The 72,089-nt window shown below is 37.2% G+C and overlaps 1 protein-coding gene and 1 long non-coding RNA gene across 3 annotated transcripts; both read left to right on the forward strand.

Moving 5' to 3' along the window:
- The first annotated feature begins 4,759 nt into the window (after positions 1 to 4,759).
- Positions 4,760 to 5,704, forward strand: LOC110462126. Its single transcript, XR_002464234.1, has 2 exons — positions 4,760 to 4,892; positions 5,553 to 5,704. It is a non-coding gene; the product is annotated as an uncharacterized LOC110462126 (long non-coding RNA).
- Positions 5,705 to 21,873: 16,169 nt separating this feature from the next.
- Positions 21,874 to 53,792, forward strand: LOC110462134. 2 transcript variants are annotated; one of them, XM_021515979.1, is made up of 8 exons: positions 21,874 to 21,962; positions 27,574 to 27,665; positions 33,089 to 33,126; positions 36,138 to 36,213; positions 42,798 to 43,022; positions 44,677 to 44,747; positions 46,237 to 46,496; positions 52,587 to 53,792. In XM_021515979.1, exons 2-8 carry the CDS (start codon positions 27,578 to 27,580, stop codon positions 53,425 to 53,427), a joined length of 1,599 nt encoding a protein of 532 aa, XP_021371654.1. In that variant the 5' UTR covers positions 21,874 to 21,962; positions 27,574 to 27,577; the 3' UTR covers positions 53,428 to 53,792. The 2 variants fall into 2 exon arrangements, with proteins under 2 accessions (XP_021371654.1, XP_021371655.1); XM_021515980.1 differs by lacking the exon at positions 42,798 to 43,022.
- Positions 53,793 to 72,089: the final 18,297 nt, after the last annotated feature.

Genomic DNA, 72,089 nt, shown 5'->3' on the forward strand with positions numbered 1-72,089 from the left:
TAACACCTTTTTGTTTCTTAAGGAGTCACCCCACATGTATACTGCTACCATTATTAGGGAAACGTCCAGCACTAATATCCTTGGTGTATCCCTTTTCAAACCAAACTTCAGGCCAGGTGTCAAATACCCACCTCTCGTCAAAATATGCTCCAAATCCATTACCCTTCTTGGCCGAGCTATCAGTAAAAAGCTGAAAATCTGCATTTTTAATCCAGACTTGATAAAAAAATACAGATACTCCATTGAATGAATGAAAAATGTTTAACCATAGTTTTAGATCTTCACGCATTGTATGTGTTATTCTGATATTATGGTGAGGTTTAGCTGTACCCATAGCAGCATTGATTAGGCGTCTACAAATTGTTCTACCCGGGGGGTTTGGCTCTACAAGCAAAATTAAATGACCCCAAAAGTGACTGCAATTGTTTCAACGTTGTACTGCTTTTCGTAAGCATGACCAATATTTTTTGGACTATTTTTTGAACTTTGCCAATGGGAACTCGAATACACATATTTATTGTAACTATTTCAAGACCAGGAAAACATAAAACCCTCGGTTTTCTCTAGTGCAATGGGCACACCAACCTCACCCCATAATTTCTCAAATTCCGACAAGGCTCTGTTACATTGATAAGAGTTTTTTTTACACCACCAAACAATAGTTTTTTACACCACCAAACAAAAACTCATCTAAGTAGTGAAGTACTTAACCTGACTTTAAACGCTTACGTACAGCTTGTTCAATTACTGTTGAAAACTTTTCAAAAACAGGAAATTAAACAGGCCAACGGTAAACATTTGTCGAAAAAATAGAAATTGTCTAGCTTAAAACCTAGTAGGTCAAAATCTCCTGGCCATACAGGAATTATTCTGAATGCAGACTTGACATCAGCTTTTGCGAGTAATGCCCCTTTGCCCAACCTCTGCACCATTTGAAGATACAGAACATAACTTTGGGTCAATGAAATCATTAACTGATGTATCCTTAGAGTATGACAAATGGTGGATTAATCTAAAATCACCGGCATTTTTCTTGGGAACTAGACCTAACGGAGATACCTTCAAAGTAGATATTGGCCTTGTCTCAAATGGGCCTTCAACCCTACCCAACTGTATTTTCTTTTGAACTTTTTTTTCCTGGCAACATATTCATTACAATTTACAGATTTTAAATTTCTCGCTTCGGTTTGCTCGCTTGGGCCAGCATAATGTAATGGAAAACCATTCTTAAACCCATTCACTAATTCAGATGCCAAAGCAGCATTCGGATGATCTTTACGTAACGCAGCCAGACTATTGCTGTTTTTTTCCCGAAAAGAATTACAATTTAGCTGTGAGTGCCCCCCATTACATTTGTTACATAAATGCTTGAAACTGCATGGATCATATTGGCATTTGTTATTATTGTATGCTTTACAAATACCTGGCTTTACGTAACCACCACTTGTTTGCTGCACTGGAGTGTGACTGACCCCACTGTTATTGCGAGGCACCGTCATCAACCTCAGCCACAAGTCGGCATTCAGCTTTGACCAAGATTGAATACAAATTGCTTGACGATGGCGAAATTGCTCATCATATATACGCCAACCGACACCTTGACACCTACTGGCTGCGTTGCGTATGATGGTCATGTATTGAATCAACTCCAAAGGCGTCCGACCATTTTTCTATATTGGGGATACGGTTCTTTAAAACCTTTGGTTTTGACTCCAGCGCCCCAAGCTCATTAATAAATAAACTATTTACAGCGTAAAAATTCCTGCAATTCCGCACAACCTTTCAGTAACAGTGCCAGGTTACCATACTGGTTGGACCAGATTTTTTGTTTCAACTTCACTGGTACGTGTGCGGCCACATTGTCATTCACACACGATATCATGTCTGGTAACGACGAGTCGAACCTCGCGGGTAAACCTGTCGTAGCCCCACCGAATATAACTAGGGGGATTGCAATTGTGGACACATTGCTGTAGGGAGGGGAGGGGATTGCACCGGTGGTGAAATATTAATATTATCATTTAATACTGCCCCCCAAACATTGGATATATCCCTCAAACCATTACCATTATCATGGGATGGGGCCACCACGTGGTCCGCTTCTTTCACGACCACGTGCGATGGTGGGCCAGCTTCAGTGTGTTCATACACGGAATTAGATTCATTTGGCTCATCGGCGAACCTTGCAGGCTTTCTCCCCTTCCTTTGACCCTGCGCTCTCGCTGCAGATCCCCGAGGCTCCTTTCTTTTCGCCGCTACTCTCGTGTAAACCAGCATATTATAAGTCGGCGAATGATGATAGACAACGTTGTAATCGCTTCGCCAGTTTACAGACAGCAAGTGGTCCCGATAGCCGGTGTGCATGTCCCAATCGTAACCGCCCTCTACGATATAAACTCCTGTACATTTTTTGTATATTTACTCGAACTCTGAAAATAACTGTGTTTAATTCGTAAACTATTAAACATTTGTATTATCATTTATATGTATATTCTGTAAGGTATTATCAGATTATTGGTAAAATGTAATGTTTAAATTATTATTTCACTACCAATGTATTTAATCATAATATTCTGATTAAATGTAAAGAAATGGATAAGAGTAATTTTTCAGTTTTTCAGATGTATATAATGTTTGTATTCCAAATTATAAAGTGTAGTAATTAGTATTATTTTATAAGTTTTTTATTTATTTCATTTACAGTATTACATGTTAAACACTTTGTAACGACTGCCAGTCATACGTCGCCTGTTAGACAAAGGAATTGCTGTAAACCCCCACAGGATCTATGGGGTAAGTTTGAAATGCATTATTTTATATTTAGAGATATTTTGTATAGTACTATAAGGTAATTCCATATCAGTATATTTAGTATTATTGATATGTACATTGTAAAAATAATATTTTATTTTTATATGGAGCTCAAACCAAAAACGTATCTATTATAATGTACTATTATGCATTATTGTGATAATTGAAGTATATGTACGAGTTATGTCCCTTGATCTAAATAGACTATGTGAGTGTTGCATTTGTACTTGCAGGTGGGGTTTTTAAATACAGAATAAGCTTCATAAAGAACCCAACAGTGTTTAGTGGATTTTTATACACGATGAAAGCACTGTAAGACCTGTACCTGGTTTATATGTGATGAATGGATATATAAGGTTGAACGCACAGGTAAATATGCATGTGCTAGTGCCCGTGATTTACCTGTACCTGGTTTATATGTAATGAATGGTTTTCCACACGTGTCATGGCTCACAGTAGTGGACTTAGATTTGTCTGGCTGTCCAAAATCTCCAGTTTATATTAACACAAAAGAGACTGTGTTTATGTTAGAGATACGCCTCAAACTGATATGTGCGAGACGGAACAGGGCTCGGCCCTAACGGGCCTTGACACTGTTCCCGCTCAAACATATAGCCTCAACGTAAAGCATTTGCTATTGACTTTTTTTGGTCATTGAGTGAAAACTTAGGATCTGTAGCATCAGTAAAAAACAGCATACTTGTTTTGGAAATGAAGCTCATCTAATTTGTCCTTACAAAATTTAAACAAAATATTTTGGTATTTAATATATTTCAAATTTTGGGACAGTACCTTTTTTCATGTTTTAGTAACGTAAAAACTCATTGTTCTCACCCCATTATTCTCCAAGAGAAAAAAAAGGAATATTTCTCATTTCTTAACAAAATATATACAAATGTTCATACCTGAGTTAATGTAGCAGTATATTTTCGCATTGACACACTTGTTACTCGCTGAGGGGCCTGCAAACTACACTCGGAACACACAGACTTGATAGAACTATACATTCTTGCATAGGATTGGACTGAAAAGTAATTGACAAAAGATTCAAAACATTCTTGAACCATAGTGATGTAGGAATATTACATTATTTTCGCAAATACCTCAGAATATATGTTAAGTTGGGAGTAAAGCTGACTTAAGCAATCAATGGCAGTAATTTTGTAACCTCATAGGCAATCAATTGAGCTTAACATGGTTGAACGTACATGTTTCAGAACAATAGACAAAAGATCCCAGACGGATTATTATTATATATCAGTCCATCATTGTATGATCTATTCATTTTGATATTTATTCATTCCTGTAATAACATTCTAATCCTTTACCATCTTATTTTTTTATCAGTCCAGTAATCTAACAAACACAGCTAGGGACCATTGGGAACATACAGATGAAATTTGAGAAAAATCCTTCCAATACTGCTGAATTGGATAACTAAGATGAGAAAGATCATTTCAGTACTTTCATATTTCAAACACTTAACCCTGCTTGGATTTGGAATACATATGTTCAATTACTTGGAAAGAGATACATATTTTCACTGGGTATTCCTGCCGCAAGACGATTCTTCTTGTTGGTCAAGAATTCTAATGGTTTCTGCGCATCTGCAGGAATTAGTACAGGTACTGGTCTGCCTCTCTACAATGTGTTGGGAAAAATAAGCGTAAAGTATAACAGGTATACTTAGTTTGAAATAAAGGTGTTTAAATCTTTAAAACAAATGTCTTTGGGGTACATATTGATCTGACATCCCTGTCACAAGTAGTGTCGGTTTATCTCCGAGATGGTAACTGTTAGTATGAAAGAGGTTCTATGTATTTTTTTGCTATGGTATATTTTTCCATAGGGGGGGTTTTTATGTGGTTAAATACAGTACGGTACACTAGTAACAGTGATAGACATATCACAGTAGGGGAAATACGGTAAATTATGTGGGGTTTTCACCTGGGAGAGTAGGAGCCAATCAGAATTTAGCTTGGCCGTCACTGCGCTCCGAGTCACACACAGAGCAGCAAGGCTGTCTGCGTCCGTAAAACCTCAAGCTATGGAGTAGAACAGGTTTATAGAACTTCCCAGGGGTGAGTGTTATGCATAAAACCACTATTGTTTGTAACATGACCAGCTAAGTAGCTGTCATGGTCATTTTGTCTATTTTTGAACGAAAGAATGTTCTTTGCGAAATCCGCTCGCTCAACCATGTGCTAACAATGGTAGTTTCTACTCCTGCTTAACGCTCAGCAAATTAGGAGTGGGACGACTGGTTCGCCCGTTGTCAGTATAATGTGACCGGGTGAGGCGTCCTGCTGGGTGTCTTCGGCAGTATGTTTCAGTGAGGTAGCACTATAAAGTCGGCATCAGTTCCGCGCTATCACAAGGAGATAAACACGAACATATCGCAGCCTCCCAAAATACACACGCATACACTACACGCATGCATCTTGCACACAGGGGAGGCCGTCCTTAAATGACCTTAGCTGTTAATAGGACGTTAAACAAAATCAAACAAACAAACAAAAATATTTGGATGGGACGTGAGTGAGTTGATTACGAGTCGGATAATTAATGAAAGCTAACTGGTTTCAGTGACATTTATGAACTGTTCTAGGCTGTTAGGCATATATTAAATGGTTGTAATATATTGTCAATATGTAAAAGTTGTTTTAGGGGTAATTTTACGAACGGGAAGTTCGAATATGTTTGATACCGGAAGTGACCCTTAGGTTGTTGACCTTTTGTAGTTCGAGTGATGGGGACCATGCAGTTGGGGTCCTGTGGCCAGTGTGGGGACGGGATAACACGAGAGTGACGGCACCCAGGCCATTTCAACTTCCACCTACATCCTTCGTCACAGACTCTTCTCAGACGGCTCAGACGCTTCGTGGAGACGTCACAGACAGTCACGCCACGACAGGGATGAGGAAGGGCCTGGACACTTAACGACTCCTGAGGAACCCCTATGACTTCAGAGATAGTGTGAATCTACATCACAGCCCTCTGCTACGTCTATATGAACACTCGTGCACTTAAGTATTGTGTTAACATTTAAATAGGACATACATGTAGTTGTGACACTACAGAACTGTGCTTATACCCCCAGTGGGGTAGCTAGTGGAACTAACTATTAAGCTTAGTTGTGTGAATACTTCATGACCAAAGACTTATATTTCAGGAACTTTACATAATTAGAACATTGTTTACTTTCTATTCTTGGATACAAAACTTATTACTATGTAGGGTGTGACAGGGATACTCGAGTCTAGTCATGAGAGTGTATGTTGATGCTGTGTGGTAATCAGTATGCAATAGAGCGTTTGATCCTAGTGCGATTACCACCAGGTAATAGTTCCTTTTACAGGAAGAAACTCAATCGTTATCACTTGTGTAGATTCTGTACATATATATAGTGAATTGTTAATACATTTGTTGAATTTATATCATTGTTGTTGATTCTACCTCCATCATCCGTTATTCACTCCTCGACTTCGTTAATAGGACGTTAAACAAAATCAAACAAACAAACAAACAAACAATCCCAAAGGAGCTTGTTGTTAATTTTGACCAAACCGGACTGAAAATGGTACTCGTCAGTCAATGGACATCAGAGGAAAAGGGCTCGAAAGACTGCAGCATAGTGGCACTCGATGGCAAACGGGAGATAACTGCGGTTATCGGCGTTTCGATGTCCGGAGATGTGTTGCCACCGCATATTATCTACAAGGGTCTGACCGATCGCTGTCACTCACTCTTCACATTTCCCTCTGACTGGAATGTGACCCATTCGGAAAGTCATTGGTCGAACTCTGACACTATGATGCAATATGCAAATGAGGTGCTGATCCCGTATTGTAACAAAGTGCGGAAAGAAATTGGGCGTGGCGGACGTAGTAAGGCTCATACCATGCTTTGGCATTTTTTGATAATTACGAAGCACGCCAACATTTCTTGAATTTATTGCACAAAAACCACTCAGGAGTTACAGCCGTGCGATCGTACAGTTAATGGTAAGCTCAAATCGATGATCAAACAAAAAAATTGTACGCGGCACAGGTGTCTACGCAGATACAAAACTGAGTAGAGATCGAGAAAGGGTCGGTTGATTTAAAAAAATTCAGTGTGATCAAACAAGCCGATGCTTACGTATTTGATGAACTGGCGCGTGGCATACAGTGTATTGTTGATGACTTTCGACTGGCCGGGATTACCGAGGCCTGTAGGCTGTAAGTATTGACATGTGCTGACGTTACCTGTGTTTAACTCTGTTATGTGACGATAATTACACCGTAGGTAATGACTTGTGTTTAAATGTAATTATATATAAATACACCATGGAGTTGCTATAAATAAATAGTTTCAATTTAATATTTTCGTTGAGTTTATATTTCGTGTGTTTAAAATTTCGTTGGGATTTTATTTCGTGGATTTTATAAAACCACGAAATAAAGGAAATTTAATCCCCAACAAAAAAGTTTGCTTTTACAGTATTAAACATGGTTGACGAAGATGGACATCTGCGTTAATCGAACATAACACATGGTTCTTTTTTAATTGTTTAATATTATGAAAATGTAGCTAAATATCTGCAATAAAGAAGGAAAGAATAGAAAGGAAACAATATAGCAACACACTGAACCAGTCGCCCAATGGGCCTGAATCGTTCACCTGGTATTAATCCCACACTTGTAACCTTAAAAGTGATATAAACAAAAACTACAGGCAAAATATAATTATTTATGACTATGTCATTCAAAAGAACCTGTTACAAGATTTTAAAAGATTTGGCCCCCGTGACTTTGAAAGTCGAACAAACTTTATAGCCCTTCATATCAGCATACAACTTGCCAAATAACACCACCCTAGACTTTCTGTTGATACATATTTGACCAAATGTGACCGTGAAAGAAGGTCAAGGTCGTTCAAATGACTTGATAGCCCTTCATCCAAGCATGCTTCTGGCAAAATTGCAACATTCTAGGCCTCACGGTTATTCAGGAGAAGTCGTTTAAAGATTCTAAACAAATTTGAACCATGTGACCTTGATATAAGTGAAGGTCATTCATTTTAACAAACTTAGTAGCCCTTTAGCATAGCAAGATACTGGTCAGATAAAATCATCCTGGGCCTATAAGTTATTCAGAAGAAGTCTTTAAATGATTTTGAACATATTTGACCCCTGTTACTTTTAATATATAATTCGAAGTCATTTATTTAAACAAACGTAGTAGCCTTCATCCTAGTATACTACTGACCTGATATCATCACCCTGAACCTTTTGGTTATTCAGCAAGGTTGTTTAGATTTTAAACATGTTTGACCCCTGTGACCTTAAATACAGGTCAAAGTAATTCATTTTAACAAACTTGGTAGCCCTTTATCTCCTAGCATGTTACTGGCTAGATACAATTTCCCTGGGCCTTATGGTTATTTAAAATAAGTTGTTTAAAAGTTTTTTTTAGACAATTGACCCCAAAAGTAAAATACTGATGACGGACGCCGCACCACAGCATACGCTCAGGTGGCCCTTGGGGCCAGGTGAACTAAGCAAGAGGCCCATGGGCCTTAACGGTCACCTAATATATTTATACAGATAGTTGATTTTGTTTTTAACAAGAACAGAAATTTTATTCAAAGTAACGAAAAACAATAAAACCACCTTATTCAATATCTAGCATACAGATTTAAGACTGAAAAGTATTTGAAACTAGCACCTCTGATTCTCAACAAGGAAACTGAAGAAATGACTCCTTTGGCCCCACCCTACAGCCCTTGGGGGTAGGGCTGGCTCAAAATTGTCAAAGGTATCAAACTGGGTTATAATCCCCCCTCCTTCCCCAGGGGGTAAACGTGAGACCCTAGGGAAATAAATATAAGACCCTTTCATCTATGAGAGTATTTGATTCTACCATATCTGTGTCTTGAGAAGATTTGTGAAATTTTAGTCAATTTGACCCTTTAGCCCCGCCCCTCAGGCCCCTGGCCATGGAATGTTTCTGCAAAATTTCATTGAAATTGGTTCAGGGGTTTCGGAGAAGAAGTCGAAAATGTAAATTGTTTACGGACGCACGACGGACGCCGCCGGACAAAAGGCGATCGCTATAGGTCACTTGAGACTCTGTCTCAGGTGACCTTAACAGCCCCAGATTTTGCAAGCGGCCGCACTTTTGTCGCGCCATTAACGATATGTAGTTGGATAAAGCAGGCATATTCTTTCCCCGAAATATTTACCCTTAGTTTATTCAAAATTGAACTTTCTATGCCCATGGATACTCCAAGCAATATTCAATCAAAATCATCCTAGCAATTTAGAATTATAAGCGTTTTAAACGAAAATTTACAGCTGACCGGTGGATAAGTTACGGTCACGGAGTAAGCTCACCGGTCTTTAAGATCAAATGGACTAAACAAAAAAATGTAAAAATCCAATTGCTTCTATGTTTACTTACCTATCTACAAAAAACTTGAAGCATGTTCGTAGAATCAAATAACTAGCTATTAGTCCTTGCCTCGGGACAAGGTATTGAGCGAGATAGGTATGTCATAAAAACTGAAGTGACGAGCAGTAACTACTCCTATCGTGACAAATTAATATAAACAAATCTCCCGTGTGAGTCATTCAAAAACTATTCTTAAGCATATTACATAAGCAGAAATTGATACATGTTTTGACAAGGTTTTGTTAACTTGTTTATGGATTAACTTCCTGGCAACAGCCAGAGTCATACATGTATGAGGACAGGGGCAAAAGGAGAATCGCCTGAAACAGACAGAAGATAGATAGATAGGACAGATAGGACAGAAGACAGAAAAGATTTGATTTTTTTATACCGATTGATGCAATGGGGGCATCAGATTGATTTTGGTCTCTTCAATGTACTCCTTGTAGGACACCACTAACACCACTCCACCTACAACATTCCTATCACTGTAAGTAGTGATAGCCACGTGCACGCCTCCGCTGACGGTGTCTATCAGTGTTAACCTACCTCTCCATATTAAATCGGGCCGCTCCAATAGACCTGTTATACCTTTAAATGAGCGGACATGTACATATTGTCACTGTAATTCAGTAGAATCTGAGATAAATGTTTTATGTGAGTGTGACTTTTACTCTGATATTCGTAGTATACTGTATAAAAATGCTACTGATATCCAACCAGCTTATATTAACTATAGTGATATATTAATCTTATAATGAACGAAGAATCCCTTTCAGTGTATTCTAGTTAAAAGCGTTTTCTTATATGTCAGAAAACAAGGGGCGTTCACAATATTGTAAATGGTCTTAATGAATATGATTTGTCGTTTTAACTGTAATATTGATGTATGTATACTGTGATAATACTTTAATGCATTGTAGTTAATTTAGCAATATATTAATGTGCTCAATAGTTTAAATGATAATTATATATATATGGCAGTTATATGTCACTCTCGAAATAACTTAATATGTAAAAAGTTTAAATGTTCTGTTGTTTATAATTGTGATATATTTAATAGTAGTGTGACACGCTAATCAAATATTCATTATTTACACCAACATGTCATGTGTCCGGCACACATGAACACATGCACGCTAACACAACACATACGGAGGCAAGACTTTAAATGACTCTAGATGTTACTAGGACGTCAAAATATAACCAAACTTAAACGAAACCATGTCCGTAATGTATGTTTCGGTGTCTAGATTTCATTTTCTACTGAATAACCAAAAGTGAGATGATAACTGACCGGCCGCTTGTTGGGATTTGTTAAAGAGAATGAATTACACCAATATTCATTGTCGCAGGAGTCGATTGTCTTTTAAACCACTTCTTATGAACAAGAGGCCCAATGGATATGTCTCGCTGACTTGGTATTAATCTTACTTGTTACCTTTAAAATCAATTAAAATAAAGCTACAAACAAAGGTTATTTATGACTAAATACCTAGTCCATATGTTTATTGAGTCATGTCATTGAAAGGGATTTTACACATAGAAGTCAATGTCATTCACATATTCATCTGAGCATGCTACTGGCAAATATATCCACCCCATACTTTTTGGTAATTCAGAAGAAGATTTTTAAAAGTATTCACACATTTGACCCCCGTTTGCTTGAAAATGAGTCAAGGTCATAATAAAAAAAAGACACCTGGTAATTTGTATTTGACTCCTGTGACCTTGAATATAGGTCATGATCATTAATTTGAACAAACTTCAGGTACCCCTCCATCACTACATGCTACTGCCTAATATTCAAAAGAATTTGTTTGAAAGGATTATTTAGCTCACCTTGCCAAAAGGTCCTACGTCAGCCTTTTACTTAAAACAGCTTCTTCTGAATAACCAAGAGACCTAGGCTGGTAGTATTTGACCAATAGGATGCTGGGATAAAGGACTACCTAGTTTGAAAAAATGAATAACCTTGGCCTATTTTAAGCTCACAGAAGTCAAATATGTTGAAATATTTTAACAACTTCTTCTGAATAGCCGGAAGTCTCAGAATGATATTTTGGCTATGCAAGGTCACAGGGGTCAGATATGTATAAAACCTTTAAACAACTTCCTCTGAGTAATCATAAGGGCCATGTTGTTGATATTTGGCCAGTAGCATGTTTTGATGAAGGGTTAGCAATTTTGTTCAAATGAATGACCTTGCCATATATCCAAGGTCACAGGGATCAAATACGTGTGAAACCTTTAAACGACTTCTACTGAATATTCTAAAGGCCCCGCATGATGCTATTTTGCCTGTGACGTGCCAGGATGAAGAGCTGCTAAATGTATTCAACGGAATGACCATGACTTTATTTCGAGTTCACAGGGACCAAATATGTTGAAAATATTTAAACGACTTTTTCTGAATAATTGTAAGTCCCATACTATTGATATTTGGCCAGAAGCACAATAAAGGAAAACAAAGTTTGTACAAATGAATAAGCTTAAAAAAAACAATGTGACCTTGAAACGGGGGAAGGTCATACATTTAAACAAAGTTGGTAGTCCTTCATTACACCATGCTAGTTGTCAAATATCCCCCAGGCCTCATTGCTATTCAAAAGAAGTTAATTAAAGAAAACAGTTAACGCAGGACGAACGGACGACGCACCACGGCATAAATACCAGATGAACGTAATACCAGACGACCCAGGCTGATACGTATTGGTGCTGGCTGTACCTGATCATGTGCTGATTTGCTCAAGTTGAGGTGTTTTTTGTACATCTTAAATGCTGTCAAATTTTCAAATTATCCGACATGTATGAACAGAGTTATCATCAAGAAACAACAAAATAGAACAAATCACGAACAGACAACCCCGAAAATATAATGCAACCTGTCCGCATGTCTAAATGTGAGCATTCAAACCAGAATCTAAATCCAAAATTTATATAGAAAACCTACCGATTCTCATAATTATTTGAATTTTTTTCTCAATCCATTCTAAACATGTTAAAGTAAATATTCCTTTCAATTTAGCATCGTGTATCGTTACTACAGTGAGTAATAACATTACAATGACGAAAAGGCTTGATGAACTTACTACATTTTTAAATTCTCAAGGATATCTTTGAAAGTATTGTTGAAAAAGATAAACGTATGGCAATTGAAAAGGGTCTATAGAAGAGTTACGTTTGTAAAGTAGTGACATCGGTAGTGTGTCGGATCAGTAATTTGATGGTCCCGCGTTCGCCCCACACAGGGAGAGTTTTTTGTATGTTGTAAATATTAGTATTACTAGTAATTCTAAATCCTAAACAAATAGTACTCTTTGCCTTAAGACTATAATTAATGTATTTCTATTGCTGTGATATTGCTATGGCGGGTACGTATACGTCGCTATAGCGAAATATTATGTGACGTCATAGTGTATGACGTCACAACATACACTTCAAATAAACAGTCTGAAGATTATCCTTGAAGAGATGAAAGTACTTAGAACTCGTTGTTGAACATTTTTCTTTTTATAATATATATATATATATAGATATAAAATAAACCATACATGTAAGTAGATCATTATATAATGATATCATCTTAATCTATATTTAACAGTATATAACTACGAATCACTAGATATGGACAATGATGTACAGATGTCCAAAACGACAAAACACCTCACGCAAATTAAATAATCCGTGTCCTGTCAATTTACTACAGTACATGAGAAAATGCAAATCTACCAGTGTGACAATTATGTAATAATATCTCTGGTGTAAACTGTTTATTCATACACATATTCATATATAAATGTAGATAAGCTAAAGCAGCCCATAACCTACAACCGAAAGATATTAAACGGCCTTTTTCTGATTTTAAACCTTCGATAACAAATTCTATTAGAACGAATTGGCAAATTAAATGGTCTGAAGAATTAAACAATTCAGCCGAATGTGGGTTCATGTGCAACAAGTAGAGCAGACCGCAGAGAGGAAACTGTCCTCTCGCGACTGCGCAAAGGCCATACCTACATATCACATGGTTTTATTTTACATAAGAAATGTCATGCATGCGATCATCCATTTACAGTCAAACACTTTATGATCGAATGCGCTGATTTCAAACAAATAAGAGAAAGATTTTATGATGTACCATCTATGAAAAGGTTATTCGATAGTTTCCGTGAAATTGATATTTGTCTATTTACACTCAATTGATCTTGACAATAAGATGATATATTGTGCAGCCAATTTTGTTCGATTTTGATGTATTTCTTTAATCCTATACATATTTTAACCTATTTAGTTTTGGTTTGATGTGTTTATTTTCGTGAATGTCTTTTTTGTTGGCCCTAAATGACTTACAATGTCGATGGTCCGTTAAACAATACAAAAGCAAAGCAAAACAAAACCTATATATAACGTTGATTGCTCCATCTCGATTTCAGCAAATTAGGAGTGGGACGACTGGTTCGCCCGTTGTCAGTATAACGTGACCGGCTGGGGCGTCCTGCTGGGTGTCTTCGGCAGTATGTTTCAGTGAGGTAGCACTATAAAGTCGGCATCAGTTTCGTTCTATCACAAGGAGACAAACACGAACATATCGCAGCCTCCCAAAATACACACACATACACTACACGCATGCATCTTGCACACAGAGGAGACCGTCCTTAAATGACCTTAGCTGTAAATAGGACGTTAAACAAAATCAAACAAACAAACAAACAAACCTTTGCAACCAGTCAATACATTTCTCAACTCCATAGGGAGCATACAGCCGGAGCATCCATTTCGGCGCTAACAGCTAGCATTCAACAATTCTAGCACTGCCCAACCACGTACTTATTTACAGCTGAGTAGACTGGAACAAACGGAGTAAAGTATCTTGCTCAAAGATACAAAACATTACCGTGCCGTGACGCGAACATTTACGTTAGGAATGACAGGAATCTGTCCAATTGCATATAAATATAACCCCTGCCTAACCATGTAGTACATGTACACTTCCAGTAACATCTGGCTATTATCACTTCAATTTTGCTAACATTTCAAGGTGAGCGATACAGGCCCTCGGGGGCCTCTTGTTCAAAACGTTCTGGAGCGGTCTTTCTCAAATTTTTCCTAGTCGCATTCAAATTTTGGATATGATTGGAAAACCAAGATGACTGGCAGGTGGTCGATTTGAAATCAGGAGTAAAAGTTTTTTATCTCTATCGCTCAAAAAGTGTTGAGGGATCATTCCGAAATTTAACAAAAGGGTACCTCTTGTTCCCAGTTATGCATATCAAGGTATGTCGGGCGGCCATCTTGTTACAGTTTAAGTTTGGTATCGCTATTTCTCATAATTTACTGGAGGAACTTTCCAAAATTTGCATGTTCTCGCTTGGTTGATGTGTTATGTGTTGCCCTAGCTACATTATATGTTTAACTTTGGTTTGGTTTAGTATTGTTTAACGTCCTGTCAACAGCTTTGTGTGCAAGATTCAAGCGTGAAGTGTATGCGTTTGTGTTTACGGAGGCAGCGATATGTTCGTGTTTTTCTCCTTGTGATAGCGCGGAACTGATGCTGACTTTTATAGTGCTACCTCACTGAAACATACTGCCGAAGAGACCCACTAGGACACCCCACCCGGTCACAATATACTGACAACGGGCGAACCAGTCGTCCCATTCCTAAATACTCTCATTCACCAAAGATGATTCTGACTAAGTTTGAGTAATTTTCTGCTGAAAATGGATAAAATATACCCAAAAGTGTTATTTCCCTCTATAAACTATAGTAAACTTTACCCCCTCCCCAAAGGAGAACGGATAGCTCGGGGGTCCTGAAATTTACGATTTAAATAAAACCCCTGGTGATTGTCTTTCCATGCAGAGAAAATGAATGTAGTACCTCTGAGTCTGGAGGAGAACATTTTGAAAATATTGGTTGATTTCCCTTTGGGGCCCCGCCCTGGCCCCTAGGGTTGGGGTAGGAATTTCAATTTGAAACCATCTTCCTCCAAGGATAATTCTCGCGATGTAAAAATAATTTCCTACAGAAAGTTGTCAAAATATACCCAAAAATGTTAAATCCCTATATAAACTATAGTAAACTTTACCCCTCCTCAAGGGAGAACGAATAGCTCGGGGGTCCTGAAATATAACATTTAAGATAAGCCCCTGATGATCTTTCTTTCCATGCAGAGAATATGACTGTAGTACCTCTGGGTCTGGAGAAGAGGATTTTTGAAATATTGGTTAATTTTCCCTTTGGGGCCCCACCCTGACCCCAGGGGTTGGGGTAGGAATCTCAATTTTACAATTTAAACCATCTTTCTCCAAGGATAATTCTCGCCAAGTAAAAACAATTTCCTACAGAAAGTTGTCAAAATATACCCTAAAGTGCTATTTCCCTATATAAACTATAGTAAACTTTATCCCTCCCCAAGGGGGGAACGGATAGCTCAGGGGTCCTGAAATTTACAATTTAAATAAAGCCCCTGATGATCTTTCTTTGTATGCACTACAATTCAATGTAGTACCTCTGAGTCTGGATAAGAAGATTTTTGAAATATTGGTTAATTTTCCCTTTGGGGCCCCGCCCTGGCCCCATGGGTTGGGGTAGGAATCCCTATTTTAAATTTTGTAGTTTCATCTACCGAGCATGATTCTGACCATGTTTGAAAAAAATCCATCAACTGGTTCTTGAGAAGAAGTTCAAAATGTACAGACAACCCCGAAAATATTATGCACCCTATCCGCATGTCTAAATATAAGCATTCAAACCAGAATCTAATTTCAAAATTTATATACAAAACCTACAGATTCTCATAATTATTTGAATTTTTGTAATTCTAAATACTAAACAAATAGTACTCTTTGCCTTAAGACTATAATTAATGTATTTCTATTGCTGTGATATCGCTATGGCGGGTGTGTATACGTCGCTATAGCGAACTATTATGTGACGTCATAGTTTATAACGTCACAATATATACTTCAAATAAACAGTCTGAATCATCTCCCAGAAGAGATGAAAGTACTAAAGACTCGTTGTTGAGCATTTTTCTTTTTATAATATATATGTATATAGATAGATATAAAATAAACCATTCATGCAAGTAGATCATTATTTAAGCAATAAACTGCGCAGTTTATTGCTTATATTTATATTTCCGTATTGCGAATTCGCAAAAAATAATTTATGTCTTTTTCCGAATTTCAAATTTCCCGCTTATTACCGTCAGGTCAGGTCAATATCTAGAACGGCACAAAGATAACAGCTGACGTCACGCGCTATTTCCCATACAACATTGAAAAGGCTCCGCAACTTTCGTTAATGATTTATTTGTTTTTAATTTATATATATATCATATTCTCAATTCATAAAATAGTAACAAATAACATTTTGTAACAAACTATTCAAGTGTCGAAAAACAGTTTCCGATTTAATTGCGACCTATATCCGGCGCACGCACTCAACGGAAGCCCGCAGTAATCAGGTCAGAGTTATATTTGCAGTCCGGCATGTTGTTGATGTTGATTGTGCAACCGGAGAAGGTTGAATTGGTGAAAAATCCAGGCGTTACATTGTTTGTTGATCACATAGACACGCGCGTACGTGAGACAGGCAGCTGGTGTTCGGGATCAAAGCAGAAGATACCGATAGGTTCGGTAGTGACACTGTTATTCGCTCGGAGGTGCAAAGACCAACTTCAGTTGTACTCTCATAAGATGAAGCTGCTATTGGCAGTAGTAATATAGAAGGGCTTTGCCACATCAAATGTAAATATATAATGATACAATCTTAATCTATATTTAACAGTATATAACTACGAATCACTAGATATGGACAATGATGAACAGATGTCAACAACGACAAAACACCCCACGCGAATTAAATATTTCGTGAATGTCTTTTTTGTTGGCCCTCAATGTTGATGGTCCGTTAAACAATACAAGAGCAAAACAAAACAAAACCTGTATATAACTTTGATTGCTTCATCTCGATTTCTAACTATAAATACTCAGAAAAAGAGCGATAAGACAACGCTCTGTAATATCTTCCATTATCTGGAAACTTTCCTACATATCAGTCAGTGTGATACATACGTTCCGTTCCATTGTATCAGTTTACATAATCTAGAGTCAACATACTAAATCGACATTTCACCAGACTACAGGCGGTGTTTAGGTATGTTTATAGAAGCACTTAAGGTTACTTGATGACGCTTCTAGTAAATCTTGAAAAGTGCATTGTCAAGAAAGAGGTATACATGCCGATTGTGTAATGGTTTTTGTTTGTATAGTTTTTTATGACATGATTGGTTATAAATTATACCTTATCTCTTATTTATTTGAAGTGTACCTGAATGATTTGCTATATCATGCTACGAAAATACTTCATTATTCACTCAATATTTTTTTATTTTTTTATCGTAAGCCCATGTATAACATGAAATAATGTAATTTTGAAGAAACATGAAAATATTAATCCAGCTTAATTATTGCATATTACCTCGCAATAGATTTACCCAAGTGTCATGAGATGAGTTGAAATATAATGTATGTATGTTAATATTGTATTCAATGTCTTCAACTATCAAAAGTATGCTGAAAGCCATGGAGAGAGTTTATATAGGAAAAGGCTGTTGCTCAATCCTTTTGTTTAATCAATAAAATATCTTTTCCGGGGCCCAATAGGGAAAATAGAGGTAAAACCTTTAAAATTCTTCTCGTAACGTAGGGATAAAGAGATTTTATTCTAATTGGGTCAGGAGCATCCTTAGGCCAAGGGGACTCAATTTTTCTATAGGAATGACAGGATTTTGTCCAAATTTGGTATAAAGCACTCTTGGGTGAAGGGGGAACCGATTTTGTATGAATGCTGGGTCTGACCCGCCTGCGGGCAGAGAGACAGGGCCCAATAAAGGATATAGAGGAATAGCTTTAATATCCTTCTTCTTCCGTTGGGATCAAGGTATTTGGACCAAATTTGAACAGTAGCATCATATTTGGAAGGGAAATCAATTTTGTATAAATGGTTGAATTGAACCCCTGTGGCCCTAGAGGCGGATCCAATAGGGGAAACATAGCAAATTCTTCAAAATCCTTCTTCTGTAGGAATGACAGGTCATTGATTAAATTTTGGATGAAGTACCCTTGGGTGAATGGGAAGTAATTTTGTAAAAACGATGGGTCTCACCCTCTTAGGGCAGAGAGGCGGGGCCCAATAAGGGATATAAAGGAATAGCTTTACTATCCTTCTTCTGTAGGAATGACAGGATTATGTCCGTATTTGGTCTAAAGCATCCTTTGGTGAAGGGGACATACTTTTGTACCAACAATAGGTCTGATCCCACTGGGGACAGGGGGCGGGGCGCTATAGGAGAAAGATAGCCAATTCTTCGAAATCCTCCATTTCGTAATAATAATGATAATAATTGGAGGTTCTTATATACCGCTTTATCGCAACCTAGTTCACAGGTCGTCTCAAAGCGGTTCACAAATTAGTATCCGTGGTTATAGGGTTTGTTTGTTTGATTTTGTTTAACGTCCTTTTAACAGCTAAGGTCATTTAAGGACGGCCTTCCATGTGTGCAAGATGCATGCGTGTAGTGTATGTGTGTGTATTTTGGGAGACTGCGATATGTTCGTGTTTGTCTCCTTGAGATAGCGCGTAACTGATGCCGGCTTCATAGTGCTACCTCACTGAAACATACTGCCGAAGACACCCAGCAGGACGCCCCACACGGTCACATTATACTGACAACGGGCGAACCAGTCGTCCCACTCCTAATTTGCTGAGCGTTTAGCAGGAGTAGAAACTACCATTTTTAAAGACTTTGGTATATGTCTCGACCAGGTGACAGCACCCAAAGCCTTCCTCACAGGGGCGAACGCTGAACAAATGGCCAAAAGTGAGGCATTGTCAAGGGAGGCATTAGGAAGAAGAAAGTTATTTAGAAAGGAGAGAAGAGATAAGGTCCCAAATTTAGTCGCCTCTTACGATCATGCAATTGGGGGCAGCAGGTAAAATCCTTACGCCCTACCTGCAGGGTCATAGGGCCTTTGCAACCAATCAATACATTTATCAACTCCATAGGGAGCATACAGCCGGCGCTAACAGCTAGCATTCAACAATTCTAGCACTGCCCAACCACGTACTAATTTACAGCTGAGTAGACTGGAACAAACGGAGTAAAGTATCTTGCTCAAAGATACAAAACATTGCCGTGCCGTGACGCGAACATTTACTTTAGGAATGACAGGATTCTGTCCAATTGCATATAAATATAACCCCTGACTAACCATGTAATACATGTACACTTCCAGTAACATCTGGCTATTATCACTTCAATTTTGCTAACATTTCAAGGTGAGCGATACAGGCCCTCGGGGGCCTCTTGTTCAAAACTTTCTGGAGGGGTCTTTCTCAAATGGTTCCTAATTCCGCATTAGTATTTTGGATATGATTGGAAAACCAAGATGACTGGCAGGTGGTCGATTTGAAATCAGGAGTAAAAGTTTTTTATCTCTATCGCTCAAAAAGTGTTGAGGGATCATTCCCAAATTTAACAAATGGGTACCTCTTGTTCCCAGTTATGCATATCAAGGTATGTCGGGCGGCCATCTTGTTACAGTTTAATTTTGGTATCGCTATTTCTCATAATTTACTGGAGGAACTTTCCAAAATGTGCATGTTCCCGCTTGGTTGATGTGTTATGTGTTGCCCTAGCTACATAATATGTTTAATTTTGGTTTGGTTTAGTATTGTTTAACGTCCTATCAACAGCTTTGTGTGCAAGATTCAAGCGTGAAGTGTATGCGTTTGTGTTTACGGAGGCTGCGATATGTTCGTGTTTTTCTCCTTGTGATAGCGCGGAACTGATGCTGACTTTTATAGTGCTACCTCACTGAAACATACTGCCGAAGAGACCCACTAGGACACCCCACCCGGTCACATTATACTGACAACGGGCGAACCAGTCGTCCCATTCCTAAATACTCTCATTCACCAAAGATGATTCTGACTAAGTTTGAGTAATTTTCTGCTGAAAATGGATAAAATATACCCAAAAGTGTTATTTCCCTCTATAAACTGTAGTAAACTTTACCCCCTCCCCAAGGGAGAACGGTTAGCTCGGGGGTCCTGAAATTTACGATTTAAATAAAGCCCCTGATGATTTTCTTTCCATGCAGAGAAAATGAATGTAGTTCCTCTGAGTCTGGAGGAGAACATTTTGAAAATATTGGTTGATTTCCCTTTGGGGCCCCGCCCTGGCCCCTAGGGTTGGGGTAGGAATTTCAATTTGAAACCATCTTCCTCCAAGGATAATTCTCACCAAGTAGAAATAATTTCCTACAGAAAGTTGTCAAAATATACCCAAAAGTGTTATTTCCCTATAAAAACTATAGTAAACTTTACCCCCTCCCCAAGGGAGAACGAATAGCTCGGGGGTCCTGAAATTTAAAATTTAAATAAAGCCCCTGATGATCTTTCTTTCCATGCAGAGAATATGACTGTAGTACCTCTGGGTCTGGAGAAGAGGATTTTTGAAATATTGGTTAATTTTCCCTTTGGGGCCCCACCCTGACCCCAGGGGTTGGGGTAGGAATCTCAATTTTACAATTTAAACCATCTTTCTCCAAGGATAATTCTCGCCAAGTAAAAATAATTTCCTACAGAAAGTTGTCAAAATATACCCAAAAGTGCTATTTCCCTATATAAACTATAGTAAACTTTATCCCTCCCCAAGGGGGGAACGGATAGCTCGGGGGTCCTGAAATTTACAATTTAAATAACGCCCCTGATGATCTTTCTTTGTATGCACTGCAATTCAATGTAGTTCCTCTGAGTCTGGATAAGAAGATTTTTGAAATATTGGTTAATTTTCCCTTTGGGGCCCCGCCCTGGCCCCATGGGTTGGGGTAGGAATCCCTATTTTAAATTTTGTAGTTTCATCTACCGAGCATGATTCTGACCATGTTTGAAAAAAATCTATCAACTGGTTCTTGAGAAGAAGTTCAAAATGTAAAAAGTTAAAGCACGACGACGACGGACGGAAAGCGATTAGAACTGGTCACTTGGAAATGTCTTGCAGACAATGGATCAGTAGCTATCATGCGTTCATGTATTGTCAATGCAAACTTCTGGTGTCAATGGTCTTTGTCATCCTTGACAGGGGTCTACTAAAATATTCAACAGGTTTACCCTATTCATAAACAATATACTTAGGGCCCATTTTAGTTGTTCCGTGTAGCTTGACATAATTAAGAATTAAACTTTATTTTGCAACAATTATGAAACAAGTTATATACTTTTTTTATTAATCACTCTTGTTGGCCCGGATGATAGCGATCATGAGGTGTTAATATGGCCTTATCAATGGTAGGTTTAAATATCAGTTTTTCATTAAGCAATCATGTTAAAAACGACACTGTTTGAAGTACTCCGCCTGTTTCGCGGAAACATTTAAAACCAGCTCAGACATGTTCCATACAGCGGTTCTGAGAACACTTTTGTCTGTGTGTGACCTTCAGTATTTTGAATCGTCCTATGGTTACAGGTGGCATTAATTGCATTGGCTTAAATTCTAAGCAATCTCTGTCGTCACGTCTGTATATAAACCTCTGTCCTGTGTAGCATGCGTTTGTAGCCTAATACTGACCGTCGAGGCTATACTAGAGGACTTACAACCTGTCAGTTATCTCTGTCAACAACGTTATACTGCGGATAGTGTAATTGTAAGTAGCAGATTTTTAATTAATTAATTTGTTTACCAAATTTTGACAATTAATGTAAACGAATTATTAGGTAGTATGAACGTTATGTTTTATACACGGATAGTGTACGTATTCAATGTGTTGCAATGTCTTAAGACCGACTGGTTCCTTCGTTAAGCTATGACTGGATGACTATTTGAATTGATTTCCTGTACAACGATGTGTCACTCAACTGCGGGACGTTCCGCATAGCGATAAAGTGTGTATACACACTATCAAATAAGTTACTGGTTGGGTGTAGACCTTGCCTTCCTTCCATCTATATCGTGGTTCGTACAGATGACTTAATTTGAGTTTCCGTTGAGAAGCTCTGTTCATGTTTTGAGCTTTCCTAGATATATACAATAACTATTGACCCACGTATATGAATATGGTTTCGTATTTATACTTAGATCTTTCTTGATTTAGGTAAGTTGTTATAATTAATCCAGATGTACATGTAGCAATAATGGACATACATGTACAAAAAAAAAAGTTTTGAAACTACCTTTATCGACATGTGTGTAGATATACGGTCATATTCATGTACTTACTGAGCACGAAGGTAAATACTAGATAAAGGAACCTAACCTGCTACCAGTTACCTGTCAATTACCAGGTAACGGGTACATTTTTGTGTCACGTCTTACCTATGAAGGAGTTGTGGAATTTCCACACCAGCCTTACAGGCAAAAATTAATACAGAAAAGGTCCAATTTGTGTTTGATTATTGTCAAATTACCGATGAACCCTAATAAGCGATAAATTCAATATTTTTCACTATAAGTTTGTGCAATGTTACTGTACCTGAAAGTACAACCTCATTTTTGACAGTTTTGCAGTCATTTAAATTTTGTGTAACATGCATTGAAGAGTTAGAAAAAGTGCAAAAATACTGATTTGTTATTATATATGTATATGACGTACCTTAATTCAAATTGAGACTTCCGCATTATTTTGATTTCGTAACATGGGTCGACCGATCTTACTTTGTTGCACATATGTTCGCGTGGAATTCCATAACGGTGCGATCGAGTATTAAATCGCCCAGTCCTACACACTATGTGCGGACGATATGTCGATGGTATACGAAAATACGGATGAACAAACGATATACAAATTTTAATCTGCATAACAATATACTGTGAAATCACTGTTATTCGTTGGATTTTTTATATCGTTAATTTTGTGGGTAATTTGCATTCACGAATTCATGTCAACAAAGTAATTTCAAGTTTGGTATACAGCAGTTTTCCGTTTGAGCTGGTTATCGTAATCCACGAATGCAGGTGTCTACGAAATGGTGTTTTGTCGGACACCACGAAATTTGGTCCGCGCAAAAATATGTCATTTACAGTAATATAAATGTTTAACTCATTCAATGGTATAGGCGTTATTATATAAATATGATCAAAAACGTAATGTTATTTCAATTTCATTGTTATTTAAGGTAAAATGAAATAATGCTATATTACAAATTACACAACTTTTTTTCCAACCACAGCTATACAAAATGGAAAAAAACTAATATTAACCAAATCTTTTTATTGAGTTAACTATGGTATTCCTTAACATTTTCTTCATATTGTTTGGTAAGTCTTTTAGAAACAACTGACCAGTGAAGCACAAAGGTATAAAATATGTAAGTTGGCAATATATATAAAATCAAAGTAGATTCGGATTCGCTGTATTAATCGTATGTCCACTGAGCCATTTTACATGTACGAACACTAACCTAATTAAAGAATGATCAAGCTTCTATAAATCTGAATATGCCGTTTAACAACTTGTGTTTTTACTCAGTCACAGCGGTTAAAGAATACACATATAAGTTATAAAAATATGCAAATAATTTTAATTTAGTAGTTGCATATAATTTAAATTTAGTAGTTTACTTGTAAAAATAAAGGCAGAATCACATTGCTATTGAACGTAAAGGGAAGAAAGATTTTTAAAGGTTTCAGGTTACATTCGATACATTTCACAATTGCATAATGATCTAAAAATAGTACAATTGTTGTCTATCTTTAGAAAATCACGAGTGGAAATTCCGTTGCTATTTAAAGCAAATCTTTTAATGGCAGACAATCAATAACAAGAGGCCCACAGGCCTTAATGGTCACCTGAGTCCTACAGTATTTATTTTTTGTTGTTGAAATATGTACCAATTTGAGTAAAAAATTGTTAAGTATAACGTTAACTTAAGTTTGTCAGGACCATGAGCTGTTCATTCCTGGACCGAATTTCTGATCGACCCGAAAAATAACAACACTTTGTCAGGACCATGAGTCGATCATTCCTACAAAGTTTCAGCTCATTCGGCCTATTAGAACTTGACTTTTAAGTTTGAAGTAGTTTTTCAAAATGGCGGCCGTAGTAGGAATATTGGATTTCTGATCGACCCTAAAATAACAACACTTTGACAGGACAATAGGTGGATCATTCCTACTAAGTTACAGTTCAATCGACCTAACAGAAATAGTTTTTCAAAGTGGCGGCCGTTTCAGCCATATTGAATTTCTGATAGACCCGAAAAATATTAACACTTTGTCATGACCATGAGTCGATCATTCCTACAATGTTTCAGTTTAATCGGCGCATTACAACTTGACTTTAAGTATGACATGATTTTTCCAAATGACGGCTGTGTCGGCCATATTGGATTTCTAATCGACACGCAAAATAACAACACTTTGTCAGGACCATAAGTCGATCATTCATACAAAGTTTCAGTTCAATTGGCCTAGCGGAACTTGACTTTAAGTTTGAAAGAGTTTTTCAAAATGGCGGCTGTGGCGGCCATATTGAATTTCTGATCGACCCGAAAAATAACAACACTTTGTCAGGACCATGAGTCGATCATTCTTATTAAGTTTTAAGTTCAATCGGCATAGTAGAACTTGACTTTAAGTTTGAAATAGTTTTTCCAAATGACGGCTGTGTCGGCCATATTGGATTTCTGATCCTCAATAATTCTTCTCGTTTTGTACCAATTGATGGATCTTAACCGAATTTTGTCTAGAACATCTTTGGGCAAGAAGACTCAATTTTTGTATTAATTGAGGATGTGACACAGGGGTGAGCCCTTATAGACGTTCTGCAACTATCCCGTTTGTCTTCCTGGATCTGTGTCGAAAGCGTCGGGTCACAGGTCAAGTGGTTAAAGTTGTTGCATGATCACATAGGTAACGCATGAAACTGATGCATTTAAGCTCTTCTTCTTTCTGCTTAGATTATATGACATCTAGTTTTGCAAAATCCATTTCTTGCCTACGTTAACAATAGATAATCGTATTAATATCTGATACAATTTGGCAGTTGATTTCAAAGAAGTAGGTCTGTCATGTCATTTGTCAATCAAGTGTATCAAAGTGTGATATCAGCTGTCGTTCAGTTCGATACATCGCAGCCGATTCATACAATTTTGTGGCAGGTATGTTCTATATAAACAGTTCTTTACAACAGACACCAATTTTTATTTCAATCAATCAGATTTAAATTAAAACAAAACTTTGACAATATTTGTTAATTGGTCATATAAATATAAATATAGTTGAATAGTTTATTAATATTAATAATAATAATAATAAATTCTTTTATTTAGACAGGGTAACATATTTAGACCCTCGCCTAGTTTACAATATGGCCCTGTGAAAGACAAATATATACAATGGACAACAACACACTTTAAACTTTTACACAACATAACTTACATGGAAACAAAATAAATAAAGCACTTTAGTAAAATAATTCTTACACCAAGGACATTAAAATGAACACATATTAACTATAAAATATGAATGGAAATTTAATAATACATAAACTGTAGGGATAAATCAAAGGATAAAGTTGAAATACAACTGTGGCTTTTTGACCGACAAATATATCAGTGAGCTTTTGCGAATTCATATTGCACTATGTTGTTTAGTTGCTAAGATATGACTTTTTAAAAGACAGAAGGCTTGTAGCGTTTCGTGTCTCTTCAGTAAATAAAAGAGCGCTTATAAAATGTTGTTCTGCATTTGGGAATATAGAGTTTCTTCGATGTTAAAGAACAGGTAGTCATCGTTGAAACCTGGCTGACATAAGTGAATACATTTTGCTTTAAAAAACCAGGAGCCTCATTATTGAGGATTTTGTAGGTTAATACATATTTCCTGAAATTATAAAAATCAAGTATAGGCATCCAGTTCAGATTCTTGAAGAGTATGGAAGTTGGAGTTAAAATATATTTTACATTTAAAATAACTTTCGCAGCTCTTTTTTGAAGTTTAAAAATTCTCTCTGTCAGTGATAAGTTTGAAGGATTACTCCATACTGAAAAACAATACATAACATGTGGTAAAACGATAGCGGTGTATACTTTTTTGGACACCTCTGCCGGCATTAATTTTCTGATACGTTTTAAAAACTTCAATCTTCTTTGACAATTTCTTACAGGCGTTTTCAATGTGGTTGTTCCAAGATAAGAAACTATCAATAAAATTCCAAGCAGTTTGGCACAATGGACAGTTTCAATGATAACATCGTCTACTTTAATGCACAATTTTCTAAGTTTTGAGAGCTTTTGGGAAGAACCAATTAGCATACAATGAGTTTTTGTAAGGTTAAGACTCATTTTGTTTTCGGTCATCCACCTACATGAAAAATGAAGGTCCTCACTGAATTTTCTCTCAACGCCATTAACCGACTCACCTTTAACACTCTGTGAGGTGTCGTCAGCATACATTGTCACTGATGATTCATATGAAATATGAAAAATTAAGGTCCCAGTATCGAACCTTGGGGTTCACCAATATTTGTATTTTTGAAGGACGATAATACACCTTTAAAATTGATAGCTTGCACTATCTTGTCAGATAGATACGATCTGAAAAATGTCATTGATTGTTCGGAGACACCGTAAGCCTTGAGTTTAAGTAGCAACACTTCGTGTTTGATAAAAAAAAAGTGTGAACCAGGCTGACAAGAGTTTCCTATGATCACAACACTCAGACTTTTGACGAATTGGTGTACATGTGTAGTGCAGACATCTGTCAGTCAAAATTGCAAAAGTCTTGTTTTTGGACCAGGAAATTGTTTAAGACATAAAGCCTAGAATTGTAGGTCACAATCAAATGCAAGATTTAAGCATAAATGCATCATTTAACTCTGGTTATAAAACAATTTCTACTTGAACTTAAATTTAATAAAATAATAAGTTACTAAATTATTGAAACCCAAAACATTCCCGTTAATTTATGGTGCATTGGCCACTTGTTTTTGTGAGAAATGTTCTGGTGTATAACAGAATGTCTTTAAAAGATGATGATGATGATACATGTGTGTATGTGGATATGAGCGTATGTTATGAAGTAGATCAAGGTCACTTTAGTTCTCAAACTTATCACCTTAATACCATGACTGTAGGCCTGTCCATTCTTCTTCAGAAGTCGTTTCAAGATAAAGGTGACGGACCACAGACGCCGCACCATGGCATAAGCTCACTAGCTCGTCGGGCAGGTGAGCTAAAAGTACTTAAAAAAATATGAATATCTCTATTGTTTCAAAGTTTTAACTTTTGTGAACATTTTTTTTTAATTCTTTATTCTAGAATCATGTCGCTAGTACAAGTTCAAAGCAGAGGTGCTGATAGAAGTGCATGTAAACGTCAGCATTCATCAAGACGTATAGACGAATATACAGGTACGTTGTTGTTATTGTGTTAAGACAAATGCCTTATTACAGTATGAAATAAATTAGAAAGGTTGGTTCGTGGTTGGTGGTATTTCAGGGTTTTAACGTCCTCTCAAAAGCAATAGTCATTTAAAAACGTGTCTCCATGATGTCTTCTGCAAAGGATATATGGAAGAGACCAAAATTTCCTTGCCCCATTGCAACATTTAGGATCTTCTTAGTTTCAATTCTTTTCTGTCTTCGTTCTTTCTATTACTTTCTGTTCTGTCTACATATATACCCGTCCTCATATCACCCATAGTGGAGAGGACATAAATCCAAACAAACAAAAAACAAGGCTATTATCCGTAAAACTGAACGTTAAGCAAGGAACTATCCTTTTTATGGAGTTTGGTATGTCCCGGCTTGAGGACAGCCCATCCCGATCCCTTCCTCAAATTGGCAAACGTTCAACATCAAAGCAAAAAGGGTGGTTTAATTTGGTTTAGTTACAACCACACATTACCCATTCTTATTTATTGAAACGCGAGGACCAATCCCAAGTTGTAGCATGTCACGAATTATTTACTGTAGAGTACTTTTTATTAGATTGTATTGATTTTCAGCCAACACGAGGCATTGTTATAGCAATATAACAAAACTGTCATCGAAACGGTGCAATTCACAAAAATTCTAACCTACCTAAAAACTGTTGATCTATTCAAAATTGTTAGCCGACCTTAGTGAACTTATGCCGTTGTGAGTCGTCTGTAATCCGGCGTCAACTTTTTTTACTTTAAACAACTTCTCAGTATCCAACATGCCTAGGGTGATAATATTTGGACAGAAGCATGCTGGGATAAAAGGCTTACAAACTTGATCAAAGACCTTAACTCATATTCAAGGTCACAGGGGTCAAATATGTTTAAAACCTTTAACAGGTTCTTCTGAATAACCCATAGGCCTAGGTGGATGATATTTAGCTAGTAGCATGCTGGGATGAAAGGCAGGTATTTTCTTTGTTACTGTAATTTGGTCCATTTTTAAGTTTACAATTAATATAAAGTGAGCGATTAAGGCCCATTTGCCCTCTTGTTTAACTAACCAAAGTTTTTTTTTGACTTTCAAGTTGTCAATTGTCTCTTTTTGTTTCGTTTGATGTCGTTTCCTTTTGTGTTTTTTATCTACCTTTTATTGGACCTAAACACCTCTACTGTGTTGATGGGTCGTTGACTCAATAACTGAATAAACAGGAAGTGTCTTTATACACAGGAAGCTAAAAACAAAACAATCTATGTTTGCCCGTGGTGGGGCCCTTAAGACCCCAACATTTTGGTTTTAATTTTAATGATACTTTCAAAATACTTGCCATTAAGTTCCCGTTAGCCAAATACCCAAACACAACAAATTTCAGCTAAATTGTATAATATCAAAATTTTGACCGCTCAGAGGCCACAATTCCGTAACCATTACAACCCAAATATACGAAAGACCCTACGTTGAATTAAGTGTACCCAATAACCCCTAAAAACCAATTTTTGATCAAAATCCGAAAACATCAAAGATGATTTTTTTTAAATTTACATTTTTCTTCTTTTTTGTGTGTGCCACTTTTGGGACCCCTTAGCCCCTCTATTTGAACATATATAAATCCCCATGCTATGCTGATCATATGTGGCAAGTTACATCAAAGTTAGCCAAGAAGTGTTTGAGAAGAAGTCGAAAATGTTAAATGTTAATGCACGATGACAGACGAAGACTTCTATTACAATAGGTCACCATGACCAATGGTCAGGAGACCTAAAAAGGTCCTAATGCCTAATGGAAATTATCAAGTAAAAAGACCTCTGTATCAAAATATGGTACAACGATCAATTCCAAGTAAAACACATATACTCTCTCTTGAAGACAGAAGCACGCGTTTCTCAATCATTGGTTTAGTTTGGTTAAATTTTGCGTGAGTGTATGCAGGACACGGGGTATGTTGGAGTGCTTGCCTCCTTGTGATAGCGCAGATCTCATGCCGACTTTATAGTGTTATCTCACTGAAACGTCATGCAAAAGGCAACAAACACAGCATTACGTTTGTTTGTTTGTTTGTTTGATTTTGTTTAACGTCCTATTAACAGCTAAGGTCATTTAAGGACGTCCTCCCCTGTGTGCAAGATGCATGCGTGTAGTGTATGTGTGTGTATTTTGGGAGGCTGCAATATGTTCGTGTTTGTCTTCTTGTAATAGCGCGGAACTGATGCCGACTTTATAGTGCTATCTCACTGAAACATACTGCCAAAGACACCCAGCAGGACGCCTCACCCGGTCACATTATACTGACAACGGGCGAACCAGTCGTCCGACTCCTTATTTGCTGAGCGTTAAGCAGGAGTAGAAACTGCCATTTTTAAAGACTTTGGTATGTCTCGGCCAGGGGACAGAACCCAAAGCCTTCCTCACAGGGGCGAACGCTCAACAAATGGCCAAAAGTGAGGCATTGTCAAGGGAGACATTAGGAAAAAGAAAGTTATTTAGAAAGGAGAGAAGAGATAAGGTCCCAAATTTAGTCGCCTCTTACGATCATGCAATTGGGGGCAGCAGGTACAATTCTTACGCCCTACCTGCATTACGCCCTGTTACATTATACTGACAACGGTCATCATCATCATCATCATTCATAAACGTCTATGAGCAATGTCGCATCATGTATACACATTGACAAGCATCATTCTTATCCTCATCATTATCGGAGCATCATCCCCATCAGCTCTACACATTGACTGACATCACTATCGTCCATTATATACACATTGACGAACAATGTCATAATCATTTATACACAATGACGAACATCATCATCATCCTATCTACAGCTATGGTCATTTAAGGACGGCCTCTTCTGTGTGATGCATGCGTGTAGTGTATGCGTGTGTATTTTGGGAGACTGCGATATGTCATTTTTGTCTCCTTGTAAAAGCGCGAAACTGATGCCGACGTTATAGTGCTACCTCACTGAAACATACTGCCGAAGACACCCAGCAGATCACCCCATCCGTTAACATTATACTGGCAACGGCTGCGATATGTTCGTGTGTGTCTCCTTGTGATAGCGCAGAACTGATGAATTCAATATCAAAAAAATATGCCTGACAGTATTTCCTTTCCCGGTTTATTTCAAAATCGTTGTTGATATAGCACAGCAGAGGAAAAAGGTTAAAAAGCTTATCAAAATAGTCAAAAGTCGCAGACAACTGTTAACTCACGCACTACACTATTCATCCTTCTTTCAAAGTACTGTTTGCATAGCCATGCAAACAGGCGGAATTGAAAATAACCGGAAATAGTACAGTTATATGCTGATATCAAATTATTTGGATGTATTCAAACGAATATGACATGAAACGTAAACTTTTTAATATCAACAACAACAAAAATTGACTCAAAATTTTTGAATCGACAGAACAGAAAAACAAGAGGCCCACAGGGCCTGTTTAGCTCACTTGAAAATTGAGCAGTCATAGCAAAATATTCTCATTAAATATTATACTGTACTGAAAATATTTCACTGGCAAACTATGTCGGCACCATCTGTTGAAACTACCAGCCAAATATAATTATATGATTCTGTGCTTTTTGGTTCTTCTTCAGAAGTTGTTTGAATTTTTTTTCCATTTGACCTTGTAAGTAGGTCAAGGTAATTTTCCTTCTCAAACTTTGTTGGCTCTATCCCAATAAGCTACCAACCAAATCTTATGAATTCATTCCTTTTCTTTCAACAGAACAAAAGGTTTAAAATGTTGTTGACCTCTGTCACCTTTAACATAGGTTAAGGTCGTTTTCATTTGCAAACTTTGGATAGCTCTATCCCAAGAAGTCACCAGCCAAATACTATGATTCTATGCCTTTCGATTATTCATAAGAAGTCGTTTGATGTCTTTGACATATTTGACCCCTGTAAACCTGAAAGTAGGTCAAGGTCATTTTCACTCGAAAACTTTGTCAGGTCAACCCCAAGAAGCTACCAGCCAAATATTAAGATGCTTAACCTTTCAGTTCTTAAGAAGTCGTTTGAAACGTTTGACATATTTGACCGCTGTGACCTAAAAGCAGGTCAAGGTCATTGTCGTTCTTAAATGTTGGGCTCCTACCAACGAAGCTTTCAGCAAAATATCAGGACTCTATGCCTGACCGTTCTTCAGGAGAAGTTATTTAAAGGAAAAGTTGACGGACGACTACGGACGACGAACAGACGACGGACGCTGCACCATGGCATACGCTCAATTGCCCTTCGGGCAGGTGAGCTAAAAACGTTACCCGTCTTACGTGGAGTGTTACATTATCATACAGAACTGCCCTCCTAATACAAAGACATAACACTGACACATCATGAACTACAGTCATATACCGAACTCACACTCAAATATAAGACTTATCACACAATTCTGTAGAATCTGTGTCCTAGTTTCTTAAATTGTTGTCATCTGCAAGATAATGTTCATCAGCTCTGTTTCGTATGCCAGTCTTCGCTTCTTTTCGTTGGTTAAAACAGCGAATAATTCTCCGTCCACACTGTAAGTATGTTTGACACTTTTTAGTTTGTAAGCTTCCTTTAGTTATTCTTAATTCATTCTTGTTAAATCCGCGAATGCGATTTGTCCTTTTCCATTCAATTTACGTCTGTTATTGATGATCTTGGTATTTTCCTCCTGTGGGTCATTTTACAGATGATCGTTTGTTGCCTGCTTCTTTCAAATCACCCGAGTTTATGCGCAATGTCTATTTCGTTGCTCTGCACATCCACCTCCAACGAATCCTTCACAAATGTCACTATATTTTCTACACATTCTTTACTGTTTCTCTCTCCTTTCTATATTTATTTTTGTACACTAGTCCACTATTCATACTTTCTGATTTTCTGTCTCTTTCTTCTAATTTGTCCACTTTTTATTTCAGTAAGTCGTTTTCTTTCTCGAAGTCAAAAAGACTTCCTTCGAGCTGATCAACGACCACACTGTTTTCCTCCCTGATGTCATCTCAATCTGTCTGTCCATGATCTTATCCATGTTCGACTTGGTCACAAGAGTCGAAATCATCTCAAAAAGTTCATTAATCCTGTCTCTCCCTGAGGATTAGCTTGAAAACTCCTGGTTTTTGTTCCTTGTCTTACCAACACCGACACTGGTTCTCGAACCTGGCATGATTGTATAGTCCACTACAGAATATATATATAAGTTATATCTGTACAGGTAAGTCGTACACACACTAGGCGCGCATTAACAGATGGCACGTACAAGTGGTCTGTCCATTGTCAACATTTTGTATTTCAGTTACATAAAAAATGCAAAATTTTCCTTGGAAAGTCTTGTTGAATATCTTATGCCATATCTCAAAAACTCAGATTTCACTATTCCGTTGCGGTATATTAAATTCGTTCCAGCAATAAGTTTATTTTTTTCTCACAGGAACTGGTTCAAATGTTGCAAAAGACATTGCTTCTACCGTAAGTATATTTATCATTTTACAACAGTTTCTGTGATTCCTTATTACACTACACACCGCGTGGAGGCATACGACCCCCATGTTTCGCGTTGTCGTTCTATAGCGTGGAGAGGAGGGATAAAAAAGGTCAACTTCAGTCATCACCGTGGAGAATATCCCATCCACTCTCCCACGGCTATACACGTTTGCTGTGAACGTGAAATGAGCGTGGAGCGATAGGCGAGCGAATTACATTTTCCTTTAGAGTTATCTGATCTCAACGTTTCACCAGTACGCTATTCCTCCTGCATGGTTGACCGTGACTTTACGTTACAACTTTATACCGCGTGGAGGAAACTTGGCTATACATATTTATGTACATGCGGGGAAGTAAACGTATAAAATACATTTTAATTAGAGTTGCACTCCTTGATCCTTGATTAAGACACGTGACTGCACACTAGCAGGGTTAATATAAGCACGTGTTTTGTCATTGAATTTACGTAACTACAGTATACATGTACACAAACGCTTTGTCTTAGATATATGTGCCCCAAACCACAGTTTATTTCACTGATAAAGCATCGCACTTCAACCGTCTACAAACAGTCGCGATGGAAGTGGAAGGTTAGTACGGCAACTGACATTACTTATCTTTCACCTAACGTGTCTTTTACTAAGCGAGTTCTCTATTGCCAAGGTAAGCTGTCATAAATATGTCTAACCCCCACCCCCCAACGATTGATTGACCGAATACGATCTTTATGGTACATAAATGGCGCTCTAGATGGAATGCATTCACAATTCAATACTGAATTGACTGAATTTGTCTGTCAAAGTCAATCACATATCAAATGAACTGTTATAAAGATTTCATCAGTCTTTGCTAGATATACCGTTCCAAGATTAAACGGCTTCAATGTACTGTAGTTCAAGTCGAATTTAAAAAAAAGTAACATAAAAAAGCAAACTATTAAGTCGCGTCCTGAAATCGTCATACTGTACAGTCCTTTTCTGTAATCGTCACACTGTAACGTCCCGACCTGTTATCGTCACACTGTACAGCCCCGTCCTGTAATCGTCACACCGAACAGCCCCGTCCCATAAACGTCTCACTGTGCAGTTGTGTCCTGTAATCGTTACACTGTACAACCCCTTCCTGTAATCATCAAACTATACAGTCCCGTCCTGCATTCGTCACACTGTACACTCCTGGTCTGTAATCGTCTCACTGTATAGCCCCGTCCTGTAATTGTCACACTGTACATACCCCCGTCCTGTAAGCGTCACTCTGTAAAGCCCCGTCCTGTAATCGTCACAATGTACAATCCCGTCCTGTAATCGTCACACTGTTAAGCCCCGTCCTGTTATCGCCACACTCAATAGCCCCGTCATGTAATCGTCACACTGTACATATCCCCGTCCACTAATCGTCACACTGTATAGCCCCGTCCTGTAATCGACACACTGTACATATCCCCGTCCTGTAATCGTCACACTGTATAGCACCGTCCTGTAACCGTCTCAATCTAGTCCCATTCTGTAATTGTCACAATATACAGTCCCGTCCTGGAATCGTCACACTGTACAGCCCCATCCTGTAATCGTCACAATCTAGTCCCATTCTGTAATTGTCACAATATACAATCCCGTCCTGGAATCGTCACACTGTACAGCCCCGTCCTGTAATCGTCACACTGTATAGCCTCCTTCCTGTAATCGTTATACTGTACAATCGCGGTCTGTAATCGTCACACAGTATAGCCCCGTCCTATAATCGTCCCACTGTACAGCCCCGTCCTGTAATCGTCACAATGTACAGTTCCGTCCTCTAAACGTCACACTGTGCAGTCATGTCCTGTAATAGTCACATAATATAGCCCCGTCCTCCAATCGTCACACTGTATAGCCCTGTCCTGTAAACGTCACTCTGTGCAGTCCTCTCCTGTAAACGTCACTCTGTGCAGTCCTGTCCTGTAAACGTCACTCTGTGCAGTCCTGTCCTATAAACGTCATACTGTACATCCCCGTCATGTTATCGTTACGCTGTACAGTCCCGTCCTGTAATCGTCACACTGTACAGCCCCGTCTTGTAATCGTCACACTGTACAATCCCGTCCTGTACTCCTCACACTGTACATATCCCCGTCCTGTAAACGTCACTCTGGTTAGCCCCGTCCTGTAATCGTCACAATATCCAGTACCAATAAACAAAAGGTCTAGGATGGTGATATTTGGCTAGTGGCATGCTTAGATGAAGGGCTATAACGTTTGGTCAATGACATGACCTTGTTCAACTTTCTAGGTCACAGGGGTCAAATGTTTAAAAAAAAAAACAGGTTCTTTTGAATGACTTATATTTATTGATACTGATGTTTTGCCTGTAGCTTTATTTTAGATCACCTTTAAGGCTAAAAGTGGGAGATTAATACCAGGTGAGCGATGCAGGTCTATTGGGCCCCTTGTTTTGTTTTACATCCTATTAACAGCTAAGGTCATTTAAGGACGTGCCTATATGTGTGTCATGAAAGCGTGCATGTGTACCGAAGACCCAGAATGTTCGTGTACTTGCCTCCTTATAATAGCGCGGATCTGTTTGATCAGCGGTCGATAAGTCAGGACAAGCATGCGTAGTCGGCAGACATTAAACGGCCGATACATGTACATAGCCGATTGAAAAAGATGATCGATACGATTCCACCGCTTTAGCCGAAAAATATAAACGCAATACGGACGATTACAAGTTGTGAGCCCGACTATTCCCATGTGGATAATTGACCATAATTATAACTGTTATTTGTATATCGTGTTAGACAAACTCTTCTCCGATAGTGGTTTATATTATCTGGTAACCTTTGTTGTTAGATTCATTACTAATTAATCTAGATCGGACATGGTCTACTCCGTTTCGGTACCATCCCTCTAGCTTAAGGATACCATGCACCAAACATATTTTTTTAGAGTTTCTTGTCTACGTATTACCGTAAATCACCAACAAGATACATGTATTTATTTTTGTATTTGTTCATTTAGATTAACGGAGGAAAGAAAAGGCGTCATAACAATGTCCTGGATACAGACTACAAAGCAACAAGTAAATCAAAATCTGGCAAGTACATGTATCATTATATTATATATTATTTTGACAAATATTGTTCTATATTTGTATCTTTAGGGCACATGGTTCCGAGGTTGTGAATTATTCAGGAAACTGCTTGATTAGATTTTTTGAAAAGCCCTATTGTCTTTAGGTCACCTGTACGAATGGCAAGTGAGCTTATGTCATGGTGCGTCACCCATGAAAGCTTCGTTGGTAGGAGCTTGATAAAGTTTGAGAATGAAAATGACCTTGACTTACTTTCAAGGCCACATGAGTCTAATGTGTCAAACACTTGAAACGACTTCTTCTGAAGAACTGAAAGGTATAGAATCTTCATATTTGACTGGTGACTTCTTGAGATAGAACCCGACAAAGTTTGAGAATGAAAATTACCTTGACCTAGGTCACAGGTCACAGGGGTCAAATATGTCAAACAACCTTTTCTGAAGAACTGAAAGGTATAGAATCTGGTAGCTTCCTGTGAAAGAGCTCGACGAAGTTTGAAAATGAAAATAACCTAGATCTCCGGATAAGGTCACAGGGGTCAAATATGTCAAACAACTTCTGAAGAAGAACTGAAAGGTATGGAATCTTCAACTCTTGCTGGTAACTTCCTGTGAAAGAGCAAGACGAAGTTTGAAAATGAAAATAACTTAGATCTCCGTATAAGGTCACAGGGGTAAAATATGTCAAACAACTTCTGAAGAAGAACCAAAAAGTATAGAATCATATAACAAGAGTACCGCGGGGCGGAACAATATACGCCCGTAGAATGCCATATACTTTCTTATATTGAAATAATAATCAAATACTGAAATGAACAAAGGTAAAGAACTTTTGCAAAAATCGTCGAATCAAAATTCTATTAAGAAGACACAACTTCATATCATGATGATAATGTATACCAAGTTTCAAAGAGATCCGTTGAAAAATGTAGGAGGAGATTGCCGGACAGAAATCAAATACTGAAATAAACAAAGGGCAATTACTTTTGCAAATAATGTCGAATCGCAATTCTTTTCAAGGAAACACAACAACATCTCATAATTATTTAACCTTCTAAGTTTAAAAAAATCAGTCAAAAATGTAGGAGGAGATCTCCGAACAATAAATCAGATACCGAAATGAACAAAGGGCGATAACTTTTGGAAAAAAATTAGAATCAAAATTCTTTAAGGGGGACCCAACTTCATATCATGATTATAATGTATACCAAGTTTCAAAGTGATCGGTCGAAAAATGTAGGAGGAGATTGCCGGACAAACAAAAGTTTACGCCGGACGGACGGACAAACCCATACCATAATACTCCCGTCAAATTTGACGGGCGTATACTAATATTTGGCTGGTAGATTCAACAGATGAAGTCAACAGAATTTGCGAGTAAATTATTTATAGTACAGGATATTTAATGGGAAGATTTTTCTTTGACAACTTAAATATACAGGCCCTCTTGTTGTTATGTTTTATTATTAGCTTGTCGGGCCCGAGGAGCAGAGTAAGGCTTATGCCATGGCGATTCGCCCTTCATCAAGAATTTTGTTAAACATCTTCTATTCAGTAACCAACAGGCCTATGTTGAGGAAATTTTGCTAAAATCAAGATGGGATGATGGGCTATCGAATGCCCAGGATGACGATATCTGGCCAGTAGCTTCCTGGTATAATAGGCTACCAAATTAGTTGAAACAAAGGAACTTGACCCACTTTGACGGTCACTGGGGTCAAATGATAAAAACTATTTCAGCGAGTGATAGTATTTGGTCCGTGGTATGCAGGATTGAAGGCCTACCGAATTTGTTCAAATGAATGAGTTTCATCCATATTAACGAAAACTCTGAATAACCAAGAGGCACATGGTGATGATATTTAGCTAGAAGCATGCAGGGATGAAGGGCTTTACCATTTGTCCAATATGCATACACTACACGCATGTATCTTATACACAGGGGGGGGGGGGGGGGGGGGGGAGCGCTCATTAAATGGTTATGACTGTTGATAGGACGTTAAACAATACTAAACCAAACCAATCCAAACCAAACCAATGTACATCGGATATTCAGAAGCGGTTGAAGGTGTACAGTTATTTGACCACTGTGACCTTGACAGTATATGTAGGGCAAGGGCATATTCATATGCAAATGATGTTAAACTCTAACACATGATGCTGGTGGGGGAATAGAAGCATGACATTACACGTTTCCAATATGTGTTTAAAAGGTTTTGTTTGTAAGTGCCTATTTGTTCCATAATAATTCTAACCAAAGTTTGGAGTATTTCAATGCAAAAATAAACGAAATATACTTAAACGTGCAACTTATAAAATAAACAATATAGTAAAGCTTTAGGCTGACCTTGGGGTCATGAAATTCACAAAACATTTTTGTTATTGTTCATTAAAAACACATCACGTTCACATCCAGATCACTTTTACATTCCCTTTCATTTATATTAACCATCATCATCAGCATGCATCACATTCATCATCTTTAATATCATCATCATCATTATTGAAATCATCATTATTCATCATTGAAATAATCATCATCAACAATAAATAATAATTTTCATCAAAATTATCATCAATCTCACCATCCCGAGTGCGTCCTTTACATCAGCATCATAATAATCAACGTCTTATACCTTTGAACCTGTACATTTCCATCCATGAGAACTAGTCGATTGCAATAGGTGCAGCAGTTTTGGAGACTTAGTCAAAAATGGGAATTGTTTATGGACGCACGACAGACATATGACTTTGAAAGTATAAGTCAATGTCATTTTCATTCGCAAACCTCATCGGGTTCCATTATAGGATGCTACTGGATAAATATCGTGACTTTATGGGAAAAAACACCATATAGACTGGGAGTCGATGCTAACAATTATTTTTGACTCCATACAGCCACTGAAAATGTGTTTTGACATTGCTATTAAAATTCTGAGATGTCCAGTATGCATGATCTTCAATGGCCAGCATGTAACGTCATGATCACTTTTAAACAGACAATTTTCAAATCAGAATATTTCAATAAAAAAAAATAATGTCCCTTAAAAAATGGAATGGAGTAATTACAAACACAAATATTTGTAATTACTCCATTCCAAATATTTCTATGAAATTTGTTTGTTTAGAGTTCTGCATCATTGCAACACAACAGAAAAGAAAGTCATAGGAACAAAATAGATAGAATTACAAAATATCCCAATATGGACGGTAGACCGACTTTTGTTATTTATATGAGTGATTTAATATCGCTAGTGCTTGATTTGCAAGTATCCTGAGGTGCTTTGAAAACAAGAAACCCCGAGCAGATTCATTGCGGCAGGGTTCAACATGGGGTTAGGGCAACTTAGGGGAGACCGGGGCAAATTTGGCACTGGGGTCACTCCTGATATTTTTGGTCTTGAACAAATATTTACAATTTTGAGGATCTTAGCAGTGCAGTTCACTGGGCAGGATGTTCATACGAAAAAATGGCGGGAACACAATAATTGAAGATTACTCAAATATTTTTTGGGAGGGTAGAAAGAAATGCATAACCTCACAGCTTTTTGTAAACCGAAATGCTACTTATTATTGTCATACGTGTAACAAACCGACAGCTTCAAATAATGGTATGCATTAAGCCTAGCATTGAGTTTCGTATTGATATGATAAACATATATCTTAAAATATCAATTTGGGGCAGGCTCGGCCCGTGCCATACACGGTAAACCGAAGGGCATGGCATTTCTCTTCCGAATAGTAGAAATACACATACATTTTAAGAAATGCTGTCCAGAACGACTTCCATGAAGGTGGACCAAACTTGCCCCTGTCTAACCGATATTTTGAAAGAAAAACCTACATAAAATGAAACGGTTACATTATGAAGAAAACTGTATTTGTGCCCGCTGACTAGGTATCACCTATTTCATAGTAGTGATATACTATAATCGTGTTCTTGTTCAATCTGAACAGTCTCGGACCGTCATCTGTCTGTCGGGTCTCGCTCAGCGCGTGCCCATATCTCGCAGCCTCATTCCAAGGTCGCACAAACCCAATACACACACACAGAGTTAGGAACCCGGGCCAACAATCAAAACAACATTACAGGTTCTTACATAGATAATATGGCTTGACTTGTTTCAATAGCCTTGTTAGCTTTATAAATTATTGTAAAATATCCTATAAAATTACATGCCATCATTCTTGAGATTTGAAGCATTTTCTGTGTGTTTTGTATTTTGTATTTTATATTTTTTAATTGTCAAATATTTACATTAATATACAATACAGTTACAATGTATACATAATATGACATAACACAAACATATATATATATATGACACGCATATTCAATCATTAACATACAAATACTTGTACAATTATCAGAAAGGAAAGGTAGGATTCTTGAAAATTTGTAGTATATTTTGAATTTCTCTGTAAGCTACAGTGTGAGCGTAATCAATATATACGTTTACACAATATAACAGTGATATGTATCAATAGATAAGTTACTTATGGTAAATCGGTCCATATTTCAAGTTTGGGTGTTTTAAAAATAAGATTTGCCATTAGGTCCATTCTCTTTGAAACTTGTTTAAGTAGATTTCTCCCTAAATTCTAGCAATGTATTTTTGAGTTGTATATCGTTCTTTTAGTGTATCTTTAGGGCCATAATGCAGAGTTTATTCTGGAAGCACATTGATCTTTAGTTGTATTGTTTTATTGTAAAGATGATCATAGCATCCACGTTTCTGTTTAATCAATTCTGACGATATGTACCAACAAGAGTTGTTATTAAATTCAAATGGAATGAACAGATAATTCAACAAATTTTCTAAATTTACAAGTAAACTGTAAACTTGTATAGTTTCAATTTCTGTTTTACAAATGTTACAATAAGGACTGTCTACTAACCCAACTTTAAATAAATACGAATGTGTTGTTACAATATGAGGATTAACCCTTAATTGGCACCGTTGCAATTTTGTATTTTTTTGTTACAGAGAAAGGGAGTTTGAAAACTTTCATAATATTCAAATTGTTCATCTGATTTTTTTATTCCATTTTCGCAATTATATCATTTTTTCTTAGTACATTATACAAATCTTTTGTACGTTTCTGTTTTTTAGCAAATATTTGTAAATTTCTTGGAATAAAAGGATACTCTTTTTTTTGGATTGGTTAAGTTACACCGACTGCAAAGCTCCGTTTTAGCTGTAACAATTCCATGGTATTGTAAGGAAATTTGCTCTAACACCAAATATTTCTCCGAATTAAAAAAAAAGCCGTTGTTGTTATCCTTTTTTGAGTCATTAACTACTACAACTTCATTCCTATACCAATCTTTATAAAAACACTATTATTATCTATTTTGATTTTTTCGTTAAACCATAAAGGCATGTCAGATATCTGTTTCGATTCGGTATATTTTTTCCTCAAAAACGGTTAGATTTTCCATGCAAGAAAGACATCTTTTCAGAAGAGATTTTTACAGTTATTATCACAAAAGGAAATTTAGTCTGATCCACAATTTATAAGAAGGTTTTTATCAATAGTTGAATTAAAAATAATTTGCAATATTCCTGTTGTTGAGAGTAATCTCCCAATCCAAGATAGTCTATAAATGATTTAATAAATCATTTTGAGACCACCATCAGAAAAAACCCATTAAGTAATTACATTTCTTTTAATTTATCAATCTTAGTATTCCAGAGGAAGTTATATATTTCTGTATTTATCTTTTTGACAAATGTATTATCAGGATTTGGTAAAGCAATAAATAAGTGATTCAATTGAGAAATTATGACAGACTTTATTATATTTATACTCCCTATTTGTGTAAGCATTCTCCTACTACAAGTCTTCATCAAAGCTTACAAGTTTTACTAGTTTTTTTTATCAAAATCTATTTTTGGGATACGATGTAGATCAACATGAAAATCAATGCCAAGAAGTGTAAACCTTGTATGTCCCCACTGTAAATTCCATTTAATAGCCTTAACCTCATAACTTTATTTTTTACTCCCTATCCAAACTACTTCGGTTTTCCTTGAAATCATTTTTAATCCTGTTATTTTTTCAAAGTAATTCGGTTCTTTTATATATTCCCTAAGTGATGCTACTGATCCGTCCAGAATTAAAGATGTGTCGTCTGCGTTTTGTGAAAGCAAATAGGTTGTTCAGCTTCAAGTAATTTTAAACCTTTAATATTCTAGTTATTTCTTATTTTGATTGCCACAATTTCTGAACAGAGAATGAAAGATTTAAAGTGATATCGGATATCGGATCGCCTTGGCGGAAACCCCTTTTTTATCGAAGAAAAAATAATTTCTGCAAAGGTCTTTTTTGACAATGTTCTTGACATGGGTATACCAAGCAACTTCCATATTTTTTTTCATTTTGAGAAAAGTTATGAGCCCTTTTCAAACTATTTCACTAATATGACGCTGTAAGACATACCTCAATAGGACGTTAAACAAAATAAAACCAAACCAAAGAAATGGCTTAATAAAATTACGATATTTGCAACGAATAGTGAATAGTCCGTTAAATGGTCGATGACAGTTTCTTGTTTTAATTTTTCATAATACTATATCAATACAGAGTGTCCGTATAAAATTTTGAAATACGAAGTGTCCAAAAAAGACTATGGACGTTTGGACTACAATGCCGAGATTGCGCGTAGAATACACTCAAAAATACCGGTTGCGGATCTAGATGTACCAGACATCATCATAGATGATTGCTTTACATTTCTGGTAATAATTCCGAATGCAAGCAAACATTCTGAACTCATCGGCGAGGAGCATGTGACGGACATTACGAAAGGTATGCCATATCTTTATATTTCCCTTTTACTGTATTTTCTCATCGTACCATGATCATTTTTTTCTGTTAGAATTGTGTGTTTGTCAGAATGTACATGCAGGTTTCATTGCTCATGTATATATGTATATATATTTTGTGCAAGGGACAGAACAATCATCATCTAAATCTGAATTTTGAGAAATGATCTCATTATTCGATTTCATCATTCATCAGTTATAAGTTAATCTCAGTTTGTGCACTCCCTGCACTTTTCCTGCTCCACATTTGCACAGATTGAAAAGTTAAAAAGTCATCATTATATTCAGCCTACATTTACTTGCACTTCATTTCATATATTGCGTCATGTAAAGACGATACTAAGTACTTATAAACCAATGCAAGGATAGCGTTCACTGTTATATTTCCTTGTTCACCATGCATGTGATTCTTTTTTATTGATATTCATATACTGGCCTGAAGAACATTTCTTACCAACATGGGAATTGCTCAAACATAATCTTCGGGGTACATGGTACATGGCGACATGGCAGAGACCAACATTGAGCTGCTGCTCTCATTGCAATACTTGAGATCTAGTGTTGTATATAAAAGTATTGTATATTATGTTCACTTGGAACATCACATGTTTATGTTTTGTCGTCAAAGTTTTTCAAGTGACCAAAAAGAGGCTACCTGCCTGCTCATACAGAACTCCTGAGCTATCCGGGCAATAAATGGACTGCCTTCGGAATACGTAATATTTACATACATGTACACACTGTACAACAAATACTCTTTGTCTTATTTAGTCTTAGTGACAAAGAAAACAGTACATTTACAGATGGCTAGAATTATCCGCCGTGACGGAAATACGGGTTCCATGAAACCACTTATAACAATAGTCGCACTGTATCATAAGGGTTCCGATGTCTAATGCAGTGTCTTCCAACTTTTCTGCCTCCGTTCCTCGACAGCCTTAGCTAACCACTCTGGAACAACACGATCCAGATACTTTTTAAGTCGGTCATGGTTTATAACCGACACTGGTTTTAACAGAGGAACTCGGTAGACATAGGGAGATAGCATTTCTACAAGAACCCCTGGTTCCACCATGAGGGTTGGAGTTCTGCCCTTCTAAGTGATAATTATCAGCACACAAACCTTGTCACCTACCTTTAATGATGTCTTGTTTAACTCGTATGTCGAAGTCATGTTTCATGTTTTTTTAATGGTTTTGAGGACCGTCCTAGCGGTCTCATTCGCAGCTTAAATTGCTTCTTCCAGTTTCCCTTCATACTCTTCCAAATTAGTTTGCTGATTATTGGCGGGGGTCGATAAAGGAGATCATCTGGTTGGTTTAACTCCCGTGGCAGCATCAATGTATTGGCTATGTAGCCTGTCTGGCGATTCACAGAGCTCCAGCCGGCCAACTTGGGTAGATATACATCCTACTAATTACAACATATTTTTCCTGTCTTCTTTCTTTTCTATCAACATTCTCCCACGGCACCCGACCTCATATGACCCTGGTGCGAGGGCGTTGAACCCCAAACAAACAAACCGAGGTACAGACCAAGTTTGGTTCGGACTGCCTGGGTTAACAAGCAATTCAACAAAACGTTTGTCTCTGCACTGCAACTCAACTCAGTTTACATGTACATTTGTTTTATATCAGAATGGTCCGGAACAGAGAAGAAAGGGAAGAGGTGGATTAGTCTGTTGTCGCGGAGGGCTACACCCATCGAGGTAAATAATTTTATAAGAGCAATGATAATCAATTTTTGTGATAATGGGGACAGTTACATAGTCAATCATTCTATAGCGGCCCTTTTTAGCTTACCTAGCCCAAATACCAAGTGAGCTTATACCGTGGTCCGACGTAAACAATTTGCTGTAAACGACATTTTATTGATAATCAAAAGGCCTAGGGTTATGCTAATTGGTCAGTAGAAGAATGGGGAAGGGGGCCGTCAAGTTTGTGCAAAGGAATTATCTTGACCCATATTCAAGGTCACAGGGATCAACTTCTAAGGAATAATTAAAAAGGCTAGGGTGATTATAAGTGGCCAGTCATATACAAGAATGAAGGGCCATCAACTTGGTGCAAATGAATGACCTTCACCTATGTTCAAGGTTTTCCTATGATCATTTAGGGTAAAATAACACGTTAAAATAGGCTATCACAAAAATGAATACATCTAACTAGAAATGAATTTCGATTAGATGTAAAAACAATCACATTGATTGAACAGACACTATCAAATAAACTGTTCATACACTATACATTATAGAATCTGTCACGTTTTTGTTTGAAATCAGCGCATTCAATCGTAAAATATTTGACTGCAAATGGCTAAACACATGCATGACAACAAGGTTGCTCTTCTTTATGTAAATTATAACTGTGTGTGATGTAGGTATGGCCTATGCGCAGTCGCGAGAGGACAACTTCCTCTCTACGGCCCGGTCCATCTGCCGCACATGAACCTACGTTGGGTTGAACTAAGAATAATTTGTTGTTCACCGTTTCAAACCATTTATTTTGCCAATTCGTTCAAATAAAATTCACAATTAAAGGTTTAAAATCACTATAGGGTATTTTTAATATCTATTGGATGTAGATTTAGAGCTTGTTTGGCAACTCTATCTACTCTCTCATTTCAAGGTCACAAGGGTCAAAATTAGAGAAAAAAGCCAAGGGAGAGAGGATGTTTGGCCAGTAACATGTTAGAATGAATAGCCATCAATTTATTCAAATGAATGACCTTGATCCATATTCAAGGTTGCAAGGGCAAATGCGTTGAAAACCCTGAAACAACCAGAGGACATAAAATACACCAACATGCCCTGTCTCCTGCACTCGCACACACACGCAAGCACAAACATTACCAAATCCTTGAAAAAGTTTTGTTCAAATGAATTACCTTTGCCCATATTCAAAGTCAATAAACAAGAGGCATTGGGGTGTTGGTATTTTGCAATTAGAAAGCTACGATAAAGGGTAAGAGTAAAGCAAATTGCACACATGAAGGCATATCCTTGAATGACCTTAGCTGTTTATAGTACGTTTAATCCTATAAAACAAAAACTAATGTCGATCATCTATTAAGAAATCTGTTGGGAAACATTTTCATAAATAGCTTGAAAAAATCTTGAAGTAATTAAAAGAACTTTGTCCATTGCCTTCCCATTCGAACCTTGCAACTAACCTTTTCCCCATGATTTCCATCAACAGATCACAGAAGAATCAGCGGTGCTTTTTCTTGCGGATAAACCTGAGGAAGACTTGAAGAATAACTCGAAGGTTTGCAAATTCCTTACGTTTTCCTTTGAAAACGAAATATTTGCTTACGCTGAACGAGCTTTACAGTATGTCCAAGACCAACTTGCTAAGAAAAGGGAACACAAACAAGAGACGTTGAGCTATACCAGGCTGGAGATTTATTCTCTTCTTGCTAGAAAACTACCGGACCACGATACACCTATCAAACAGTCGTAAGTCTATTCTATCAAATTTTGTTTCTCTTAGCAGAAATATCGATCAATGCCCCTTATGCTTAAAGATTAAATGTTAAACCCACGTATTTTCCAACGATACCAACTAAATAATGTCATTAAATCTGGACCGAATCGATTTATTTATTGAAAAACTTAAACTTAATAGCCTTTTCTTCAATATTTGTAGGCAAATGTCATTAACCTATTGATTTCGATCATTCGAAAGTTGTTTGAATAATTTAAACGTTTTTTTACTTGACTTTTTTTTAAAGTCACATGTGTCAAAAATGTTAAAACCTTTAAACAACTTCTGAAAAACCTAAGGTGCAAGGCTGATTATATTTGGGCAGTAGCATGCTTTGATGAATGGCTACTAAGTTTGTTCAAATGAATACTTTTCACTTGTATTCAAGATCGCAGGGTTGTTTGAATAAATATGTATGTGAACTTTTTCGGAAACCAAAATACCCAGGATGATAATATTTTGCCAGTAGCATACAGGGATCAAGAGCTACCAAGTTTTTACTTTTTCGCCCATATTCAAGATTATAGGGGTTAAATATGTCTTTCAAACGACATCTTCTGAATAAGCAGAAGACCAAGAATGTTGATATCTGGCCAGTGGCATGCTTAGATGAAGAATTACCAAGTTTGTTGGTTTTATTGAACTTCACCTATATTCAAGGTCACATAGATAACATGTCGAAAAATCTCTTTAAATAATTTCTTCTGAATAACCAAGCGGCCTAGGATGATATGTGGCCAGTTACATGTTCAGACAAATACTATGATGTTTGTCCTTATGAAGATCATGTGGGTAAAATGTTTGGTTTGGTTTTATTTTGTTTAAAGTCCTATTAACAGCTAAGGTCATTTAAGGACGGCCTCCTCAAGATGCATGCGTGAAGTGTATGCCTGTGTGTTTTGGGAGGCTGCAATATGTTCGTGTCTGTCTCCTTGTGATAGCGCGCAACTTTATAGTTCTACCTCACCGAACCATACTGCCGAAGACACCCACCCCACCCGGTCACATTCTACTGACAACGGGCGAACCAGTCGTCCCACTCCTAATTTGCTGAGCGTTAAGCAGGAGTAGAAACTGTGTTGTCATGAACTACTGCTTGTCATGAAAAATGGTTACATGACAATAACCAAATGCATAGGGCGGTGATATTTTCCCAGTACACCCCACCTTTTCGGGAAAAGAATACACCAGCTGAATGTATCGTAGGAGGCGACTAATGCTTGAACCCTCTGCATAATTGGGGATTTGGTTTTGTGTCCTAAAAGCAATATGCTGCACCCATTGCAACATTTGGGATCTATATCTTTCCTATTTTTCCTAGCGCCTTACTTGGCAACACCTCACTTATGGCCTTGATGTTGAGCGTTCGCCAATGCGAGGAAGGCAATGGGTTCTGTCCCCAGGCCGGGACATACTAAAGTCCTTAAAAATGGTAGTTGTTATTCCCTGCTTAACGTTCAACAACTGGTTCACACCTTCAGCATGGTATTTCAGTGAGATAGCTCTATAAAGTCGGCATCAGATCCGCGCTATTACAAGAAGGCAAGCACGCCAACATACCCGTGTCTCCTGCATACACTACACACACGGAGGTACGTCCTTAAATGACCTTAGCTGTTAATAGGACGTTTAACAAAATTAAACCCAAACTTGTCCCAGTAGCATGCTCAGATGAAGAGATACAAAATGTATTAGGTTTGTTATGTGAATCTGTTCAAAAGGGTAAAAACACTTAAATGACCTTATCTCAATAAACAAATAGCTTAGATTGATAATACTTTGCAAGTTGCATGCTGAGATAAAGGGCTATAACGTTTGTTCAACTTAATGACCTTGTTAGAATTGCTCAGCGTTAAGCAGGAGTAAAAATTACCATTTTTACAGGCTTTGGTATGTCTCGGCCAGGGGACAGAACCCAAAGCCTTGCTCACAGGGGCGAACGCTCAACTAAAGGTCACAGGTGAGGCATTGTCAAGGGAGACATTAGGAAGTCGCTTAGAAAGAAGAGAAAATAAGATCCCAAATTTAGTCGCTTCTTACGATCATTCAATGCGGNTGCTGTTACCTTGATGGCCACAGTCATCTTTTTGAGTAGTAGCATGGTTCATGATATACACACTTTTCTAATGATTCATATAATTTTAAAGTGGTGATTGCAAATTTTAACCGCTCGAAAATTGGCTCAAAGCTACCCGGAACGACTAAATTCATATATATTTAAAGTGACAATACTAAGGATGAATCTTTGTTAATAATATCCTTTTTCATCTATGCCATATTTATTTACTATAACATCAAGTATGAGGTATAATGCAAGATGGTCGTCATGGCTTCTGATTTTGTCGAGACATTTTCAACTTCTCGAGAAAACCTAAATCAATTTACTTAAAATTTGAAAAACTTTCCTATTTCCTATGACAATTGTTTTTACTTTTCGTGCCGATCTGATAATCAAAATGACAACCCTACCGTCTGATAAGTCGAGACTCTTTTGACTGTTTTACAAGAACTGATAAAACAGCCGACTCAAAATGTGGTAAAATGTTCTTTATGACGTCCCAAAACAAGTGTCGGTACTATAATGTCTCCTTTGACAATGCCTCACTTTTGGTCTTTATTTGAGCGTTCCTGTGATGAAGGCTGTGTGTTCTGTCTCCTGGCTGAGACATACCAGAGTCTGTCAAAATGGTAGTTTCTACTCCTGCTGAACGCTCAGCAATTTAGGAGGTGGACGACTGGATCGCCCGTTGTCAGTATAATGTGATCGGATGGGGTGTCATGCACTATAGGTAGCACTATAAAGTCGGAATCACTACCGCACTATCACAAGGAGACAAACACGAGCACATGCATGCATCTTGCACACAGGGGAGGTCGTTCTTAAATGACAATAGCTGTTGATAGGACGTTAAACAATACTAAACCAAACCAAACCGTATTTGTGCATGTTTAATTTTGAGACTGATCGGATAAACAAAATGGCCGACACGCAGTCATCTTTAGTTTGACAGTATAGGATTGTTATTGCTATATGTCGGAAAACAATTAAGGGATATTTCTCAAATTTCATATTGAGACTCGATCTTAAATAATATGGCCGTCAGGCAGCCATCTTATATTTTGAATATTTTTTTATCGCTATAAATTCCATGTGAATGTTCCCCTTGGTTCATAATCATGTATGTATTATTTTGAGACTGTTTAAAAAAACACGATAGTTGCTGTCATCTTGGATTTTGACATTTTAGGAATATTATCACTATTTCTAAGGACAGATCTTTCATATATTGCGATAGTAGTGTACAAGTTAATATGTAAAACGACAAACTATTTTTGAATGTTGTCTTTTATACACAGCAGTATAAAGTTTCAAACAAAAGTTTCATTTATTGTTAACATGACTCGATCTTACAGATAAGAGAAAAAAAAGAGAGAAAGTTTCGAACTGACAAAGGACTTACTTAAAGATAGTACGATGGTGGGCGCCCAGATCCCTCTGGGATCTCTTGTTAGGACCGATAACAAAACCAAGATGGCCGACAGGCAGCCATCTTAAATCAACGAGTTCAAGTTTGTTACCGCTATTTCTCAGAATGTTCAGTAAGGGTCTTTCTCAAATTTCACATGAAGGTTCCCTTTGATTCATAGTTCCGAATTTTGGGGATAATTGGAAAACTAAGATGGCCGGCAGGTGGGCATAATGAATTTAGGATTGGTTTGGTTTAATTTTGTTAAACGTCCTATTAACAGCTAAGGTCATTTAAGGACGTGCCTCAATGTGTGTAGTGTATGCGTGATTGCGTGTGTGTATATACAAGAGACAGGTCATGTTGGTGTGCTTGTGCGGTATGGTTTGGTTTAATATTGTTTAACGTCCTATCAACAGCTATGGTAATTTAAGGACGGCCTCCCATGTGTGCAAGATGTATGCATGTGTGTTTTGGGAGGCTGCGATATGTTCGTGTTTGTCTCCTTGTGATAGCGCGGATCTGATGCCGACTTTCTATGTCACTGAATACCATGCTGAAGGCACCCAGCATAGCATTCCGCGCGTTCACATTATACTGACAACGGGTAAACCAGTTTTTCCCATTTCCCTACATGCTGAACGTTAAAAAGAGAACAACAACGACCATTTTTAAGGACTTTGGTATGTCCCGGCCTGGGACCAGAACCCATTACCGTTCTCACCTGGGCAAACGCTCATTATTCAAGCAAAAAGTGTATAAGGAAATAAAAGGTAGTTGGGAGTAATAAAGCTTAGTTGGGAGTAATAAAGCTTTTTAGTGGTATTGCTCAAAAAGAACTGGAGGGATCTTTCGCAAATTTCACATAAGCGTTCCTCTTTGTTTTGATTATGAACATCAAAGTTTTGGACTGATTATGAAAACAAAGATGCTGACAGGCAGCCATCTTGTTACAGTTAAAGTTTGTTGTCACTATTTCCCAAAAGCAATGGAGGAATGTTCCTCAAATTTGATATGTAGGTTCTCCGTGGTCCTTAGTTGTGCATGTTTTCTTTTGAAATTGATCAAAAGACTGATTAAAAAGGCGGACAGGCAAACTGATCGACCAGATAAGAGAAATGAAGAGAAAAGATCAAACTGACATAGAACTAATAAAGAAATTTGATATGTAGGTTCACCGTGATCCTTAGTTGTGCATGTTAACTTTTGAGGTTGATCAAAAGACTGATTAAAAAGGCGGACAGGCAAACTGATCGACCAGATAAGAGAAATGAAGAGAAAAGATCAAACTGACATAGAACTAATAAAGAAATTTGATATGTAGGTTCACCGTGATCCTTAGTTGTGCATGTTAACTTTTGAGGTTGATCAAAAGACTGATTAAAAAGGCGGACAGGCAAACTGATCGACCAGATAAGAGAAATGAAGAGAAAAGATCAAACTGACATAGAACTAATAAAGAAATTTGATATGTAGGTTCACCGTGATCCTTAGTTGTGCATGTTAACTTTTGAGGTTGATCAAAAGACTGATTAAAAAGGCGGACAGGCAAACTGATCGACCAGATAAGAGAAATGAAGAGAAAAGATCAAACTGACATAGAACTAATAAAGAAATTTGATATGTAGGTTCACCGTGATCCTTAGTTGTGCATGTTAACTTTTGAGGTTGATCAAAAGACTGATTAAAAAGGCGGACAGGCAAACTGATCGACCAGATAAGAGAAATGAAGAGAAAAGATCAAACTGACATAAAACTAATAAAGAAATTTGATATGTAGGTTCACCGTGATCCTTAGTTGTGCATGTTTTCTTTTGAAATTGATCAAAAGACTGATTTAAAAGGCGGACAGGCAAACTGATCGACCAGATAAGAGAGATGAAGAGAAAAGATCAAACTGACATAGAACTAATAAAGAAATTTGATATGTTGGTTCACCGTGATCCTTAGTTGTGCATGTTAACTTTTGAGGTTGATCAAAAGACTGATTAAAATGGCGGACAGACAAACTGATCGACCAGATAAGAAAAAATGAAGAGAAAAGTTCAAACTGACACAGAACTAACAAAGATTGTACGATGGTGGGCAATACGATCCCTCTGGGAAATCTTGTTTACTGGAGCTTTAGGTCAAAGAGGTAAAAATATTGGAATGAATGGGTAGACAACAACTTACACTGTGTCAAACCGAAAATCGGTGAATGGTATTCAAGATATAGAGGAAACCGCCGAGACGTGGTTGTCCTTGCCCGCCACCGGATTGGTCATTCATAAATAACCTGTTCTTATTTATTGAAAAACGTAGACCAGCCTCAATGAATGGTATATCGCGAATCATTAACAGTTAAACACTTGTTACTAGATTGTATAAACCTTCAGCAAACAACAGATTTCTTTTCTAATAATATAAAAGATCTTAAATCTCGTCAAAACATTCAGTATCTCTACAAGTCATGCCTACCTTTATACTGTTGGTCAGTTCAAAACGACCTCTTAAGAGTTGATTGGCTGTTCAGAATTCAATATGATTATGGTAATGTTGAAGCATCATTTGGCGCGATTGTATTGTTATGCTGTAATTTGGCTTTTTGTTTAGTGTGCAGGATTGTGGTATCCGGGGCTTCTGCAACACTATTGACGGATTCTTAGTTCTTGTTGCCGAACCAAAACGAAAAGCTGACAAGACACGCATTGCAGATAGTATCGAAAAAAGTTTGCGGAAACTGCTGAAAGAGAAACCTAAATTGGTATGGGTTAACAAAATAACAATGGCTGATCTTACTGCTCAAGGTTGTAAACTTACCAACACAGAGACAAATCACTGGGGAACCCTAGGCTGTTTCGGCAAAGACCCTGGCAATTCGTTGGTAGCAATAACCGCTGGGCATTGTGTAGAGAAAGATCAAATCGTCCAAATAGAAAACAACGGCACTTCGGAGGAATTCGGGCGGTGTGTACAAAGTCACAATTCGACTGAATTCGACATTGCGGTCATTAACATTAACGATAGCATGGAACCTCGTTGCACATTTAAATTTCGTAATGAAAAGGACGAAGTGTGCAAGGCGTCCGTATATCAGGGGGATCAAATCAGGAACTGGCCGGTACATAAAATAGGAGCTGCAACTCAATGGACTAAGGGCGTTGTATACTGCGGGGAGGCTCGCGTGTGTGACGATATTGGAATCATCATTGTAAACGTGAACGACATCGTCTTCGCAGAAGAGGGCGACAGTGGAGCTATCGTGTTCTTCTATGATCCAAACGACATACATAACAGGGAGGTGAAGCTGCTATCCATAGTATCAAAAAATGTCACTGTGGAAAAAAAAGGCACCATTCCAGTTGGACTTTCTAGAAAACCAACATTGACTCGAAGCTTGAAAGATGGACTCGATAAAGTCCCCAATATCATAATAGAATATGAAAGGGATTGAAAAGACAAACTCTGGAGGTAAAAGGAAACCTTTTTCATTACATACTGACTATGATATTTATTTGGGAGAAATATTTATCGATTTTGTTTTGTTTTGATTGATTTGGACAGTTAATTAGGAAGAACGAGAAACGGACTGAAATTAAGATACTTTTTTGTATATCTAACATTTGGTTTATATACAAAATACTACGGTATAAACATCAGACCTACCCATGCAAGCACATGCATTTGTTAAAGGAATACTTCCCATCTGTCAATCATATATACACAAAGTTGGAGGGACGATAGTCTAGTGACCGAAGGGTTGCGGGTTCAAGTTACGTCACGGCACTGTGTTGTATATTTGAACAAGATACTTTACTCCACTTGTTTTAGTTTACTCAGCTGTAAATGAGTAAGTGGCTGGGCAGTGCTAGAGTTGTTAAATGCTAGCTGTGAGCGCCTAAATGGCAGGTGATAAAGCGGTAAGTAGGAACCTCAAATTTTAGTTTTAATTTTAAAACCCAAGAAATGCAAGATTTGTCATTTCCAGACCATATATCAGAAACTGTGACAGATAATTTTACAAAACTTTCTTATTACATGAACTTAATTGTTTAGAAGTGGTGGGGGATTTTTATCTTTATCTCCTTATTTTAACACTTTTATTCATAATGACAGTGTTTTTAGCACAAAGTCACAACAACTGAACTGTTATCTGTATTTAGACATGCATCCAACATTCAGATATATCAAAAAGTAAGTGTTTATAGACATTTTGTTTTATTCCGAATGCATGTCTTAATAAAAGATAACAGTTTTGTGACTTTTGTACCAATAAATATAGTAACATATAACTATAAGTGTTAAAAAAGTATGAAGAAAATCCCCCTCCTCTCTATTCTTTTGACCCCCATTTATTGAGATTTTATTAAGATATTATAAATACAACATGTTACACATTATATCAAAGTTATGAAGAAACTTTCAAAATATAATATGTAATTTTGTCAAAACGAGACCATTTATGATTTTGGTCCCCCACTTTACCCTCTCATATCTCGGAATGGTCTCCGAGCTGACCTTAATTTTGTTTTATATCATGATAGCATAACCCTAAGGTATGTATATACAAAACATAAACTTATCGGTGATAGCCACCAAAAGGCCCAAATGCACACCCCTCCTTTGAGAAAAATCTTTCAAGTATTTCGAAAATAGCGAAAACGAACAAACACTGTCAAATATCCAAGATAACCATATATGCCATTGTTTTTATCCGAACCACCTCAAAGTTAATCATGTTGAATAAGAAATGACAGGAACCTACATATGAAATTTGAGAAAAATCCCGAGAAAAAGCGATAACTAACATTCCATGTCAAAATGCAAGATGGCCATCTCTCGGCATTTATGTTAAACAGAACCATCTCAAAATAAAACATGCACAACAAGAAATCAAGGGTAACCTACATATCAAACTTAAGAAAGGTCCCAGCAATAGAATAACAACATTCACTCTCAAAATATAAGATGGCTGCCTGTCGGCCATTTCTTTTATTCAATTATGTAGTCTCAATCGTTTACATGCACAATTTTAGACCAAATGGAACCTACCTTAACTTGAGCCAGATCCCTCTAGATCTTAAGAAATAGCGATAACAAACCTTCACTATGAAAATCCGAGATGGCTGTCTGTCGGCCATTTTGTTTGGCTGATCAGTCTCAAAACATAATATGCACAATTTGACCAAGGAAAACCTTAATATCGAATTTGAGAAAGATCCCCTCAGAAATAGCAATAACAAGAATTGTTAAAGGACGGACGGACCACGGACGAACGGCAATTTGAATAGAAAAAAGATACCTGTAGACTTCAAGGTTACAGCAAACTTCGGGGACTAAAAAACCCACCATCATGATGAAGCAAAGTTGATCAGAATTAAACAAGGAGTCAATTGACCAAAGTTCAAGGTCACTGGGTCAAAGGTGAAGGTTACATTTTGTATCTTTTCCCTGATGAACATTTCGTTATGACATTATGCAGCAATGTTGGTCAGAATTAAACAAGAAGTTAATTGACCCAAGGCCAAAGGTCACGGTCAAATTTTGTATCTTTTCCCTGATGAACATTTTGTTATGACTTTATGAAGCAAAGTTGGTCGGAATTTAACAAAGGGTCAACTGACTTAAGGGACTCGGTCAAAGGTCAAGGTAAAAATAAGTATTTTTTTTGCTGGGGAACATTTCATTATGACACTTTGAAGCAATGTTTGTGGGAATTAAACAAGGATTCATTTGACCAAAGGGCAAGGTCACTTGGTCAAAGGTCAAGGTCAAATTGTGTATCTTTTCACTGATGAACATTTTGTTATGACATTATGTAGCAAAGTTGGTCCGAATTTGAAAAGGCGTCAACTGACTTAAGGTCAAGGTCATGTGGTCAATGTCAAGGTCAATTATTGTATTTTTTTACTTATGAACTTTTTTTTATGTTATCATGTAGCAAACTTGTTCAGAACTTAACCCAGAGTCAACTGACCTTAGGTCCAGGTTACGGGGTCCAAAGGGTCAAGGTTTGTATTTTTCACTGATGAATATTTTGTTATGATATTATGAAGCAAAGTTGGTCGGAATTAAAGAATGAGTCAACTGACCAAAGATCAGGGTCACTGGGTTAATGGTCAAGGTCATTTGATTCCAAAGGTCAAAGACAAAGTGGATCTCTGACTTTGACTCTGGCTCTTGATGGAGGAGGTATATAAGGTGAAATAAAACAAATCAAAGCTAACAAATGAGCATTGCACCGGTATTTCTTGGGTCGATCAGAAATCAAATATGGCCGCCACGGCCGTCATTTTGAAACACTATATCAAACTTAAAGTCAAGTTATACTGGGCCCATTTAACTGAAACTTGGTAGGAATGGTCGACTCATGGTCCTTACAAACTTAACCTAAAGTTATACTTACCTATTTTTACTCAAATTTTGTAAGGGATGATTGACATCATTATTTCCACTTCATATTCTAACAGCAAAGATTAATACTGTAGGACTCGGGTGACTGTTACAGCCCATGGGCCTCTTGTTTGTGAATCTTACAAAACATGTTTCTACTATACCAATGGCGGGGTTTAGACCAAATTTGTTCTAGAGCATATTTAGGCAAAGGGGACCTATTTGTGCATAAATGGAGGTTGTGACACCCCCTCCCCCGACACACAAATACAAGTTAACATAGATCTTTCTTTCTTTCTTTATTTTGTAATGCAGTTATATCCATTTGGCTATCAATAATAAGACAAGACATTGGTTTTTAATAAAGTCAGTATTTAATCTGTGTTAACTATATTGTAAATGTTAAGTTACAATGTACATATTGTTTGTTTGATGGACATGTAGGTCAAGTGTCATAATAATACATGCTTACCCTGGATTGTATACCAGCTTAGTGGTGTAATAGCATGTATACGCTGTCTGTGTGTTATTAACGATGCATATTTATGCTGAGGACCGTTTATACAGATTAAAATCTTCTTATTGTCGTAGGGTCAGTTATATCTTCGTTTAACATGCATGTGCTATCATCAAACTGCTTTCTGATTATTTTTGTAGTTTCAATGTATATAGTTTTGCTGCATAATCCTACTTTTTCTACTAGCATGCTTTTTACCTTGTTATTACTCTGTTTTTATACGACTACGTGTCACCATGTTAGTCAGAGGTATGCTGTATATCTGAATTGGTTTATTGGTTTAATGGTTTAATATTATTATTATAACCCGGACAAACTACTATGGTATGATTAGTATACGCGGACTAAATATTGTACCGATTTACCGACTGTCAATCATACTATTGTTTGTTTGATGGATATGTAGGTCAAGTGTCATAATAATACATACTTACCTTGTATTGTATACCAGCTTAGTGTTGAAATAGCATATATACGCTGTCTGTGTGTTATTTACGATGCATATTTATGCTGAGGACCGTTTATACAGATTAAATTCATATTATTGTCGTAGGGTCAGTTACATATCTTCGTTTAACATGCATGTGCTATCATCAAACTTCTTTTTGATTATTTTTGTAGTTCCAATGTATATAGTTTTGCTGCATAAACCTACGTTTTCTACTAGCATGTATTTTACCTTGTTAATATAACCTTGTTTTTATACGACTACGTGTCACCATGTTAGTCAGAGGTATGCTGTATATCTGAATTGGTTTATTGGTTTAATATTATTATAACGCGGACAAAGTACTATTGTATAATTATACGCGGACTAAATATTGCACCGATTGCATCGACCGTTCATACAACTTGTACCATTGAATGTTTGGGTTTTCTTTCGGTGCCAAATTGGCAGCAAATAAGTTTTAATTTGAGTGATTTCCTCACAGATGACAAGTTGGACAAAGGTTTAGAGTCAGAACAGAACCCCTAGGTTTTATACGCCCGTCGAATGCAAACGGTGTCCAGTTGATATCTCGAGAAGTTTCAACTGAATAACTTCAAACTTCATATGATAGCTCGGACAAGTTCGATAAAAGCATCTATCGGATTGTAATGTATGAAGTTATTGTTCTTTATTCAATTGCCAAAATTTTTTAACAGATTAAGTTCAAAACTGTAAAGGAAAGTTCATTGCAATGATAGCTTGAACAGGACTATAATTTAGACTTAGACAACATTAAATGTATGACAGGTATTTACGTCCCGCTTTTGCTGTACCTTTGTTGATAGTTTGAAAAATGTTAACAATGTGCTTGGAGTGCTGCGTAGTCCCACCCCGACCCCTTCCTGGTGAATTGGTATAAAACAGTATGTTTGTACTTCTGTCAGGGATATGGATTTGGAACTTGCAAGACGACACTCACGAAATTTTAACCTATTGACATCTCTAACTTTTGTCTGCTTGATCTTTAGAACCTTGATTTATTTACTATTGTTTGTCACTTTATTTTACTATTGTGGAATGTTTTGTCTAATGTATATACCATAAATAAATAAATTGTCTTTTAGCAACTTTAAGAATTATCGTCTTTCTTCAAACATTTAAGTACGTTTCTGCCATAGCAATGTTATATTTCGGACCGATCAGGTATCAAAAATTACCGCCATCTTGAACATTCCTTTGAAATTGCACTCTAATTCTTGGGGGAAAATAATATAATGAATCTGCATAGATGTATATGTTTTGATATTTTATCAGTTTTACTGCATAATGTTTCCATTTGCTAAATATTGAAACGGCATTTTGTGAGTTTACGCCATGACAACACATCGTCGTTTGTCTGTCCGTCGTAAACGTTTCCTTCAAACAACTACTACATAACTGAAAGACCTTGAATCATGATAATTGGTTGCTAGATGCCTTGGATAGAGCCAAACAAATATATGAAGCACATATTACCTTGACTTACTTTCAAGTTCACCAAGATCAAAAAGGTCAGAAACTTTGAAAACCTTCAAAAGAGATATAAAAAGGCCCAAAAACCATGATGTTTGGCTGGTGTCCTGGGTTTGAGTCTTAAAAAATTGATCAATATGAATTATTTTGAGCTTTCTATGTCATCGCAAAAAACCAAATGACTTTTTCTAAAGAACCAATAACCCTAAGCTAATGATATAAGGCTGGCGGATTCCTTAGACATGTTACATTAACCTACTATCAAGTTAAAAAAAATCAAATGACATCTGAAAAACCGATAGGCCTAGAACCGGAAGCATCCTTTGATGGGGCCTAATAAACCTCGAGGTCACAAGGGTCATATGTCTCAATTTCTTCAATGATATAAAACAAACCAAAAGGCTAAGGGCCATGATGTTTAGTCGGTAGCCTCTTGGGATGGATGCTGACAAATTTTGCAATGATCATCTAAAGGACGTCTTCCGAAAGAGAACCGAGGGGCTTAGAACCATGGTTGATGGCTTCATGGGTTGAAGCCTTACAAAGATAAGGACCTATAGCTACTTTCAAGGTCGAAGGGATCAAATATGTAAAAAAAAACTGCTCTACTCTAAAAAGATACAAATATATAGACCTTGCTTTACTTTAAAGTACACGGAGGACATATATGATGAAAAAAATCAGCCGACTTCTTAAATATTTGTGATGTTAATATTCTTTTCAGACGAATACAATTAACAAATACATAGAGTCGAGGTATATTTCAATATGGTCATCAAGTTTCACATATCAGCTTTCGGTGTCAGGCACATGTCAGGGAAAACTCTGGTCAATTAATCAAAATGATATTTACGTGTACATGTTCTGTTACCTAGGGGCCAGACACATTCTTGATTAAACGGTCTCTCCAATACTATGTAACACCAATTAAATTGAACATAAACTAAATTAAAAGAAATGAAATATATTCAGTATACCTTATTTCATACAATCATTCCAGTTTTTTTAGCTCACCTGGTCCGAAGGGCCAAATGAGCCTATGCCGTGGTGCGGCGTCCATCTGTCCGTCGTCCGGCGTCAATATTTTACAGTTGTGGGATCACACAACGTTACACGATTTGCGGTGTGCGCACGATGTGTGCACGGTGTGTGCACGGTGTGTGAACGATGTGTGACGAAGTGCGTACGATAAAAAAATTGGGCGATCATTCCTTGCGTAATATTGCCCAGAATGAGGATATTTGGTCAGTAGCATGCTAGGATAAAGGGCTACCAAATTAGTTAAAATGAATGACCTTCACCTGTATTCAAGGTCACATGGATGAGGTTCAAATATGTTTACAATCTATAAACAACTTCTTTTGCATAACCAAAAAGTCGAAACTGTTGATAATTAACCAGTAGCGTACTTCGATGAAGGGCTATCATTTTTTTTCATTTGAATGACCTTGACCCAAATTCATGGTCTTATTTGTTTACATGTGTATAAAAAAAGGTATAGGGTGGTGGTACTTGGCAAGCTGCATGCTAAGATGATGGCTATAACGTTCAACGTAATGAACGTGTTGGACTTTCAAATGCACAGCGGTTAAATGTGTTTAATTCTTTTGAATGACTTATTGTCACAAATACTGATATTTTGCCTGTAGCTTTATTTCGGTCAATTTTTAGCTCAAAAGTACTGGAAAATACAAGAGTGACGATATAGAAATTCCATTGCAAAATATCCTATTCTTAATTAATTGATGCATACAATTTTACCAAAGCGATATTATTTAAATTTCTTTGACTGTTCTAACCGTTGTCGTTTGTCGCCAGTGATGAAAACGGCGTCGTTGATGGCACAGCCGTTGTAGTAACATTGCCTGGAAAATATTACAGGAACAATTTATATTTGGATTTAACAACGCAACGTTTTATACATTCCTGAGTAGATAGATATTCCTTTTTCTGAACATCGACTTTAAGTGTGGTTTTGCTCTAAATAGCAAATTGACGACGTGGCGTAATCAAAGAAAGAACGAAGTCCCTTTGCTTGACGTGGATTGACTTCAGTGACGTTACATATTAAACATTCGTTCGATGATCGTTCACCATCTCAATTATCAAGAAACCGGCTAAAGTCAACTAAAATATTCATTTAACTCTTTTTGAACCTGTGTGCTTGCAGAAGGGTCGTTCTGCAATTAAGTTTAGTGAGCATTTTCTGAACAAATACATAAATTGGAACTTTTGGTACGTGTGCTAATGTAACATGAAAGTATGGCCTGGTAATAAAAACATGGCTGTTATCGTTAAGGAATGTATAAACATATACCTCTACAACAAAGCTGACTGGAACAACATAAGAAACGACCTCACACTTCTAACCACAAAACTAAACGAACAACCTAACCAAACTGCAGACAATCTTTGGAACATGTTCAAAACAACACTTGCTAATTCAGTCACCAAAAATATCCCTCAAAAACACATCACATACAAATCCAAACTTCCTTGGATAACACATTCTCTCCTTCGACTCATGAGAAAATGTAAACAATTACACATGAAAAGCAAAACAAAACTTATACAGAAATATAAATCAGCAAAATCAGAACTACAAAAACAAACACGCAATTCTTATCTTAACTACATAGAAAAAATGATAAAAGACCTACCAATAGACGAACCCAGCACACCCTCGCCTAGCAAAAAAATCAATTGCAAAAAACTATTCTCCTACATAAAAACCACAAGAAAAGAAAACACTGCAAGGCAAACATACTAAACGAACAATTTGAATCTGCCTTCACCACAGAACAGGACTGCCCCATACCAGACAAAGGACCTTCTCCACACCCTCTCATGCCAGAAATACACATTACAGAACAAGGCATCTATAAACTTCTCAATAAAATCAACCCACATAAAGCAACAGGACCTGACAATATTCATGGCAGAATACTCAAAGAATTAAGTGACTGGAATTTTACCAGTTTTGACCTCATCACAGACAAGTTTCATGTTGGACTCCAGGGTCTACCAATGTGAAGAAACCGTCGGCTTCACGAAAGCTAGGCCTGTGCATGTTTATCAACGACATTGCTGATGATATTGGACTCTCTTGCCTAATTGGATCAATTTGACTCAAAGCCAACGTGTTAGCTTACAATTATATGCCACCTTTGTATTGGGGTAGTGCGGATCTGCCAGCAATTTGAAATCTTTGTTGTCTCCAAACTTCACATGAACAACAACATACGTATTTCTTCGTTTGGCCATGGTCACAACAGTGTCCCATTGAGACGGCACCAAAACCATATCCTCTTCTTTGCTGTTTCAATTGTAGAGTGTATGTCAGATTCCATGTGAGAGTGACCCTTTTCAAAAGACTTTTGGTTGTGTTTTAGAAGCTGTGGTAGTTTGTTGATAGAATAAAAAGTAGTGCAGAAGCCACAAATCTGTTTCGGTTTTGTCCACCAGAGTGGAATGTCAATTCCTGTACATACGACGTTGAAGGGAACACCAGAGACTCGATGTGCGTCATCAAACAGGTCGTAATTTCACATGAACCCCTTTTGAGCTTGAGTTTCGTCCCACATATAGCAGGTACTTTTTAGCCCACCATCAGATGATGGTGGGCTATTCAAATCACCCTGCGTCCGTTGTCCGTCCGTCGTCCTTCCTTAAACAATTCTTATTATCGGTATTTCTCCAGAAGTACCGGAGGGATCTTTTTTCAAATTGTATATGTAAGTTTCCCTTGGTCCTTCGCTGTGCAGGGCAATTTTTGAGACTGATCGGATGAACAACATGGCCGACAGGCAGCCATCTTGGATTTTGATAGTGAAGTCACTTACACTACTTCGAAAATGTTGGAGGTTTTACACGGCGAGATACTTTTGACAGGCGCCGCGTAACCTCTAACTGCCCATAGCCGATATTCCCGATGCTAACGATCAAATTTTCAAAATTCGGTTTTAGAAAAAAGACATAAACACTTAGTTTTTCCACTTTCGAAATGAGCTCGAAGTGAAGCAGACAGCATTGGTCGTGATTTCCCGGTCATTACAAAAAAGGTTTATATAAAATGTTCTACAATCAGAATACAAACAAACTCCGTATCATTTCGTTCCGTTTGAAACCCCATATGCTATTTTGTATCAACCCAAGAAGTCATGTTGTAAAAGTAGGTCAGAGAAGCGATACAACGACATGGACATGCATGAGTGTTCTATTCCGTAATATACTATATATTTGTGTCTGTGGCATACATATGGGATGAATATTATATGAACCATGAGTAGACATCGTTGTCATGAACTGGGAACCACTAAAGTGAGATTTTTAATCGATTTTGTTCCGCCCGGATTTCGAGCGGAATCTGCATCAAAGAATTAGTGCTTCGGAAATAAGAGGTCGCAGTCGGCAAAATCATATCCGATAGAAAGTTATGTTATAGGAGTATCACTTACACATGCTATTTCGAAAAGAATACTGATTCTGATAGTAAAAGGGAATTCTTGGCAGCAGATCTAAATATCAGCAAATGTGGAATTTGTACAAAAACAAGTGTGCAAATGCAAACTACATACCATGCTTAGAACAAAATATAGAAATCTAATTGGTACCAATTACAACATTTCCTTCTATCGTCCGAAAAAAAGGCCAATGTTCAATTTGTACCAACTTTGAGTCACATAATGAAATCACAGAGGAGCTGCAAAAGAAGTTTGACGAGCATCAACACAGAAAAACGCGAGTCCAGAGAAGAAAAGGCAAAGGATAAAGAACGATCTATTACTGATCCGTTATACTGCCACATTCGACCTTCATGTCGTTCTCTCAACTCCATGTACCCTTGTTGGAGAATTGTATTAGAAGAAGCTATCATGTTACAACTTGTTCTTTTATTCCCTTGGGAATAAAAAACAAGAGATCCCAGAGGGATCTTGGCGCCCACCATTGTACCATCTTCATTAGTTCTTTGTCAGTTCAATCTTTTCTCTTCTTTCCTCTAATCTGTTTGATCGAGTCTTGTTAACAGTAAATGCACCTTGAGGTAACTTTTGATCTAAACTTAATACTGATGTGTATGAAAGCCAATCTTCAAAGTGAGTTTGTCATTTCACATATTTACTAGTACAGTACTTAATGTGAAAGAAATAGAATCGATCATTGCAATATGAGAAAGATCTGTTTAGTTCTTCTTTTAATCCATTTTGTTTTTATGATCAGTCTCAAAATATCACATGCACAACGAGGGATCAAGGGGATCCTACATTCAAATTTTGAGAAAGATCCCTCCCGTACTTCCCGAGAAATAGCGATAACAAATTTTCACTATCAAAATCAAAGATGGCTGCCTGTCGGCCATGTTGTTTATCCGATCAGTCTCAAAAGTTGCCTGCACAGCTATCGACTAAGGGGAACCTATATAAAAATTTGAGAAAGATCCCTCTGGTGCTTTTTGAGAAATAGCGATAACAAACTTTCACTATCAAAATCCAAGATGGCTGCATGTCGGCCATGTTGTTTATCCGGTCAGTCTCAAAAGTTGCTCTGCACAGCGATGGCCTAAGGGGAACCTACATATAAAATTTGAGAAAGATTCCCTCTGATCCTTCTTCAGAAATAGCGATAACAAACATTCAATATCAAAATCCAAGATGGCTGCCTGTCGGCCATGTTGTTCATCCGATCAGTCTCAAAAGTTGCCCTGCACAGAGACGGACCAAGGGGAACCTACATATAAAATGTGAGAAAGATCCCTTTGGTACTTCTTGAGAAATACCGATAACAAGAATTGTTTAAGGACGGATGACGGACGGACGACAGACCACGGACGAAGGGTGATTTGAATAGCCCACCATCATCTGATGGTGGGCTAAAAATTACCTGCTATATGTGGGCTCAAAAGGGGTTCATGTGAAGTGGTATATATTTAAAAACCCACATAGTGCGGAAATTTCGAGTGTTTTAAATATGAGGCTATTTATAGCATGCAAACTATAAACATAGTATAGTTGCTGTGGAATATTTGTCGTGAGGTTATTATCAAATGTTAAAGGTGCAGACGCCTGTCAGGCGCTTACATGAAGCTGCCTATACCCTTGTCTCAGATGGTTCAACTAGATTTCAAGCAGAAACAAGAGGCCCATGGGCCTTAACGGTGACCTGATATATTTATACAGAGAGTTGATTTTTGTTTTTAACATGAACAGAAATATTATTCAAAGTGACAAAAAACAAAAAAACCCACCTTATTCAATATCTAGCATGCAGATTTAAGACTGAAAAGTATTTGAAACTAGCACCTCTGATTCTAAACAAGGAAAATGAAGAAATTTTATTTTAGCACACAGACTCCATTGGGCCCCACCCTACAGCCCTTGAGGGTAGGGATGCTCAAAATTTACAAAGTATCAAACTGTCAACTTAGGGTTATAATTCCAATCAAGTTATCAACATGTAATATTCAAAGTATGATTTGCCATTATAAATCATAACAAATTTTGCCCCCCCCCCCCCCTCCTTCCCAGGGGGAAACGCGAGACCCCAGGGTCATGAAATTCACAATTTTGGTAAAGCACCTTAAGACCCTTCCATCTATGAAGAGAATTTGATTCTACCATATCTGGGTCTTGAAAAGAAGATTTTTGAAATTTCAGTCAATTCAACCCTTTTTGGCCCCACCCATCAGCCCTGGGGGGTCAGTCAGGGCTGATATGTGCATACTATCAAACTGCTACCAAATACTGATAATGCTAACCTAAATTGAATTACTTCTAATGGCAATTAAACAAATGTTGGTCCAAAATGTGATTTCCCTATATACACTATAGTAAAGTTTACCCCCTCCCCAGGGGAAACGTGAGACCCAAGGGTCATGAAATTCACAAATTTGGTAAAGCACCTTAAGACCCTTCCATCTATGAAGAGTATTTGATTCTACCATATCTGGGTCTTGAAAAGAAGATTTTTGAAATTTCAGTCAATTCAACCCTTTTTGGCCCCACCCATCAGCCCCGGGGGGTCAGTCAAGGCTGATATGTGCTTAACATCAAACTGCTATCCAATACTGATAATTATAACCCAAATTGAATTACTTCCAATGGCAATTAAACAAATGTTTGTCCAAAATGTGATTTCCCTATGTAAACTATAGTAAAGTTTACCCCCTCCCTAGGGGGAAACGTGAGACCCCAGGGTCACTAAATTCACAATTTTAGTAAAGCACCTTAAGACCCTTCTATCTATGAAGAGTATTTGATTCTACCATATCTGGATCTTGAGAAGACGATTTTTGAAATTTCAGTCAGTTCAACCCTTTTTGGCCCCACCCATCAGCCCCGGGGGGTCAGTCAAGGCTGATATGTGCTTAACATCAAACTGCTATCCAATACTGATAATTATAACCCAAATTGAATTACTTCCAATGGCAATTAAACGAATGTTAGTCTAAAATGTGATTTACCTATGTAAACTATAGTAAAGTTTACCCCCTCCCTAGGGGGAAACGTGAGACCCCAGGGTCACGAAATTCACAATTTTAGTAAAGCACCTTAAGACCCTTCTATCTATGAAGAGTATTTGATTCTACCATATCTGGATCTTGAGAAGAAGATTTTTGAATTTTTGGTCAATTTTACCCTTTTTGGCCCCATCCCTCAGGCCCCTGGGGCCTGGGGACCATATAATTCACAATTTTAGTTGACATTTGGCCATGGAAGTTTTCTGCAAAATTTCATTGAAATTGGTTTAGGGGTTTTGGAGAAGAAGTCTAAAATGTAAATTGTTTACGGACGGACGACGGACGACGCCGGACAAAAGGCGATCGCAATAGGTCACTGGAAACTTTGTCTCAGGTGACCTAAAAAATAAATAAAACAAAAGCGCTGGATCTTGCACCGCCTTGTCGTCTTTACCAAGCCCTTCCATGAACCTGTTGGTTAAATGAATCAACTCAGAACAAGGGCTAGCTACGCCTATGACTGTGTTGCTTGCTTGCACAAATACCTTTTACTGTCATGGTCCAAGCCGTCCGTATCAATACAATTAAATGTTTACAGTGAAACACGGATCCTTGACGGAGATAGACAGAGATACAGAGACTGAAATCAAGGAAACCACACACTCTTCTTCTTTCCTCGATATTTAGGTACAATACGACAAACAGGGACGACTGACTTCTATGATGTAAGATTTACTGAACGATTATTAAATTCGTGAACTTTCCCTTTTTTTATAGAATCTTCCCTGCTTCTCACAACTACTTGTTCTACATGTCGTAGTTAAGGAAATATGCCATTTCCCTGTGTGTTATAAAGGTATGATTTAAGGTTGTACCATTAGCACGTTTCTACTCTTTGTTGGTGAAATAGGTTGTTATTTCCTTTCAAAATAATCTTACTTTTTCTCTGGTTATGAACTAAAAGACACTTATAACAAATTATGCGTTTTGAATTGATGAATCTCCCATCATGCACTTGATTAATACAAAACAGATAATTTGTTTAAAAGGGGTTTAACGACAAAGTTAAAGGTTACTTACCAGCGTAGATGTAAATATGGTACAATGTATTTTACTCATTTCGAAATCCATTGGTAGTGTTAATATCTGCAGCTTTACCAGTCGATTGTCTCTGATGTGATAAGTTTATAAAAGGTTCTGGTGTGACATAACATTGTAGTTTGTGAGTAAAACATATTACTTTTCTCCATTCCATTTATTTAATGTATTTCGAAACAAGTTGTGGACATTTGTAACATATTTTCTTATCAACAACAGTTGCGACCCAAATAAAGGTGGTGGAAGTTAATTATAAGGATTGACTTGAATATATTTTTCATGTTATGGAGCTATAGCGCAAAAAACCGGAGTGAACTCCCATCATAAACCGCTTCGCGGTTTATTTAGAGTACACTCAGTTTGTTTGTGTATTATCTCCATAATATGAAAAATATATTCAAGTTAACCCTTAAATATTTCGAGTACACTCCGTCTTTTGTGTTATGTCTCCATCACATGAAAAATATATTCAAGTTTATCCTTATATAACTTAATCGTGCTTGTTACTGGCATTTTCATTGGCTTAAAAAATCTATGTAATCGGCCCATAACGTAAAATTTAGGTTTACCAAGTTAATTTTACCAAGATTAAATTATAGCTCAATAACATAGAAACTATATTGAAGTTAATCTTTATAGTTTAATCAACTATACACAATCCCTGTGGAAATCCACTTTTATTGATGGACTCTTTTCTCTTAGAAATTGTTACGCCACTGTATCAGCCAATCAAAAGCGTGCTACAAACGACGACGTCAATTTTTGTGTCTCCTACGATGGATGTCGGAAAGACACATAGGCGCTGCTTTTCCGACGACGGCGTCAACAATGTTAAGGTTTTGCGTTTAGCTCTGTTTCTGACAAAGCTACACCAACAAAACATCGTTCATAGATGTAGCATGGATAGTGGAGCCTACTGCACTAAAAACATTTAATTGATTTCTGCATTTTTGTGGTAAAAATCTCAAATTTCTGGACTTAGAAAAAAACTCAACGTTAAGGTTTTGCGTTTAGCTCTTACATATTAGGCTGTTTCTGACAAAGTATAAATGCTAGATCAACCAAACTTGGGTCATAGGTTTATCATGGGATGTATAGCTGAATGCATTACACTCCTTACCAGCATTTTAACGATTTCTGTATTTTATTTGGTAAAAACCTCAAATTTCTGGATTTAGAAAAAAACTCAACGTTAAGGGTTTGTGTTTAGCTCTTGCTTATTAGGCTCTTTCTGACAAAGTATAAGACCTAGACCAACCAAACCTCAATCATTCATGTATCATGGGTAGTACAGCCTACTACTCTAAAAACATTTCATAGATTTCTGCACTTTTTCGGATAAAAACCTGAAAATTCTGGACTTTAAAAAGAATCAATGTTATGATTTTGCGTTTAGGTCCGTTTCCTTGTGTACTTAGGTCATACACTGTAGGTGTATCATAGCTGAATGCACTACACTCTTTCCTAACATTTCATGGATTTCCCCCATTTTGGGTGGAAAACCCTCACATTTGTGGACTCAAACTTAGGGCTTTTTAGCAATTTCGGATGTCGGAAAGACACAAAGGCGCTGCTTTTTCATCACATGTTACTAATACACAATAATGACATAATTACATTTTACACAATTTTCACAACCTATTAGGTAATCACATTGGTATATGACCTTCAATTTCAATTCTCTTTAAATATATCCCAAGTACTATGTCAAATGCTTATTACATTGACAAAGCGGGACAGGCGACACATATAATTACGCGTAATTCTTGTTTACGTTATGGGCTGATAACATTTGTTTAAGCCAATGAAAATGCTTGATACAAGCAATATTAGATTATATTTTATTATCAACAACATTTGCCACCCAAATAATGGTGGCAATAGTTAATATTGTCTTAATATATGGTTGCCAAAATGTCTCAGTTATTACATTCAATCCGAGAAAAAAAATGAAATACCAAAAGCTTACTAATACAAAATAGTTTCCTTGTGGTTGACGGCCCAGGGACAGAAAAAAAAATGTGATACGAATGGATTAAAAAAGGCATGTTAATGCACCAAGAATGATGCCTCATTAGCTTTGATATCGAGACATTAGTTACACCCCTTTTTTAATCGTGAAAACACGTTCATATATGACGAACTTTAACACTTCCACCATAAACGTATTATAGTTCTCTTTCCACACTACTCGTAATAGTTACATGTATACACATATATAATTCACTCCTCCGAGCTTTAATCATTTAACCTAAGTTCTTACTACTTGCTTTATGTATAGAAGCCTTTCAAAACAAGGCAAACCAGAGACAGTTGAACCAGTTACATTTCACTCAGTGGTAGTGTCTGAACACTGGTCCCAACTACTTGTTGTAACCATCTGTGTATACCTAATGAATCCAATCTGAGCGTACTGGTCTCTACAACCCCTAATAATCACCATTGCGTTTCTCCTTTCTGTCATTATATATTTTTTTGTTCGTGGTCTCACTCCAACATTGACACGGTATTGAAAATGTTTACTGTTTGCCATTAACAAAACTTTCAAACAAACCTACACTTGCAGTGACATACAAAGATCCCCTGATGTTGTTTTCATGAGCAAACATGTGGACGGTAATTCTTTATTTCAGCTATGTGGTTCTTCGAATATGTGGTTTAGAGCAGTAATTATATCGCTGACGCTGAGTAACAGTAGTTGTGTACAAAACAATTTCTTAAGTGATTTCGTAAATTGTGAAATTCAATACAGTATTAAATGTAAATTAATCCTACTGGTGAGATGGACAACAAAATTCAGTGTTCCTGCCAATTATCCTTAACAACAAAAATCATTTTCTTTTGCAAGGGTATAATGTAGCCATGAGTTTCACTGCGAATACAACAGGCTATGTACACAATTGATAAATATCGTCAGTTACAGCATCAAGCGATACATATATTATCACTTGCGCTGTTCAATGCAAATGTTAACCGTTAACGCTTTTCCTTTAATAGTTGTTTTACTTGGAACTGTCGTAAAATTTCATACAAAAATATCTTTCCAAGGGAAGGGACATGTCTTGCAGATAATGGATCAGTAGTTAGCATGCGTTTGTAAATTGCCAGTGCAAACTTCTAGTGTCAGTAGTCCGTCATCGTTGACAGGGGTCTGCTAACCTATTCCACAGGTTTGCCTAGTTCACAAACAATATACTTAGGGCCCATTCTAGTTCCTCGTGTAGCTTGACATAATTAAGAATTAAACAATTATGAAACAATTTATATCATATTTTATTAATCACTCTTGTTAGCCCAGATGATAGCGATCATGAGGTGTTAATATGTTCTTTATCAATGGTATGTTGAGATACCAGATTTTCATAAAGCAATTATATTAAAAAAAAACACTGTTTGAAGTACTCCGTCTTTTTCGCGGAAACATTTTAAACCAGCTCTTACATGTTACATACAGTGGTTCTGAGAATTCTTAAGCAATCTCTGTCACGTGCCAACACTATGCTATATAAGATTCGGGATCGTCTGCTGGATAACCGAACTACTCGGTAGAGAAGCGGACGTAAAACCTATCAATCAATCAATCAATCAATCGTGGCATGCGTTTGTAGTCTGCACAATACTGACCGTCGAGGCTGTATTAGAGGACTTACAACCAGTCAGGTATCTCTGTCAAAAACATAATACTGCGGATAGTGTTATATCCTGTTACCTCTTGGATTAATGTGGAATTTTGTTCTTAAAAAGGATATTTTGCCTTTGTAGTCGGGCAAAATTGTAAATAGCGGGTTTTTAATTTGTTTGTTTTCTCTTTACCTGATTTTGACGATTAATGTAAACTGATTATTTAGTAGTATGAACGTTGTTTTATAAACGGATAGTGTACGTATTAAACGTGTTGCAACGTCTTAAAACCGACTGGTTCCTTTGTCAAGCTATGACTGGATGACTGTTTGTATTGTTTTCCTGTACAACGATGTGTCACGCGACTGCGGGACGTTCCGCATAGCAATAAAAGTGTGTAAAAAACACAATCAAATAAGTTACTGGTTGAGTGTAAACCAAGGCTTCCTTCAATCTATGTCGTGGTTCGTACAGATGGCGTAGCTGGAGTTTCCTTTGAGAAGCTCTGTTCATGTTTTGAGCTTTTCTAGATATATACATTAAGGAATGACCAATGAATAAATATGGTTTCGTATTTATGCTTAGGTCTTTCCTGATTTAGATCAGTTGCTATAATTAAAGCAAATTTACATGGCTATATACATGGTGGCACTAATTTACATAAAAAAAATATAGTTTTGAAACTACCGACAAATGTATAGATATTCATGTACTTACTGAGCACGAAGGTAAATACTAGATAAAGGAACCTTACCTGCTACCAGTTACCTGTCAATTACCAGGTAACGGGTACATTTTTGTATCACGTCTCATCTATGAAGGAGGTGTGCAATTCCACACGAAGCCTTACAGGCACAATTTATACAGAAAAGGTCCAATTTGTGTTTGATTATTGTCAAATTACCGATGAACCCTAATAAGCGATAAATTCAATATTTTTCACTATATAAGTTTGTGCACCGTTACTGTACCTGAAAGTACAACCTCATCATTGACAGTTTTACAATCATTTCAATTGTGTGTAACATGCATTTAAGAGATAGCAAAAGTGCAAAAAATACTGAATTGTTATTGAATATGTATATGACG

Source organism: Mizuhopecten yessoensis, unplaced genomic scaffold, assembly GCF_002113885.1.
Source record: "Mizuhopecten yessoensis strain PY_sf001 unplaced genomic scaffold, ASM211388v2 scaffold10751, whole genome shotgun sequence".
Taxonomy (NCBI): Eukaryota; Metazoa; Mollusca; class Bivalvia; order Pectinida; family Pectinidae; genus Mizuhopecten; species Mizuhopecten yessoensis.

Coding starts and splice junctions, on each gene's coding strand:
- LOC110462134 (XM_021515979.1), top strand. CDS start 27,578: ATGTCGCTAGTACAAGTTCAAAGCAGAGGTGCTGATAGAAGTGCATGT. Junction 36,214..42,797: donor AACAAGTAAATCAAAATCTG/GCAAGTACATGT, acceptor ATATCAATACAG/AGTGTCCGTATAAAATTTTG. Junction 43,023..44,676: donor TGTGACGGACATTACGAAAG/GTATGCCATATC, acceptor GTTTTATATCAG/AATGGTCCGGAACAGAGAAG.